Source organism: Leptosomus discolor, chromosome 1, assembly GCF_034619465.1.
Source record: "Leptosomus discolor isolate bLepDis1 chromosome 1, bLepDis1.hap2, whole genome shotgun sequence".
NCBI classification, from domain to species: domain Eukaryota; kingdom Metazoa; phylum Chordata; class Aves; order Leptosomiformes; family Leptosomidae; genus Leptosomus; species Leptosomus discolor.
Genome location: NC_141391.1, coordinates 169,261,654 through 169,333,742, shown reverse-complemented (window position 1 = coordinate 169,333,742; position 72,089 = coordinate 169,261,654). Strand labels below are relative to the sequence as shown.

At 40.7% G+C, this 72,089-nt stretch overlaps 1 protein-coding gene across 1 annotated transcript; it reads left to right on the top strand.

Annotated features, from left to right (window-relative positions):
* The first annotated feature begins 39,652 nt into the window (after positions 1-39,652).
* On the top strand, positions 39,653-67,072 carry PLEKHG7 (pleckstrin homology and RhoGEF domain containing G7). The gene is made up of 14 exons (XM_086461881.1): positions 39,653-39,809; positions 41,119-41,159; positions 43,100-43,195; positions 44,291-44,440; positions 46,447-46,542; positions 48,848-48,943; positions 50,246-50,359; positions 51,905-52,079; positions 54,036-54,151; positions 54,930-55,023; positions 58,323-58,402; positions 59,753-59,912; positions 64,215-64,312; positions 66,965-67,072. Exons 1-14 carry the CDS (start codon positions 39,653-39,655, stop codon positions 67,070-67,072), a joined length of 1,581 nt encoding a protein of 526 aa, XP_086318007.1.
* Positions 67,073-72,089: the final 5,017 nt, after the last annotated feature.

Below are 72,089 nucleotides of genomic sequence, written 5' to 3'. Positions count from 1 at the left end.
GGCTACCAATGGCCCCTAAAGCCTGGATGGTCCCAGCCTTGGAGTGCCACTTCTAGAGCAGTTGAGGACCCCACACATCCCCAAGGAACCATGGCATGGATGTCCTCACATATTTTCATGCCATACTTGAAAAAAATTAGGTAGTTCTGTACTTCACATTATGTGATTGCTCCTGTCACCTTGACCGCCTGGTCTCATAACTGTCATTCTCATCCCTTCCCTTGTCTTTCCCGTCCATTTCCCTATAGTATTACCTTCCCCTGATCAATGCCTCTGGGAGAGAGGTCTGCATAGTTGTGTATGAGGCTGGTAGGAGGTGGAAGAGGAATTGCTGTGGTAAAAGACAAGTCTTCCCTCCACTGGTGAGAGGAAGCCAGGATAAAAGAATATTTGGGGTTTTTTGCTTGTTTTCATGTAAAGGCTCCTTATAGTGTGGTGAGTCAGGGACACCTGTCATAGGCTGACTATCTGTGACTGTAGTGGCAAGAAAGGGAAGAGACTGCCTTAAGAGAGGAAGATGAGGGTTTAAGGAGAAGAGAAAGAAGTCACCTGAAAGATGGAGTAATTAGAAAGGGAAGGGATGAGAGAAGATCTGAGAATTTCAAGGGGAGGCAGGGGCATTGTTGCTAAAAGCTATAACATCTGTTGGAGGCACTGTCATACGGTTTGGTAGATGAGGGTAGAGCAGTGGATATGGTCTACCTTGTAGTTCAGTAAGGCTTTCAACACTGTCTCTCTTAAGATCTTCATAGAGAACCTGACGAAGAGTGGGCTGGATGAGCAGACAGTGAGGTGGATTGAAAACTGGCTGAATGGCCAGGCCCAGAGGATGGTGATCAGTGGCACAAAGTCTAGTTGGAGATCAGCAACTAGAGGTGTACCCCAGGGGTCAATACTGAGTCAAATCATCTCTTAATTTAAAAGGCACTTTTTACCTCAGGGACATGAATCCTAATTCACTACAATACACCACAACAGCCAGCTTTACTACTGATCACCTTGTTAATATGTAACATGAACAGATTACAAAAAATATTTTGTAAATACTGCTAAAAGTCTTCCACAGTTTTCCAAGGAAGGTAAGAAATTTGACAAGATTTCATAAAAACATGCATCAGTCTAGCTGATCTATCTGTACCATATTCCATTAATAAAATCCATCATAAGTTGTTTTCCTCCTCAGCTCAACAGTGTCACCATTGTGGTTTAATGCATTTACACAGAAGTAAGATAGGCATTTGCATTTTATTTCCACTTTAACATGAAAGCCTGACTCAAGGACCATGCTGCTTCCACTGTTTCTTTGGTATTGCATATTGCTCACTAGTCTTATCAGAAAGCAAGAGACACTTGAGCTGATATTGTGAAGTGCCTCATATAAGAGAGAGCATTTTTAAAAACTCTCTTTCATGTGGTTCTCAGCAGCACTTCATATGCAAAGAGCTTGAGCTCACCCTCAACACCGTTGTTGCAGAAACGAAAATATGATCTCACTCTCAGAGGCTTTAAGATCTGCCTGCAGATGGGATCATCTTTGCCTAGTACATTTGTACATCGTCTAGCATAACAGAAGCACATCTTGAGACAAACAACTTCATTAGTGGTACAACATAATCATATTTTGGAGTGAGCAAGGCAGCCCTACCAGGGTAACATTCATTTGGATGTTAGTTTTCCCACTTTTAAGTCTACACAGAACTGGAGCTGTAAGGGTTTCTGTTAAATGCAAGCGTATTTTTTTCCTCCTACCAGTAGAACCTCCCTTTTATAAGTCCAGCCATGAGAGACTCAGGATGCCTGATTCAGAGAACTAACCTGATTAATGCAAGGTATAAGACTGCACTTTTCTTCCAAGGTCTGTTTTTGAGTCAGTTTGATACAGCAAATATTCCTGCAACTTTGGCACTCTTCAGCTAAGGCTCGGGGGGTTTTTTTCTTGTTTCAAGGGTTTGTACCAATTTAATGCTGTGAAGACACAGTGGCTGTTACCCCAGGACCTGCAAATGGCCAGCACTCAGCTTGACCAGCAGCCGGACCAGAAGGGCTGACTGGGTTGTTTGACATCCATGGAGCTAAACAAAAACCCCTTTACTTATTCTGTCAATTCAGATGTACAAGATAGATACTACAACACTGGGGATCTGGAACCCACAGTTTACTGTTCATGTCCCCAGTATAAGGTATGGGGAGCATTAGAGATTAGAGATCCAGAAGACAACCTTTCTGTGTAGTGAAAGATGTAGAGCTAGGCAATTGGAAATGGTACGTACTGGTGTCCCTCTGAAATCACATCCCTTATTACTTTAAAACTTGCACTTTAAATCTGGCATAGATACATTTTCTCTGTTTGTTTTTAATGTATCAAATGTGATAAATCAGTATTTTTAACTCATTGCCTAGTAGTATCATTTCCCCAGGGAAGGCTTTCAACATTCCTTCCAGCCAAGAAAAAAGTGAACTTTTGAACCAGGGCTTCAAACTATTTAGAGTACTGACAACAAAACTACACATTCATATTGCTCGGTTGAGCCTACTACAGACAGTTGTTGCAGTGACCCATCCAGAGTAATCACAAGGACTCACATGGTGTTTCTGTGGTCTCTCTAGCGCCAATAATAGCTGCAAAATTGTCTGTGCTACCACTGCTGAAGTCTCAATAACATAAAAAATCTTTGAAGATTTAGAAAACTTAAAGCTTCTGCTTTGGCCAGCTTTTTAATGTTTTGGGTGTGGGTTGTTTTTTTTTTTTTTTATTACTGTAAATGAGCCAGAATTAAAGGTAGAGTTCTGGGGCACCGTTGCCAGAGGGACGAGAACTCCATGCTGCTTTGTTCTTTAGCATGGACGCAACATCCATGTGTACCTGGAAAATTAACAGGTTGAGCGGGTGGGGTTTTATAGGAGGCCTTAGTTCTTTCTCTCCATTTTCTTGGTTTATTTAAAACCATGACTTTCAACTTGTGGGTATGGCCTTTATGTAAAGCCAATAAGAACTCTTCAACAATAGTGTGATACAAAACAGCAAACTTCATGACTTCTGCCTACTAAAAAAGTATAACTGAAAAATTGTATGGTCACTGGCACACAGACAGAAAAGTTCTTAATTTCTGGTGAAAGAACCAAATATGGAAAAATGCTTACCTGAACATGTAATGAGCTGCTTAATGAACTAAATCATAGACTGATTTGTTCTGTAGAACAGAAATTTTTGTTTCAGGTTTGGGCATCTCATATAAAATATTTGGCTCCATATAAAATATAAATTGCAACCTCAGTCAAATCTAGTATTAATTTTCCTCCCCTGCCACAAATAAACTTTTCTCTTCATATACATGATTCTCTATCAAAGAGAAAAAGGCAGGAAAAGCTGAGAAAATATCATGTCTTCAGCCTGGTCCCAAACTAAATTTCTTCTGCCCTCTGTGTCAAGCAAAATTTACAATCTTGATCATTACATGAACTCAAATGCAAAGTCTCACTTACTTGGTCTCTGGCAAACAAACATATCAAGTCTTTTTCCTCAGAACTCAGTAACAATTTCTCGCTTTTCAAAACACAGATACTGAAGGATGAAGCATGCCTATGATCCAGACCAAAACCAGAAATTCCCTTGGCATCTGGAAAAATGCTCAAGTTGTCAGTCTGGAGTCATTCACACTTTCTCTTGTCTCTCTTCTTCTGCTGTAAGAAATCTCACTTTTTAGGAATCCAATAGCAGAGGAGTGACAGGGTTAGGTGCCCACAGCCCCAGAGCAGCTTTGGAGTCTGGTTCTTCCCTTGCAGAGGCAAAGGTCTGGCCTTGCAGGTAGGCATCTAAATCTGTTGGCACACCAGCACCTCTAACTTTGGCATTTCCTATGGTTACTTTAAGCATTTTTCTTTGCTCTCCTTCACTTCCTATGCACATTCCAAAACCCAATTGGAAGTACCTGAATCTCCACTTTTGCGTATAGCAATTACTGGCTTCTGAGCTAGAGGTGTCAGTGCCTGTCCAGGGGTGAAGAAAGGGTTAGAGATGGTGGAAGTATCACCATTGCACAAGCCACACTTGTGACTCTCTGAGAACCTGTTCTGTTGTTCTGAACTGGGTATTTGCTGGATTGTGCTAGCAACACACTTGTACAAGAATGTTTATGTAGTTAGGACTAAAACCCAAACACTTCATAGGATAAGACACATGATTCAACCTTAAAATACTTTATTCTTAAAACCAAAGAAACAGGAATTTTATTCTCTTACTTTGTGGCCAGAGTCAAGACGACTGTCAATGACAAGATGGAAATGGCACTCAGTGCCAATCTAAGATTTTTCTGCTATCAAATCAGAAGGAATATAGTTCATGTATTTGGCTGCTCTCAAAATACATGGGATGAACATCACAGAGAAAATGAGGAGTCCAGCCTTCAAGGATGAGAAATGAGCATATGAACAACTGATGATGTAAGAGGAGCACACAGTTCATAGTACGCTAAATTTTTACAATTCGTTTGCAAGGTCCCTTTTGTTATCCTGGGATAATGAATCCAAGGATCTGCATTGCTCCAAAGTCTGTGTCTTTCTCCACTTGTTTGGGCTTTATTTGGCCTCATGACCTACAATAAGGAGAAAAACACGTCACAATCTCTCCAATTTCCATTTAAGATATACTTAAAATTTTAACGTTTTTCTACAGATGAAGGCAGCGAGACCTTGTGAGTAAAGCTTGAATCTGTAACACCTGGGTATGCTTTGTTTTCCAGAATTACAAAATAGTAGTGACTACCTGCCAAAAAGTGCAGCCATCCCGCTCTTCAACTTCTTGTTGTCCACAGTGCTTATTTCTGAAAGAGAAGTCCTGCCTCTCTGCACAAGAGGTGAATGTCATAGTAAGTGTAACAGGCATACTCTAGTCCAGACTTTGTGCCACACACTAAGTTATTTAATTGGATACTTGAAAAAGAAAAAGGTATACTTGTTATATGGTCCCAGAAATTGCTAGTATTTAAGACAGAAATCCTTTCAGACTGGATTGTTTCAGACTGCACAACAACTCTTAACAACAGATGCTTGAGTCTAAACTCAGCTGTAACCAGTTGTTGCTGTACCAGCTATAATAAGGCTGGGAAAAGAGTTGGAAATACATGCTTGTATGAAAAAGCCAGGGTTGAGTGTATTAATTAGCAGCAGAAAGCAAGAAATACTTCAGAATGGGCAGAACAGCCTTGTTTATGTAGACAACTTAACTTGCTTTCAAATTCCTCGACGCATCTTTAACCCTGGGGTTATCCTGCTTCTCAGCAGAGATCACACTGTTTCTCATGTGCGTACAAAACATGGTTCATGCCAGAGAACTGTCCATTGTGTGGAGAAGCTTAAAGAATGAGAACTTGTCTACTCTGTATGTGAACAGTGCAAACAAGCCTACAAGCAGCACGGCAAGTCCATTCAGACAGAGCCTGTCCTGGCATCTCATCTGTACTTTCTTTTACAAAAAGCCTTCAAGAAAAGGAACGCTTCTGAGTGGTGTCCACACCCACAAACAGATGTAGAAGTGGAAAGCTAATACAGCAATTGGCCACAATAAACTCTCAAGAGAGATTTTGTAACCCACAATTGGCCAGAATAATCCCAGCCACGTAGTTTGTCTCCCATGAAAACTGTTTGACCTCGGATTTCTTTCTTGGAGTGTGTGGCTGGTTTTTTTTTTCCATGTGCCTCCCTTGGGCGTTCAACCGAATAGCTATGTTTACTAGTGTTTCAGCCACTCCAAGTTGAATATGAGGGTGTAAAAAGTGTAATGTTGTTTCAGATTTATAAACTTAAATTAATGGCATGGTCAGTGGCATGTGATTAAAATAAAGATAATGTAAAAACTTCAAAGGAATATTACCAGATACTAAAATTCTCTTAGAAGGGAGACCTCACAACTTTTTGGAGATTTTTGGAGACGGTTCCTTTAGAGAAGAGACTGCCTTTAATGTTTATAATAGTCACATTTTGGACAGTCTCAGATTTGTTAGAGTTCCATCCAAGGAAACTGCAGGTATATACCAAAAAAGAAGCCCTGATTCCCTGTGAATATATAACACATAGTAGCAAAGTATTGCAGCACTTGTTATCTTTAATCCTATAAAAAAAAGACATTCAACTTGTTAGTTCAACACCTTATGTCCTAATAACAACACAATACTTTAACAGTTTTCTGATTTTATGATGCACTCCAAATCATGAAACTGACACAAAACATTAGGAAAGAGTTCTTGGACAACAGCTGAATCCTAAGAATATTCCCAGAACAGTCCTTCTGACTCTCAATTGTATTATTATCTCAAGGAATCATACATAGTCAACCAAGCTGATGAGTTTTACAGTAGGTTGTTTTCTTACTCCAAACCCTGTGTTCATGCATGTATCACACACTGAGAACAGTTTGAATATCAGTTTAAAGGTGCTCTGTAGGGGCTATTCTTCATGAAAAAAGCCATTAGTATAAAATCAAGATCATAGAGTTGGGAAATTTCTTTCTGAAAACTGTGTATTTTGCGTAGTCCTAAAGCTCATAATTCATCTCCAGGTGGCAAGTATTCCAGCGCAAGTCTATGAGGGGTAAGCAAGGGAAGAAGTAGATCTACATTGTTGTCTAACAGTATTTTGAGATCAGAAAATTACTATATTTTTGACAGATACTAAGGGATGCTTATTGCAAGTTGCGTGCATGATTCACATGCACAGGAGTTCACAGTATCAACAGTTGTATTTGATTTTAGAAGCTATAAGTAAATCATTCTGATGGAAAACAAAATAACATGATCTCTGCCAACCAGTTCTTGGAAAATAAACCACATGTGTATAACTTGTGAAACAGAGTTTCCATTAAATCAGCTTGTTTGAAACATCTACAATTTTTGTTCCGTACTCAAGTATGTTAGTGAGTACAGAGGCTACAGACAAACTAAGTGGCTGCTGGGAGGTTAAGGCCACCCTGCTGAAACTCCATTTCAGGTGAACAGCTAGCCAAAAACATGATGCACAAATGCTTCATAGTATTCTTGGAAGCTGGGAGTAAGATGGATCTAAAATACCATAAACTCTCCCACAAGGATGAATTTTAATCATATTAGCATGTTCAGTAGCCCAGTCATGCTTTGAATCTGCTTTAATATGAATATGAGCAATAGAAGTAACAGCACCTACATTTGCAACTTGCTGGTCTGCACTGAGGATTGTTACCATATGATCTATATCTGCCCAGAATAAGGGAAAAAAAAAAACCCTCTCTTAACATTTCCAGTGGAATACTCTGGCACATCTCTCTTCATTCTCCCTGCTGCTGCATTTGAAAATGAGTTTACCACTGTAGCTACTACTCAATGCAACGGCACTGGAGTGTTTTTTTAGACAACAAAGAACTGAGGTAGAAAGCTTTGTCCTTTCCAAAATGCAGAATCTCAACCAATACTTGGAATACTGCTAAATTAAAACCTGAAAAACCTGGTAAATTTCCACCGTTGTACTGAGCAGCCTTTATTTAATGTGCAAATCCTAAGGAAACAATAACAACACAAGGAAAAAAGAGAGAAATACAGCATTTTGTGATGCTGTCCAGTTTTATACAACATGGCTTACTATAATGTAAGAAATCATTTGGGATCTTATCTGGAGTATTTTCTTTATCTGTGCGTCTTTCTAAACGCTTTTGCTTTTAGTGCTCATTCATTAGGGCGGCTTTTGTTATCAGGAGGCTAAGTAAACATGAGGGAAAACAAGCAGCCCAAGCTATTGTATGTCACCGGGCAATGTCTTACTGCCACCTTGTGTTGAGCAAAAAATATGAATAGCTCATATTTCACAGACATTTAAATAAAAAAAAAAAAAATAAAGCCATTCAGAAAATAAACAAGGAAAACTTTCAGGAAGGTATGTGTAAATACGTTAATACATATATAACATTATAAAAACAGTTTAAGAATTCATAAAAAGAGGGAAATGCTATATTTTCATTTCAAATTTTTCTTCACAAGCAAGTGACAAATGTCCACTAACAGTTAACAGCCTTTTGGCTGTTAAAAGCTGAAAAAAAGACAATTTTTTTTTTCCTGGAGAAAATTAATGTATGTTTATGATTTTATTCCCTGGGTAGAATTTTTTTTACATTCCATGAATAACAGGATTTCTTGAGAAGCTAGAGAGATTTTTATCCTACTCTTGGGCAATTTTTCAAACATTGCAAACAACACTTTTCACACATCGGTACATCCAAGTAATGAAAAAATCCTACAGTGCTGTAGCTTCTCACAGTTCGGAATAAATCCACATGCTGCAGACAACTTTCCCACTCACCAGATAAATAATATACAATGACAGGATTGGTCCTTGCACTTTAACAACTTACAAAATTATCTCTTAAAGGAAATCTGTCCTCTGGTGACTCCACAGAGATTCATTTTCCTTTTGAAGCAATCACTGCACAGCAATGCATACACACACAAGCATGCACAGACAAAGCTGAGAGATGGCAAACTCCTCTGCAGCAAATATTTGACCTTGCAGAATGATGATAAAAGAACATAGTTAACCAAGTATGTATTAACGATGCTACCATTACTACAGGTTTGCTCTCTATCCATCATTACTAGATAATGCTGTCCCTACCGTGATGGCTCACTGAACACCATTCTTTATGCTTTAAATCATTTGTTTTCAACTTGTAGTTTTCAGACCCCTTAAAGTCCTGTGGACTATTTCTAATGTGCCTGCAAAACTAGATTTTTTAAAAGTGCACATTTTTAAAAGAGCACATGTCTTTTATAATTGACTATATCTGCAAAGTTTTCAAAAGACTTTACTTCTCCATTGGGAAAATTTCAAGATCCACAAACTGAAAGAGTCAGGAAAGGACTGAATTAAAGCTCAGACTTGATCTCAAAACCTTGGGGACCACTCACAATCACAACATTTTCTTTACAACCCTACATACTTTTATCTTCAAACCCGTTGAAGCCAGTAAAATGTTACTATCAACTGCTTAGTATGATGCAAAGCACCAGTTATAAGCTGCTTGAGGCTTTTCAAGGCTCTTGTGCTACCATGGCCATGGATTTCTTCAGTAGGGTAGATAACATGATGATTAGACAAGTCTTCAGTAAATCAAAAAGTATCTTGCGGTGGTAATATTGATTAGCAAGAAATGGTTCCACTAATTCCATCATCATCAAAAGGTTCATATGAGCGCTACAAGATGGTAATGGACTAAAGCTAAGCAAGTTTTGCTTCCCAGAAAGTCATGCCTGTGATGCCATTAGTCCCAGCACAAAAGAACAGAAGTTCTATGGCTTCATAGAGTATGATAAATGGATGAACTAGTTACTCAATTTTGTGTGGATGATAAAGACTCTTTTCAGACATTTATGACTGTTGCTAACCCCAAGTCATAAAAATGAGCTTGTTTAATACACTCGATGGAGGCACAATGCTGTCTCTCTAGGGTTCACTGACTTGAGTCACTGCAGTCTGTCCTCAAGGCATTATTGGCAGGGTTGGTGAAAGTTCTTCTACAGCAATAAAAAAATAAATAAATAAAACAATAATAATTAAATACATATAATATGAACTACTGCTTAGGTTTTGATGTCTGTAACTAGAATAAGTCTTCCCACTCCCCTATTAACTCCTGGCTCATTATAAGAAACTTTTATCTACAACTATTACTTCTAACTAGCAAAATCTGTGTTTTAGGCAGTCATGGGAACATACTAACAAGGTCTAGATGCAGTGAGTTGCAGAAGATGTTATAGCACAGTTTGAGAGGCCAGAAGAAGACAGCTCAAAGACGGGAATAGAAATGAGAGAAGAAACGAGAGAATCAGAAAGGGGCAGAAAACACATTATTTGTGCCTCATAAACTCTTTCCTGTTACTAACATTTCTGAGTGGAATTTTCAAACCCTAGCACTCATAGTCTTGGGTAATCTCTTATAGTACCTATGCTGGTGACAGACATATTATCCTGTCTCAGTTCTGCCAGTCGAGGAGAGGTTAGAAGGCAGCTCTCCTCTTACTACTGCTGTATTCGTTACTGGCCTTGCCTTCTTTCATTTCATTTCGTTACATTTCGTTTTATTTCATTTCCTCATCTTCCTTCTCTTCTCTTTACCTTCTCTTCAAGGTCACCTGAGTCAGAGACCCCTCCTGGCTACAAGCAAGAAAGATGACAGATGAAGAGTTTCTCAGACTTTGTTACCCAATACAGCTTCCATTCTGCCACTCTTTAAGTCTCAGTTGATTGTAGGGTTCTTAAATATGTAATATGGTCACTTATTTCTGTGAGTCTATCCCAGGCTGCATAACATACTCCATGTATATGTTCACAGAAGTGTGTCGTGGTCTCATTCTAGATTCTGGTGATTACTTATAGCTTCTGTTACAGCATTGTCAAATTACCAGTGCTCGTCCAGATGCCATGCTTTCCTCTGGCAGGATGTGGGTGTAAGTAAAACCTACTAAAAATGGTTGCTTAAGACTGAAGCTATCCCTTTCTACGCATCACAGGGAGAAAACTAACCCATATCCACAGCTGAAATACCCATCAATATCAAGGCTGCACAGTATGGATTTGGATTATAAATCCACAGGAAATCTACCTGCTGGCGTCTGATCCCAGGAAACCTTTGGCTGTGTCACAGCCTTGAATGCATTCAGTTGGAAAAGCCTGTCTGGAAGCACCAGCATATGAACTATGCCTTTGGTGGTCTTTGAATCAGACTTGTTTGATGGCAGCCATTGGAGACTTTTAGCAGACTAGTATTTTCTCCTAAATCTATCTGTAAACCCAAGTTAGAAATCATTCGTTTCATCATGAGAATGAGGTTCAACTGCTTTTTCTTACAAGAGTTTGAAGGATTTCTTTGTTAAATTCTTAATTCCTTGCTCAGGGTTTGTGACTGAAATGGCTGTATATTGTTCTAACTCGCCTGTGATAAAGAAAGCACAAGAGAAAATGTATGCTTACACAGCAGCCCATTGTGCTGTGTAGATTTACCCACACCATCATGGACAATGGCTGCTCAGCTGCCAGTATTTAACAATGAACAAGCATCAACAAATAAAAGTGTTTGACAATAAATTTAATTACTGTTAGGGTGGGGAGTTGTTTTTTGTCTTACATAACACTGAGGAAGAACTTGCTCAGGAAGGACAGTCAGTATTTCAAGCAGAGGAGCTATGCAAGTAAATCATTGATGGAAAGAGAGCCCTGCATCTGGGACAGAGGATAAAAGCGAGCTAAGCAGCCAGCAGGATGCAGAATGACAGCTGTTCAAACCACATTTCTAACTGCTGTGGCCAATGGTTTGATATCTCTAAGAAACAAGCAGGCAGGGGGGTGGGACACAAAAAACCAGAAAAGAACAGCATATTATTATTTCTATTGTGACCAGACTGTCTGTTCCTGTCCAATTTCTGTAACAGCTGATTAGCAACTGCCAGAGTTTACCCCATCCAAACATCTGGTTCTCCAGGCCCTGCTTTCCTCTCTAAAGCTTTAATGATTTTTAACATGTTTGAAAGAGCATTTCCCTCTGCCTTACTGAGATAAAACAAGATATAAACAGTCCCCTTGGGCCTGGTACATCCTCTGCTCAGTAGTGTTCCCAAAATGGCTTATTCCCCTATCCTCCCAGGCAACGTATTTGCCCCCAGATCTCCTAGCTCCTGTCTTGCTGAAAAAAGCATCTGGTGGAGTACACAAAAGCCCTATGCCTTATGAGAAGGACCATTCTCCAACTGTGCAGAAGCAAGAATAAAGCTTCTGAAGAGGGTACTTCTTACCACCAAATACTGTGAATAGGCTTTGCAGCAATGGAGGTTGGTACCTCCTGGCTCTGATACTTCCTTTGCACACTGCCTCCATCCATGACGGAGCACACTTCTCATCTGCAACAGCCAGTCTGTGAATGCTTCCAGCCCTTAACTATATTTTTATACCTCTTGTATCCACCAGACCTCCACAATTGTCTCTAGAGAGAGTCTTACTAAGCATGACCCACCATGGATTTAATGTTAAATCTGTCTGTGTGACAGGAGGAGGTTGGGAATACAGCTGGTGGTCCAAGTAACTGCAATTAAACGCAACCTTCTAGGAAAACAGAGTCCCACCTGGCAGTGTGAAAAGAAGGGAGGTGGGGGAAACTGACCCAACACTCCAGTAATTCCTGGAATTAATCCAAACATGCTTCACAAGTTTCCCATTGAACCAAACACCTGTGTGCCTTCACATGATACATAGCTTATTTGCTCATCCAACTTCTTATTCTGAGCACCCAGAATACCTCACAGGCAGGAAAACTGTGGTTTGTTTGGTAAATTTGTACTTTCAGCAGCCAGAAGCCAGAAAGAATTACGATAGTGAAAGTTTCCATCCAAATTTCAGTAAGGTACTTTTACACTGCTTTGGAAAGTCTTATTAAGCTGTTCATTCATGTTAACTTACACTGAAACCAGTTACATGAATGAAAAATCTGGCTGTGGTACCGTATACAGAGAATGATGGTAAACAATATATTAAGTTTGACAAGGTGTCTAGTGAGAAACCATTGGGTGCTGGATGAAGCTGTGCAGCTTTTTGCTGTTTGCACAGAACTACCACATCAGAGGAAGAGAAAGGTGAGAGTATTTCTTTGCACAGCCCTGTAAGCCTGCTTCTGTATCCACTGAAACGTCTCTCTATCAAAAAGACTCTGAAAACAAGGAAATTCAGAAAAGAAAGGAGAATAAGTACATGGCTGAAAGATGGATTTTTCTGCAGCCACCTGCTTCAGAGCATGGATGATTACCACAGCTACTGCTCCTACTCATTCCTGTCTCTCCTAGTTTGCAGTCTATGTATTGCGATTACCTCCCTTGCCTTCTCACTGCAACTGCCCTACAAAATGTCTCAACTACCTCCCCCTACCACCTTCCAGGCTCTGTTGCATACGCATCTCAGCCGTCTCTGCTTCCCGAGCACTCTTCACTGCAGACTCCACTATGAGAAACAAGGCTGAGGAGAGCAGAAAGCTTGTGACTTACCTGGCTACATGTTAGGGGAGCTCCTTCCCCGTTCCAGGGCTCACAACACCCTATGAACCACCTGCAAAGCCCTGAAAATCCCTTCCACTTTGACCTGACCTGAATAAGAAGAGATTAAAAGAACACCACAATAATGGTGCTATGGACGGTTTCTAGCATCCAAAAAGAACTTAGACTGTATAGATAGAAAGCATAGCTAGAAATTATATCGCATACTGGGACACTAAAACTGTTGATCAAAATACAGCAGCCATTTTGCTTTATTCTTTAGTCAGCCAATGGTGCAACGCAGCAAGTAAAGCAGAATTTTGTGTCTAGTTTCAAAACTCATTTTTGAAATGAGGGCATATCTGCCGCTTTACCTGTAAAGTCATGGGAACAAGAGATTTGTCACTTTTGACTTGGGAAGTTAATCCATTTCATTTTCCTTTCCCACTTACATGTCCCTGATATAACCCCTTGTTCTACAAGAGCTCTCCTTTCCTGGCATTTTCTCTTCTACTTTTGGAGTTTTTCCATACATACGCCCATACACACTCAGAATGTTTCTGCTGTAGTTTGTCATCTGAGTGTTGTAGCTCAAGTTTTGGGAGGGCTTATCAGAGAAAAGTGAAAGATGAGAGATTCGTCTCAGTGGACCTTCTGCAGCCTGCCAAAAGCAACAAACCAGCATAGCAGGAGGTGTCAATGACGGCTGCAAGACTAGAGAAACAGACCTGTGTCACAGGTGAACATAATATGTAAATCTCACACTAGAGGTGGTCTCAGCTAGAGGCCACCTCTGAAACCTCAACTACTGGTCTCTGTTTGAGGCAGGATCTCATGGCTGCATGTTGTGTTCATTTCTGACTTCAGTTTTTTAGGAAAAGCAATGCATTAACTTGCAGTGTCCAGAGGTATTATTTTTTTATACTCCTTCACAGGTTATATTCCAGATTTCATCTGAAGAGCCCCTTACAGATATCTTTGTGGCACTAGAGATGGTGGAGCGTTGACGTTTATTTTACCAGAGTTTGAGTCCTTTTAGTCATCATTTGAATGCATTCCTATATCCACATATTTGTCACTGGCTACTGACACATTGGTGAGGAATACTGAACACATGCATAGGTTTATAACTGTGTGGGACCATTAGATCGGATAGGTTCTGTCTGAGGGACTTTAGGCATCCGTGTGATCATCCTGTGAGACAGTGCACATGGAAAAGCAGCAACACAATTACACAGCCAGAAGGAACTGTGGCATTTCCTAATGTTTAGTCATTAACTGTGTAAAAGTACTTTTCAGTCAATGTCAACTTTTGGATTTGATTACCCTTGAATTTGTTGTTTGTTTGTGATTTTCCTTTGAGGATAGTATTTCAAAAGGCTAAATCCTACTGCTTCAAAGCTATGCTCCTTAGACAATTATTACACAGCAACCACGCAAAAGTTTTTGGTGTTTGACTCGACACTAGTCCAACCCTATCATTTCATTCCACTTCCCTATAACCAAGCTGCCTTTAAAGTAATATATAAGTGAATTGTGAATATCATCTTTCATTACTCCCTGGACTCACATAGTTATTTGTTTTTAGAATTATGTCCTACCTAGTTTGTAATTGTTTTAGAGTTCAGGGACCATGGCTTATACTATGCAAGCACAGACTACTTCTTTCAAAATAGCAACTTTTTTTTTCTCTAGTGACATGCTTTCCAAATGTTTATATTTTAATCAATTAAAACTTGATTTTCTTTGCAAAAATACAGTACCTTGCAGTCCAGGAAGGGCTATTTCTTTATCAGTTCCAAAGTTCCAAAATCTAATTTTTAGCTTTTGTTATGCTTAAAAATAATGTACCTTTTCCTTTGTAAATATGTGGGGTTTCTTTACTCCATTCACTATCACTAGCTGAACTAATATTTCTAAAACCTTTCAAAGGCAATTGTCTTTTCATAGAAAACACCAGGGAGGAGGTTAGACATAAAACGTTTATCTCTATGATGGGGTCCCTAAAAGCAAGGAGCAAGAGGGGTCTTGATTAAAAAAAATAGAAACCTATAAATGTATATCTCTCGTGCTTGCTTGTATTGCTTTTCGTACTGCTGCCTGGCAGATTAATACTGGGTTTTATCTTGCCCGTACCTAAGTGCCTCAGGGATAAATGCACCAGTGAACCAAGGTAAAAGCATGACACTGGCTTTCTTTACATGTGGATGATTTACAACATGCTGAACATTGCTTCTGTCTACTATCTCAGAATTTAAAGCTCAAGGCAAATTGCCCTCCTTTTCCTATGCCTTGTTTTCCCACTCTATAAATGGTGCAATAAGTATGATGTTCTGATAAACGGGACTTGGAAACCTCTACCAGATGCATGGGAGATGCATGGGAATGGGGAAAAAAAGTCTGATTTCACTACCCCAAGAAGAGCAGTAATATAGTATAGTCATTCAAGCACTGGAAAACCTTGTCCAGAATGTGCAGCTTGCATCCTTGGAGGTTTCACAACCCAACAGGATCAAGCCCTGAGCAACCTCGTCTGATCTCAGAGTCAACCTGGCTTTGAGCTGTGTTCGGACTAGAGACCTCCTGAGGTCACCTGCACCCTGAATTACTCTGTGACTCTATGTTTCTCCTCATCTTTACAGCCATAGTAACATTCCTAAAGCAAAAACCCATCTCAAAGGTTGCTGGATTTGAACAGGCCCAGAAACTGATAGAGCAATTACTTCTACCCAACTTCTGGTGCTGAATTATGGTAGAGGTGTAACTTCTGTGTTACAAGTATGAGGTGCTGGGACTACTGCAAGAAGCAATGACTGGCATTAGTGGTAGTTGAGTAGTGAGTGATGAGAGATCTCACAAGGTTGAGGCTTCAGCGGTGTACTGCAATATATCTTCTGGCAGTGTTTGACACAAAAATGAAATGAACAGTAGGCACTAATCCAAAGATTTTAGCAGCAGATCTTTCAAGTGAAGCCATTTCACACCTGAACAGATTGATCAGTGAGAACCAAAGTATCTGAATGGGATGTTTTATGAAATTAATTAAAAGCAGAAGATTTTAATTGGTTGAGAGAACAGCCTGTAAGAAGTGGAGGGCACACACCAAATAAACAGTAGTCTGGAATAAACCTTCTTATGAAAGTGCCTGACCGCCAGGCTAGTTGGTATGTTGGGGCTTGGGTTCTGGAGTGGGAGATTTTGTTGTTTTGTTGGGTTTTTTTCTTTTTTACTGTTGTGGTAGTTTAGGGGCTAAAGAAACTTTGGACTCTTTCCTGGCCAGTGAATGATCTCTAGCCATCAGTATTCTCAGGCAAGAATTTATGTTCTTCTCCATTCAGACTGGGAACGAAGACCCTAAAATTCACTATGATCATCCTAAGAAGCCTCAGTTTAAGCCAAGGCATGACAACTTTCTTTCCTGGCCATACAAACTGCATTAGTCGGTGACCAACAAGTTAACCCAAAGTACAGTATTACTTCTTTAGCAGAAATGCATAAAAGAGAAAAGATATTACAAAACAGTAAACTCTGTATGAATGCCAAGCTAACAAAATAAAAGTATTGTCCACAATCTAAACACCTACGTGACACAGAAAAGTCTTTTTTTTTGTGGGGCAGGTTTTTAGGGATGATCCACCAAACAAACTTTAGTCTCTCTATAAGCAATGCAGAAAGAAACGTCTCCAAGGCACATTGCTATAACATAAAGAGTAAGTACGTGCAACAGAGTGTGGGGAAAAAAACAACATTTCTTTAAAAAAAAACTTCAACTCTTCTATAACTGTGGAGCTACAACCAGCTCCTTCACTAATTATATTCCATAATAATCAGTTTTATAAGACATTGTTGCTGAATCTTAACCATAAAGTCATTGGAAACAGGGACCCATAACTTGGAAAGGATACTCAGTGACAGAGCTAATTAGGACCACTGAACACAGTTTGATTACTGGAAACTACTCTCTTATTATGATGATAACAATGTATTTCTGGCCATAAAATGTCCCTAGTCTTTACAGTACAAAACCATAGATACACATAAATACACAGAGGAAACTGTGGATGTGTACATGAATGTTGCTGAGCTGGGTTTTGCTTCCAGAGTACTCACAATATTCCACTGTCACGCATATATGAAATAGTTGCATCCTGCACACTGAACCTCTTGTGATCATTTGGCTTTTGGGTCAATAAATCTGCTTGCTTTATAAGCCCATTGTTAAAATTACCTATATAACCAAATTATAGGAAATTGAGGGCAAATAAATCCAAGAGAATAAAAGGGAAAAACGATTTTTACTAAAAAGATAAAATCCTCATCCACTGTCACCAAAGCTACCAGTTTCAATCAACTGGATTTCACTATATCTTTTTTTTAAAAAGAAAGTTTCAAATAGCACGTCTACATATTACTCCATAGCTTCTTTTATTTTAAAGTGCAGTTTGATTGTGTGTTTTAGCCACTCTATTCTCACAAAAGGTGTTGTCCCTCTGTTTTCTCTCTTAGAAAAGAAGGAATTGTTCTTACTTTCGCTCTCTCTCCCCTCAGCACTCCCCTTGCCCTTTCTACCTTTGTGTTGCTATTCAGCGAAGGTTTTTTTCATTAACATATCTATTTCTCCTATACTCACTAATGCATGCACTGTCTCTGCACAGACACTTTGAAGGGATGATGAACATTACTGAGTATAATGGGAAGAGCTGAATTGTCCATATCACAATGCTGAATGACCATGGGATATGTAATTCTCCTCAATCTAAGTCAATATTGGTTTATTTTAACATTTAGCAAGAGTTTGGGCCAGATGACTTTCAAGTTTGTCTTTCAGCCTCAATTATTCTCCAATTCTAGATGTTTAAAATGTTCCAGGACAAATTTTTCCATCATTCTTCACACAGAATAGCAGCTTGTTTTACAAGAAAATCTATCCTTTTATACAATAAGCTGCTCTGTTAGTGATAGCTTTTTGCAAACTCCTCCAAGCAGGGCGGATGGGATTTTTTTTAAATGGAAAATATACAATACAGCACAAAGGAACTGAGGATTGACGTCTGTTTTACAGAGAAGTACAGATCAAGTGGCTCATCCAGATCACAAAGAAAGTTCAGTGCAGACTCAAGCAAATCCTGACCAAGCAAGTTCCCATCCAAACCATTGACTATGCCACATCTTGCAAGTCCTGCTTCTGCTCTGAGAAATGTTCTGAACCAGAAGAGAGAAGAACTGACCTTTTCAGATGTTTCAGTACTGTTTCCACATAGATGCTATGTCCCACAACAACCATAACCTAAATATCCATGTGTGAGTGCAGGCAAATCAGCAAAAGCATGTGAGGCTGACATTGACAGCTCACCCTGGGACCCAGCTATACCTCAGGTGCCACTATGGAGCAGTGGGATCCCTGGAAGTGTGATGTTTTCTCCCGTTTGTGAGCTAGTTTCGTATGTGAACTTTCCTGAATATGAGCCTTGCTTTGCTCTTTGTGATATGAGATATGTGTCTTCTGGCTTGGTATACCTGCAAAGGTCTGGAAGGCTCGTTGTGTTCCTCTGGATTTAATCCTAAATAAATGGAACTTAATATTATGCCCCTCTTTAGGTTAGAAGCAGCTTTTCCTTTAATTCAGTGAATTTCAAGGATTCTATTCACCTTTCAAGACAATGACATTTCACCAGATTTAGATAAATGCAGTGGTTTAAATGCAGCAGATTGTCCAAACAGGATAGTGTAGTATGTATGTACACTAGTAGGTAAGCATTTTAATAATATGCCATATTATTTATCTTTTCCATTATGAGATTATCTGATTATTTTGGCAGTTTAAATAGATTTGGTTTTCTTCTACGGTGATGAAAATGGTGCTGGCATGCTGCAGATGGCATCATTGGCCGACTGGAAAATTTATTCATGAGATGAGCTAGAACTGAACAGTGTTTCAAACAACTTTCAGACACTGTTAGATAATTATTGAGTCTATTTTACGGAGCTAATTTCAAGCAAAATTTAGGCAATATTTAAAGAAAGCACAAATGCAACTGCAAAAAATTTTCTGATTAAAGAAGATAAAAATATTATATGCATTAAGTTAGTAAAGGTTGTTGTCTTGCCACCCTCTTCAAGTGAAGTACTTCTTAGTTTCTGCAGAAGAAAGGTTTTCTTTGAAAGGAAAATTTCACAAGAATTTCTTTAGATTATCATAACTTCTTAGAGATGGATTTCTTCAGAAATGACCCATTCATGAGATTTTTTCCATCTGTTTTCTATATTGAAAGTTTCCTCATAATGTAGAAAGGTATATATGAAGAACTGTTTAACAAGACAGATAATACAGAAATACTTTGTGAGAATAATAGTCATGTATCCCATGATATTTAATAACTGCCTCTGGCCTCTGAAAACTTAAGGCACTTAAAGACATTTCTCAGAATTCCAAATTTCAGTCCTAAACATGAAAAATCATTTCCTTCGGCCAAAATTTGTACTGGTTCACATTATGTGTTAAAAGTTAACTTGCTGAAAGAGCAAAGTATGAAATAAATATGATATAACTGACAGCTAAAGGATGTAATGATCTGCAGGCACTGCCATAAGAAATCCTAGTAACCGATACATTAACAATAAGCTGAGCTAGGGAGCCTCCAGCCTGGCAGCTCTGCAGAGCTGGGATCATTCTCCTGCAGAAATGAAACACAAGGTTTAGACTCTTTCGGATCATACAAACCCAACCAATGTGCAGTGGTGCTGCATCTCAGCAAAAGCAGAAAAGTCCCAAAAATGAGTAGTCAGTAATCTCTCACTAGCCCCAAATTCAGTGTTCCAGCCTGGGCACAAGGCAAGGTGCCTTTTGGAGGCAGTGACTGGCAGGGTCCCAAAAGAGGTCTTATTTAGCAGATGGTGGGAGTGAACACTATCCGAAACATATAAAAGTCATGTTACACTGGCAAGGCCTTATTGTGAGCCCCAAATCCCAGAGCTCACTGATTTTAATGACGGAACCACTGCCACCGTCAGTGAAACAAGGATGTCACCCCTTTTTTTACAGCAGAAATCAATCAATTGCTTTTGTCATACAGGTGATGTGAAAATAGCCCACGAGACAATTGGTAGTTAATCAATATTCAAAAGGGAGAACACAGTAACTATTAGATTAATTTATCAGAATATTTCAAATTTAAAAACAAATGGAAAATTCGTATAATTTTTTAGCAAAGATCTACATACAGCAGCTTGTGACTGTTTTATTGTGATTTCTGTTTTTTCTCTATTTGAGCAGATATGCAAAACTCCAACTGGAAATAAAAGTAACATTTATTTCTTAGTATTATAACTGTCCTCTTGAGGTATTACTCATTTGAAAAGTAATAATTAAATATTAAAGATAAACACTTTTTAAGTATGGATATCTTATCAACAGAGTTCTATTTGACATTCCAATAATTTATTGGACACTTGCTTATTGAAAGTACTTATTTTTCACACAAAATGTTGCCTTCAATACTGCCTGATACCTTCCATTGGGGAACATACCCATCTGTATCTGTATTTGTTTTCTGCCGATCTCTTTGGACATTTTCACCAATTAGTTCTTTTCTCAGCATGAGTCCAGCTGGCAAACTCCAACCTTCACTAAAGGTTTGTGGAATAACTCTTGCAACTGCCACAGCTTTTGAAGAAAAAAAAAAAAAAAATCCAGACTAAACACTCCATGCACTTATGCTGGTTTTTTCCCATTTAGGAAATTACATTCTGAGTTCTGAATGATTTAATTCTTTCTGCAAGTGAAGAGTTGTCACTATACTAATCTTTAGATTGTGACTCTATTAATCCTTCTTTTAGATTAACATTTTTCTGAGGGGGTGAGTGCAATTCTGGTCTAAGCAACACTGCTAAAATTCCAAGCCTTACTCCTAAGAGGGATGTATAAATCACTCAGATGTGTGATTACCAGAATAGCTGACACCAAGTATATGGAGCCTGCTATTCATAGTAGTTCATAGCTGTAACTGCATGTTACCATATTGTGCTATCAAAGGATCTAAAATATAGAAATGTGCATGAATACCCTGTTGAGATGATGAATCTGTGGATTTTTCCACTGTAATGGAAAATCATTAACTATTTCTTAAATCTCAAAGGCACACCACCAAAGGAAAACAAGAAAGCTATTTCCAGCTCTGGGGAAATTGCTGCCTTTTTTTGTGATGCTCTTAGCTAGTCAGCAGCACCTCTGGATTCGTTCTCCAGTACACATGGATGCAGACTGGAGAATTTTAAAGGTGTCCACACAATGAACTGTTCATGTTGTAAATGAAGTAATTCTTTTAATGACTTAGTCAAAGAGTGCTCTGCTTTATGTTGAGGATGAATGCAACAAAAAGCTGCTTTCTTTTGCCTGTCTTTGTATTATGTTGCAAACACTAGGGAACTAACAGTCTAATCGCTGCCTACTGACTGTCAACACCAAAATAACCTCTCAAGTCAGTTGTATTGAAATAATTTCCCAGGTGTTTTTATGTGACTACAAATAGGATGGCAAGAAAATTACCATGTGGCAGAAAGACAAACTACCACAACCGTTTTATGTTTACCTCTGTTTTCATTGTAAGAGATACAATCTCTATTTTCCCCCACTACCTTTTCTCCTCAAGTTAACGCTGAAACAAACAGACCATAGGAGTGGGTGTAGTCATGGCAATTCATAGTAGATGAATTGTTTCATCAGTTCATAGTAGAGATAAATTTTCTCTCGTGCCCATGAACATCCATAGGAAAAACTAATCTATGTTCCTTCATTGAAAAAATGTTGTCAATAACTATTTAAATTGATTTAAAATCCAGAGCAATGTTTCCCAGTTTGGGAGATGGTCAGTCACATCATACTTAGATAATACTGTACACGATTGAGTCAAACAAATAAACAAGACAAATTCTCAGCCAGGATAACTCAGAGTAATTCAAGCGATTTTGCTGAACTGAACTGACCATGTCATTTGAACACTCTGTCTTAGAGGTGTACAAAAAGCAGTGCTAGCTTTATGGTGAGCTTCATACCTTCTATATCCATCATAAGATAGAATTTCACATACATTTTTTGCTAACATCCAAACATTACCTGTTAAGGTTTCAAATGCCACTATTAAAAAAGAATGATCCATTGTCTGCATATCCAAACAGTGAATGGATATGTGCTACCAAAATCAAAAAGCTCTTTGCCCAACTAATACTAACAGCAACATCTGGCAACCAGGTAAGTAAGTGAAACAAAAATTCCCTTTAAGTTGCCCTTCTGTTGTCCTGATATGTTCTTTAGTTGGAAAATATATGTAATTCATTGAATTTAGATAATAAATTTGAATGAACTTGATGAGACTGGATACGAGTTTATAACTTTCCAAAATATTGGGGGTTTTTTGTTCTAAAGTAATCTCTCACAGCACGTTAGGTCCTAAAAAGCACATGCAGAACAGAAAAATGTTTGTAGATATTTGATGGGAATCTTGTGATTTTCATTATTATGATTATCACGTGGGAAGCCACTGATGAGCAAACAGAAACAGATGTCATTCTTTACAACATGTCTTGACTTGGCAGGGCTACTGTATCCACTAAATTCAGCTGTCTGGATAAACCAACGCCAAAGTATAACAGTGTAGGGGGCATTCAAAACTTTTTATTCCCAGTGTTACATGTTTCCTGGTGGTATGCCATACAGAGCTGACTGGGGAAAAATAAACAGCCTTAAGGCTAGAATAGAGGTTAGTTAATAGAAAGTTAATGTAAAACTATGATTTTTCATCTACAATGTTATCTTGTGATTTATCCCATTGCTGTCCAATAAATATCTGTCACCATAACAGCCTCGTATAGTGCTCATGGTGATTAGGATGCCAGGTTCTTCTTATTCAGTTTTACTCTTCTGCCTACAGCTTTTACATTGAGCTGTAAAAAAATGGTTATGAGGGTCACTGGGAGAAAACCTCTGCAACTTTCGATGTAATGACAACTGTCTCAGTAACCACATTAAAGAATCAGTCTCATTTATCAACACTCAAGGGCACAGATTTCAGCTCCATACTCCTGATTGATGATTTGCCAGCTGATTCCTCTCTCCATTTCGAAGTCACTTTGCCTTCAGCTGGAAAACCACAGCTCTTTCTTCCATTACACCTCTATTCCTACAATAATTAACTTGCAGAAAAGAGAATGTCAGTGTCTGAAACTAAGAACAGCTGCACAGAAGACATTGGTTTGGAGGTCTGGAATCCAAGGTTGAAGATGTCTGATATAAAGTCTCACTGAATCATTGCTGGTCTATTTATTTTCTTTTTCTCTCAGTTTGTCACTTGTGAAATGAGGTAAAATATTTTGCAAGACCCTTAAAATGCTCTGAGAAACAAAGGATGTTCACATATCACCCAGAAAATGCAGGGCACCCAGGTGCACCAAAAAGCTCTGTAACCCCTTGTCCCCTCCTTTGGCACTTTACCGGTTGTGTGCACTGTGTTACAGCTGGCCAGTGTAGCACAGCATGTCCTTGGCCTAGCCAGCGCCAGTTTCAGACAGAGGAAGTTCTTGTAGGTCTTCTCTTTGCCAACAAGAGCCCTCATATACTGCAGAGTTTTCTGCCAGCAGGGCAGCAGTAATGGGACCAAGCTCCATCAGTCATGCCTGTGGATCAAAACACAAAATTAAGATAAGGCACAAGTTTATCACTCCTTACTGAACAGACAAGGTTAGGCAACCTCTATGCAAACTTCATGCATCTGACAGCATCATGCTTAACACTTGGGCCAGTAAACATGCTCATTAGCAGCTGGGGGCCAGACAGCTTGAAGACTATGGGAAGGACTCATGTAAAATGCATAGAAAAATCTGGCATAGTCACACTTAAAACCACTAAGGAGAAATAGTAACATCTACTGGGAATCTAAGATGGGTGCCCAATAGAGGGTGCAGGAATTATCCCCTGAAGCGCACTGCATGCATAATAGCCTTTATCACTGACTACAGAGGGACTGGAGAGTAGTTGCTTTAGATGCACGCCTGTCTAAACGTGGATGAGACAAATGCCTCTCCCAAATAACCTGAAGTGAAATTGGAGAAAGCAGGCTAGCAGCTCTCTGATCTGCCAGGTGAGATTCAGACCTGATCCCTTGGCTGTTGTCTCCTGACTCTGCTTCAGCATTCTGTTTTGCATGACACTACGTGTTCTTAGATTAGGCGCTGAGAGATGAAAACCAGGCACAGCACCTGACAGGAAAGGCAACCACCTAGATCACTAAGAGCCATCAATGTTGTGACCGAGATGCTAAAGTTCAAGCTGACACCCAAGAATTCCTAAAGAAACTATTGGAAGAGAAGAGGAACCATAAAAGGGAGTATAAATAAAGATTAATAAAATCTTCTTAAAGAGTGGATTTTTTGAATTATGTGGTTTGGAAGTAATTCATGTTATGTGTAATAATACTCAACAAATGTTTTCTTCTAAATATATTTTTTGAAGTAACTCTTCAAATGGAAAGGTTTCAACTCTTAAAGTGACCTATTTTTAACGTTAAAAGCATTACCTACTCAAAACAATGCTTCACTAGATCCAGAGCAAAGTTAGATAGAGGGAAGTTTTGCCAAGACAGTCGAGTAATTTCTGTTTTATTTCAGTCCAAAACAAAGCTGCTCCTTCATTACTACTATTTTAAATATCACTACCCTAATACAAATACATACAGTTGATTTGGAAAGCAAATAGATAGTTTAGTACAAAAATTGATAAATGTTTGGGAAATAACAACTCTGTTCCTCCTCTGCCCTTTATCTGCTTTTGATATTAGTTACATTGTGGATGTCACTGATTTCTGAATGGGAAGAGGCTTTTCTCAGTACCGTTTCAGATATGCAGAAAAATGACCATTGAAGTTCCATAGAAGTTGGTTCTGAAGAGTAGGGAAAGTCTTTACTTTTCACAGCATTTTAGAAAGTTTTTTCTATTAATATAGATTCGGTTTTGATTTTGGATTTGTTTTGTTTTTCTTCTATAAATCATATTCTCATTTGCTCCAAAGGAAGTTCAAAAATAAATGCTTTATACAGAAATCATTGTGTAAAAGTGGGAATGCACACTGCATCACTTTCTAACTTCTATAAAAGTATTACTGTCTACCGATTTAAAAAAAAAAAAACACCAACAACCTACTCTTATCATTAAAGGCAGAACTAGCAGCGCATGTTAAAATCATCCAGTACCTCCTTTCATTGTTACTATTAAATTCCCATTTGCTTTGCCGGATTTTAGCCATTTGGCAGAGATTTCATACCATAGGTGTCTGCCATTAACTAAAGTTTTTGAAACTCCTCAGGCAAAATGTTCCGTGTTTTTGAGAGCAAATCTAGAGAACAAAAATGTACGGTTTGTGCCATAATAACAAAATGGGAATTTCTTCTTTTCTAAGTGTAGTTTTGGATTAGTCACTTGAAATTTTGCTGGCAAATAGAAAAATGGTTTATGTGTAATTTATGTTGGTCCTATGAAATCTGTCAAAATTTGTCTAAGGTAAAGCCTTGGAAAAACAGCTTCTCCCTGACTAAATTTCAAAACATTTCTGTCCACGTTTACTGAAGGGATCAGCTGAACTTGCATGTTCCATGGCTGCAGCTCTAGGACAAGTCAAGAATTCCCTCTTTATCTGAAAACAGGAAGCTTCCTCTTTTTTTGTTTTAATTAGGGATAGGGTAAGAAGGCAGTAGGCTGTTAGAAGACCAATATTTTGGTTTCAAAGCTACGTACCCAGAAATGGGAAAGTACCAGAGCATAAATCCCCTTTGGTGCCTTTTTTGGTCTCTTTGGGGAAGGACTCAGTTCAGATGATGGAGCAATGGTTGCACTACCTGCACAGTCCCTGCCCCATTTCATCTAGATCTGGCATTACGATGGATCTTAATCATACATTCACGCTGTGTGTTGGGTGAGACCCTCCCTCAGGGTACAGGACAAAAGTGAATCAGCACTAGGGCATGTAGGAGACTGCTGTCTTTGGACCATCGCTCTTCATTTGTTCAAAAGCTGAGAAGTATGAGGTGACTGAGGCTGGCATTCACAGGGAGAGAAATGGGAGTTCTCCGGTGAATGTTTCCCCAGAAAAATAGATTCTACCTCCTCATCTACTGCATAGCTTCTTTGTGGTGCTGCCCAAGGCATTTAAACTGAACTTTTCACAGGGGTGACTAAGTGCATGCTCTTTATTCTCCAGGTACTTGACTTGAGACCTGAGATTTGACTACCAAGGGAGCTGAACACTTACAGCTGCAGCTGATGTCAATAGCATCTGTGCTCTGAGCATGTTAAGAGTTATTCAGAGCTAACAATATTGAAAGCAGGATCTCAGATGTTTTGATTTGGACAGCAAGAATGAGTTATTTTTGCCAAGTTACTTTTAATTGGTGTGGCTACCCCTACCCTGTCTTATGAAAGCATCCATGCTGAGATCACATCTGCCGACTTTCTCACCACAGAAATACTCCTAGATGGAATCTCACTGATAGACCAAGAGATGAGACTCCAAGTGTGTTCTGAAGTTTTAAGCCCTCATTAGGATGCCCACAGACACACAGTGCAGACTAGCTGACCTTAAGACCAACTCTTACCTTGCTCACCCTGCAGCTCTCAGCACTGACTTGCATTCTAGCTGGAAATCCATAACTTTACACCATGCCCCAGTACTGGTAACCCATTGTGCTTGTTCTGTTCCTACAACAGTGCAGCAGATGAGGTGAGATACACAGCCAGATTTTTAAGGCCAGGTCATACTGCAAAGCTGCCACAAATCCCACAGGACTGTTTTCAAGACTGCAAAGACATGCCATTTGCTTCTCTTGCTTTGGAAGGGCTGTCAAGCAGTCATAAACATGTCATATGAAAACTCAGAAGGAAGCATCTATTTGAGGGACTAACCTGGGAGCAGTGCCTAGAGGTCATAACAGATAGATGAGTATGTTCAGAATACATCAAATGCTGGAGGTTATTTGAAATGGGACACAGTAAAGCCCATTTCCAAACAGCTCCATCAATGCAGGATTGGAGCAAGAAGAGTGGAGCAGAGATAGATTTTTACCTCAGTGTCAAGAACATGCAAGTTTTTGAGGACAAATAGCCAAAACGTTGGGGGTATCATAATAGAAGGCCCCTCTGGCTGATGCACAGAGACCTTTCAAGACGTAACAGATAATCAGCAACCTGACATTTTCTGGTACATGGAAAATACAGCACAGATCCATCTATGAGCCTATCCTATGACCTGACTGCAACCCAGTCCCTTAGCCAGCCACATTTAACTGACACGTTGTTGGTCCTTGCCAATGTGTGAGAAACCTTCTGCACTTGTCAGCAGTAGGAGACAAGTTGCATCTGATACGCGATCTGATACAGAAAAAGGGAGACCTCAAGGAAACACAAGAAAGAACAAATGCTACAAAAGATACTTGGAAACCCACGAAGAAAGCTAAGAACTTTTCCAGTCATCCCTGATAATCTACATATCTCTGAAGAACCTGCAGGGACATTGCTGGAGGTACATAATCATGGACCACATAATTTTATTTCTGGACCTTCCACTCTGGAGGTTGTCAGTAACCAAAAGGCCAGATAGGTGTGTTACAGCTAGAGGGAGATCCATGACAGAGCTGTGAGGCACTTCTAGACAATGTTGCACTCATTTATTTCTCTGCCCTGAGACTAAGCTTCACTTGTGCTCTAGAGACCTATTTAGAAAGACAAGCCTAAAGGCTACAGCTCAGCCTGAGTTCTGGGTTAGATAAGGTAGAAAACTATAAACTATAAGAACCGCTTAGCTCTTAAGAGGCAAGGCAGCAAAGCTGAGAACAGGTTTGGTCACCTGGCTATAGTCAGTCCTCTGGCGAATAAGTGAGGCTACCCTAATGCTAAGGATAAAGCAAATGAGAGGATAAGGAGCTGTACAGACAGAATCTGTACAGACAGAAATCCTACATTAAGAAATGACTTAGGTGAAGGGGGGAGAAGGCTGGCTGGACGAATCTCTGGTCTACATTGCTGAGGTGATATGAAGCATAAGGTATCAGCATCCAGAGGCTTAGTAGCATGATTAATACATGAGTTCAGAAGGTGACTGCAGAAGCCGGTGAGGACATCTGTCTGTGTGTATTTCTGGAACAACCAGGGAAGCAGGGCTGGAGAAAACACTTCAGATAGACATGGTTGTGTTCAAAGTTAGCAGAGATCATGGACCTGAAGTATCACCTTGATCCATATGTGGGCATAGGTCTAACTTGAAGATTAACCCTGGGAGGAGTCACCTGGCAAACCCTGCAGATGTTTAAAAGACCATGACTAAGGCCAATGGCAGCATTACAGTCCAGGTCAGCAAAGGCCCATGAACTGAGGCACTGGCTGTGCTCGAAGGCAACTAGCAGGAAAAAATGCCTAAAAGGTAACTAATTAACTTCAGCTTCAGATTGGAGGAGTAAAGTTAGTTGACAGAAAGCTGAGATTTGAGCATGAATGTTAGGATTTAGACCAGAAAAGGCCATTCACCTAATGTGATTATTTATTTTAGAAAGCACATGGAAGGTGTCTAAAGCTTAGTCAGTTAAATGACTTGGCTACATTTGTTTCTGAGGATGAAAATTATTGTTCACGGAATTAATGCTATGGCAAAGGTTTGTCTAGGATTGAGATTATAGTTGGAGCTAGGATGATACTTGTTTAGAAAGGTAGTGGCTTATGTAACTTGAGAAGAGGTGATGATGGGAGCCAGTTAAGCACAGGTACATTGTTCAAGCTGAGAGGGGTACTTTCTTTATTAGGAACAAGAGGCAAATTAGGCAGTGCAAGTGAATTCTGTGCAAAATAAGGACAATTGTGATTTCACCTACATCCAAAAATAGCCCCACAACTTAAGAAAGAGAAGTGCTTAAAACTTGGAGTATTTTTAATTCTTAATTTCACAGCAAATGGGAAGGAAATAGAATAACTTCTTCTTATATAATTGCTAATAGGTTAATGTAAGTATACTGATCACATTAAAGATAAGTCTGGGCTAGAATTAAAACAAACAAATGAAGAAAAAAACCCAAACAAACAAACAAAAACAACCCATAAACAAACCAAAAGAGAAAACCTCCAGGTCTCAGTCAGACCTACTTGATCAATCATGGCTTTAAAACAGTTTTGCCTAGCTACACCCAAAGCCACTTAAACCAGTCCCAGCACTACATGTCAGAGAGTATTTCACACCAGCCCTGGTCTCAAGCTAGTACTCTAACTTCTTTCTTTCACTAATATTTACCCAAATGTCTCTTTCAAAAATGATCCAGCATGGCAGCTATCAAGGCCCAGGTATGGGTATTGGTATTTGAGAAGTGCACAACAGCTTTCTTTCTAGCCCAGCCACCTCTGTCATCCTCTGTATTGCATGCAGGCAAACAGAACAGCATTTTAATGTTTAGACATTAGTTAGGGTTAGATTTAGGATGAGGTTTCCGTGAGCTGAAAGCAGCAGTAAGGTCTGGTCTGAGACCCTGCTCTAATTTGGGGGCTGGTGCTTGCAGAGGGCCACCTAGATACTTTCATATAATAAGTTGTGGAGGTAAAATCATAGTAGCAGCTTTAAAGCAAATTCAGCAAATTTCAATTAGGCAGCAGAAGATCCTGTTTATGCACTACACAAAAAAATATGGAGCGCCAGGAGCAGAGGACACAGCTCTCAGCTCTCCCCACTGCAGAGGTCGTTTTCCCACCCAGGAAGGGATTCACTTGCTGACCGTCTGTCGTCTTCCCACTGAGGCTATACTTCTTCCTGGAGACCTTCACCAGCCCAACGTGCCCAGCTGCAGTGCACCTGGGTCTCTCCTGTGGGGTCGGAAAGGACAGCTTTGAACACTGTAAAATCTCCAGACATTTGCATATTTCATCAGGCAACAAGTTCTGTTCCATTTCATCTGATCCTTATATCACCTTGAGAGCAGCATAAGTGGTTAAAAAAAAAAAAGTCTTATGTTCCTAAAAGTCCTACTTAAAGTGAATACACTTGTACTATCAACTGTCAGACAATGTGAGCACATTTTTATTTTTTTTAAATCATCTTTTTTTCTTAGAAGCCAAACTGGATGAATACTAAAATAAATACTGTAATACTGTCACAGTCTTGCAAATAGAGTCTCTGAGTTTGTTTGATTATTTCATTCCCTTGGAATAATCCTCCTTCAATACACAATCATACTGAATGCTTAGCAAAATCAAAGGCACTTATACCAGTTTGGGGTCTCATGTTTTGGTTTGTGGATGAGTTTTGAAAAAAAATCTTTACAGAAAAAGAAAACGTCATACTGCAAAGGTTGTCTTCATTTGCAAGTGTTCACTCAGTCCTCTGAAAACGTGTGTTAATTACACAATAGATACGAACATTTGTGGAGGTTAGTGCTTCCTTACAAGTTATCTACCAAATAAACCATCTTTTCCCAAGTTTCACTTTCAATTCACTCAATGAAAGAACTCCCAAATCAGTTCTGCTGGTTTCAATTCATTCTGCAACACAACAAAATAGTGAATTATTGTTTGGATGAATTCTCAAACACTCCGATACTAAAATCTGTCTGTGTTCAGAATTACTCAGATAGTTAGCACAGTTGTTAAAATTAAAATCTAATTGTAAATAATGTAACCAAGGGATATATCACTACTATTCTTCCGTGAAAGATGAACAATGCATAGTTAGATCCAGTTGAATGAATCAAGGCAAGTGGAAAATAAAAAAAAAAAAAAAAAAAGGATTGTTGGAGGTGTGGAGCATTTCACTTGCTCTTGCAACTTATTATACCTGACTGAGATCTCTCTTGCCAAACTTTATCAACATGAAAAGTACAAAAAAAAAATATAAAAGGAATGAAGTTTAATAAAATGTATGGATCATGTTACCTTTTGTAAACAGGCATTGATCCTGAAGCCACTTCCGTCTGACCTGATAAACAAATCCCCTAGAAACAAATCTACAAGAAGAAAAACTAGTTCCCTATACCCGCATTCAGTAAGGAGGCTTTAAAAGAGAAAATGCTACGGCTAAGCCTAGTATCAGTTAACCAAGAACTTGCTGAAAATTTGATTTAATTGCATATGAAAAGGATGTGACACATTGAAAGCTGGTAAATCTTCACCTGGCTCCCTTGGTAAGTTTAATGATATACACTAATCTTTCTGCATGTGCGGGGCATATTTCTGCACTTTTTAAAACAATGTGTTTTCTTTACAAATATTTTGCTGCTGAGAGATTCTACTCATAGAAGTAATTCATAAGTACTCATAAAGAAAGTCATAAGTTTCAACTTATTAAAAATGTTGGTGAATTGAAAAGTTTGTAAAAAGCAATACTTTGAACTAGCAAACTTGATGAAATAATTTGTTTCTAATCACTTTATAAATCGATCTGATGGGTCTATATAATTAGACAAAATCATATTCAATGTGTGATATTCAATAGCTCAAGAAAAATGTCAACATATAGTTGAATAAACTCATTCTAATAAACAAAAGTGCCCAAAACAAGCCATCAATCATGAACAGATTTAAGATTCCTCTTAGCAAACAAAGAAATCGAATTAAAGAGGAGGTTGAAGAGGTTAAATTAATAATCTTCAGTTATAACTTGAAATGATGACTAGTCATCAAAATACCTTAAGATAGAGCTTCATGAACCACAGAACGTAAGATTATTTACTGATCAATCAACAGATGTTACTTTGATAAATTATCTTCATTATTTGATTACAACATATACATAATGTTTACTACAAAATATTTTCCTGCCAAAAAGAAAAGAAAGAGTGATTAGACTCACCTTACATAAATGCTAAATTGTATTTGCTTAAGCATTCAGCAAGTAATTAGTGTTTGTACATAAAGGATTTTGCAACAAGTAGGAGTCCTGAGAGCTAGTGACTTCATTTTTAGCCCATGTACAGCAGTATCACAATGTCACTCACTGATTGGGGAGTGGCAATAGGAAATTAGGTGGCTGCAGTACCAGATGAGCAGAGTTCCTAATCACATGGTTAGTCCTTACCATCTAATTAGTGCGACTGACTGATGCTGACACTGCTTGCACACTCAAAGTTAGCAGCTGTTTAAACAGCTTGCTGAAACTGGGTCCTGAAACTGTTGAAGCCTGCATTTAAGCAGGATTCAAAGTGCAGGCAATTGTTTCTGTCCTAGTGCACATATCTACATTATTTTATTTAGATTTTTTTCCATTTGCATATTTTCCCACATAAAAATCATACAGCAAGTTTCTAAAAACCTTTCCTGATTATGTTTTCCTGGGTACACACAGCTATAAATCTTCATGCTGCAAATAAAGAATGCAACAACCAAGCTCTGATTATTCTCCAGACCTGATCAAAGAAACCTGCATCAGCATGGAACTTCGAAACAGGGAAGCAAATCTTCATAAAGAAAATGTTACTTTGTCCGGAAGCAGCAGTCTAGAAGATGTCTTCAGTTCCTGTGAGGCACAGGCGGTATCAGTTTGTAGGGACACCACCAAGACTTCAGGTGACTACATTCGAAGACGAGGTTATACAGAGTCTTCACTTCTGAAGCTTCCCACAGAGGAGTGCATTGGGAGCCACCATGCACCTTTCCAGTTTGATCGGCATGCTCTGGCCAGAATTTCCACTTCTCCAACTTTAAGGCGTCTAAGGATGGCCTCTGCCTCACAAGCACTGTCATTTCAGGACTGCTCTGACACAGCTCAGCTGGGGAATCAAAAGGAATACACCAGCTCTCTCCACCACATTTGTAAGTGTCCACCTCGGTGCACTACAACTTCCTCATTGTCGTTGCCTTCTTGTGTCCATGCAAAACTACTGTCTTCCAAAGCCAAGTCTGAGACAACTATAGCAGATCCAGAGTCTACCAGCCCTGAATCAAAGCTGACAAGCCAAAAAGATCCTCGCAACAGTGGTGGTCCCAACAAGACACTCCAAAACTCCTGGAGAGCCAACTCTGCTACTCTGCCTAGGAGATTCCCCTGCCCCAGCCCTGCACAACAGGAGGGTGTCCAGGTAAGAGGAACAGGATTATGCAACCTCTTTTTCAGTCTTGCTTATTTGGTGTTGGTCCATCATGGCCCAGCACATAAACAAAACCACAGTTCTTAAACTGAACTGCAACCTGGCCCATGCTCCTTTGATACAACAGACCTTCTAGGATCATCAGGAAGGGATATTTATTCCTTCCAAATCAACAAGAGACAGCAGTTCCAGCCTTGTCTCTTGGTGAACAGGTTGGCCTAGTCCGCTCCTGAACATGCCCACTCTTTCCCACCTCTGTCCATTCACCCTGCTGGGCCAGTATAATTGTGTATGGGTTTATGAAAGAACTTATCCAGTTCTGGTTTGGGTTTTAGAAGATTATTTTCTTTTCAGGGTCCTTCAGCAGGGTTCTTCCTAAACCAGGGCAGCTCTCTATTCTGTTTTACTGAACAACGTTATTAACCCCAACAAAATCAAGAATGAAATCATGGTTGAGCCAAATTTAAGGTTTGCTACTACAAGAGGAAGAGGTCCCATTCCCTTTCTTCTTTTCCACTTACCTAGCTCTGCCACTCATTAGCCCCCTTCATTTTTATGTTCAGCTCCATAAATGAGGAGGCAATAGTGCAGTGTTCTCTGAATGAAAGAAACACTGGTCCAATAAGCGCCAGCATCAGTAAAGACAAATAAGCAAGGGAGAAGCTAGCCCTCTGTCTTTCCCTGCAGCAAATTACAGTTCAGCTATCCCCCATAACTTTACCCCAAGGAGAAAAGGAGAGGCACTGCATAAGCCAGGTTTGCTACTAGATCTTCTCTCAAAGACCTTGCATTACTTGCACAAGCAGTTAAATTCAGACACATGCTTGACTCCATCCTCATGAAATGCACCTACATAATCTTTCACTGAACATAGATGGTGTCAAATAGGTGTATAGCTCTTTACTAACCAGTCAGTTTTGTGCCACAGACCAAAAGTTATTTTCCCCTCCTTCAAATACAGAAAACATTCTGGATATCAAATGAGTTGTCCTCTGTTCTCCACAACAGTGAAAATAATTAGCCAATACCTAAGTCCGTGTAGCATATTTCTCTTAACAAATGAGTATTTTTTCCACAAAATCAGATCACTTGCTTGCTTTCTGACCAAGTAACACGAATATCTCACTTTCTTTCAGAAGAGTGGATTGCCTATACAAAGGTACGCATAAATTTGTTTTATCTTACTCTAAACTTCACTCCTCTACATTTTCAATTAATCCACCTCACTCTAAGACAAAACTGAACAACAAGGCATGTATGCATAACTGAGCTTTAATTTGTAGGTTTGCTTTGTGAAATGCCTGTCACCAGCTTGTTAAACTAAACTTTTTAATGAGACTTTCTTTCAAAGGTGGCCCTCTCCCCAATGCTTTTAGCTATATTTCACACAATGTTTCAGCTGGACCATCGGAGAGCTCTGCACTAGGAACCAACTGCCAAAAGGTCTGGCTGTTTGGATTAGCAGTGTCGAATTTCAGCTTGAAGAATGTGAAACATCTCATAATCTTAAGCGACATTCCTCAACTTTGTGGGAGGGAAAAAGGGAGCAAAGAAGCTAGCAGAACAGCTCAATATTGTTCTCATACATGAGCAAAGCACATCTAGGACTTGTACTGGATGGGGAGATTGTTAATCCTACAAACTACGAAGAGTACTTGTATTTTATAAGTTAGTGCAGGCAAGATAAGGTGCTGCATACTGTAGATCCGTGCAGTGAATTGCATCAACATCTTACAAGCAATTATTAGAAAGTAAAAGCTTGATTAGAAACGAGTTTGATTCAACCATGTTTGTTTCCTTAAGTTGTTCAGAATTTTACAGAAGGGAAACAAAGTGTATTTTCTCCCCACACAACAAGAAAGTAGGAGCTAGTTACCTCCCTTAACAACCATACCTCTCTCACTGATGATGCAGTGTTCATTTGACTGCATGACCTCCTTGAAGGTTTCAGGTGGGGCATGCAGGTGCGTGAGGTATATTAAAAGCACCAGCACCAGTGAGCTAGTCCTGGTGAAGACAGAAGTAGCTTCACAGCAAACAGCAGCATGCCACTCCTGTGACTTTACCATAACGTGTTTCACTTGTTAAGGCAGTAGAGATCAGCAGTTGAGCTGTATCTCCTGTTCTTCCCAATGTTTATTCATTTTTTCAGGTAAAAGCTCTGTTATAACCTGCAGTTTGCAAACAGGTCTGTGTTTCAAGTATGTTTATGTTTGCGACTGGGTGGGCTGGAGCAGGCTGATACAGTCTATGAGTCATTACACAATGCAGTTCCCTAGACAAGGCTTAACAAACGTGTGCGTGCATTTGAAATTACACATTCACTGTAGAAGAGGCCTCCTAGATTTTCTGAATTGTTGCATTTTCCAACTCACTCTTTAGTATTTTGAATTCACAATGGAGATAGAGAGAGGAGGGGAGGGAGAGATCTTCGTGTCTGAGTGTGAAAAAAGGTGATCTGTACTCGTTACGGGAAGAGTCCGCTCTGATCCAACTCAAAACTGTAATACATAAGCATATCTCACTGACAGGGTGAAGATTTGTGTGATCTGCAGCAAACTTCAGGGGAGAATTTAAATACTGAATGCAAATGGCTAAACAGGAGAACACTGAACATTTAATATACACACCTTCTCTTAGTGCTACTTGCCTGGCAGCTTCAGAGGGGAGCCGCTATATGCCAGCTAGGATATTGGTTCTGGACTTCTATCCAGACACATTTTAAAGTCAAGAAATCACACAAGAAAAAACACAAGCTTTGTTCTATAGCCACTGGCAGGAAAGACTGACAAAAGGAGGTTTGGATGATGTATTATGATTTCTATTTTTTGCCTGGACCAATATTAGAATGTGCTGAAATATAAAACAAAAATCACCAGTTTCTCCTTTGAACTTTTTTTGTCAAGTTGAATTTGGCCCAAGGTCTGGGCAAGGGCTGTTTTCAGCTCCTCCTTTATCCAAATCATTAGTCTAACTCCTTAACAGCTAATCTCTTCTTATCACAGCTAGAGAAAACTCCTGAAATGTCAGGTTATTCTCTCCATCTAGAAGCACATTGGGACAGTTGCCAACCCTCCTCCAAGACTGACTTAGATATCGTCCAGGGTAAAAACATACCTCCATCTTTCAACCTTAATAAACATCTCTTCTCCTTGCTCCCAGGCTGTACTTTCAAAAGCCTTTCTTAAAGCAGCAATGCTCATTTTAAACAGCCTTCCCCCGTACAGCCCTCAGTCAGGAATGCCAGTACCTCTCTGTCGGCATGGCAACATGCTGAACTGATACTGATTAAAAATAATCAGCCAAAATAAATAAACAAAAAGGACAAAAGGGGCAGCACAGAGAGAGGTGTATGTGGTGGAGACAAGGTGAGATGCTAAAGCCATCACTGCCATGGAAGGAAATGTTGATAAAACAAAACCTTTAGTTTACTCTGAGATCATTTTCTCCTTGCACCATTTGGCATATCAGACTGGGTGGAAAACCGGATTTCATAAAGACAACCAGCTAATTAAGAGTCTTCTCAGTAACTGCCCAGGCAGCTCACTTTCAATGAATTGAGGGAGCTGGGCTCCTGTATCTCAAAGTGCTCCTCTTCCTCTTTTAATGTCTCACATGCCCTTGAAGTGTCTTCTTAACTCTTTGAATTAGGGAGTCCAAATATCCACCCTGAGTGGCTTGGGTAACAGTGTCATCACCTGACAGCTATCCCAGTACTGTGACCACCCTATAATGTCAACCTCTGTAAGCTCTTCAGTTGCTTTTATTCTCTTCTCGTGGGTATTCCTTTAAACAGCTTATCTGTTATTTAAGTAAGGTAATTTATATAGATGTCTGTTCTCTAGAACAGCTCGCCAGGCTAAGACTATGGACATATAATGATATAGACCTCTAAAAAGTAATCAGCTGAAACTCTCCATGCCCTAGAAACAATTATATACACAGAATATTTCTTTTTTGCAGACCATGAGCTACTTCAATGTCTTTAATAATTTTCCATAACTTTGTAATGCAAACCTGTGACATTATCTTGTTTCACAAAGCAAGTAGATTTAAAGGAGGAATTATTGCAGACGATATCGCCTCGGGTGCTTGAGTTCATCCCTAAAGTATGAACATTTCTTTCACTCAAACACTTCAGTCCTTTGTCCCTAGTAAGAAAAAACAAAAACAAACTAAAGGCAAAACTACAGGCTCTGCAGGCATTAAAAGATGCTAAAATATTGCATACAGATTCAAAAACTGGTAAATTGCATTACACAGCACTTTAGTAGTTTAATTTCTCCAGTAAAACCACCAAAAGCATCTAATGTATCTAATATGTCTACAGGCATCATGTCAGGTGATCACAGACACCCGTACCTTTATCTGTGAAGCACAAGTACCTAATTTAGGCATGAAAGTCATTAATCAGCCCAGGCATGTCAGATTGCAAAGGTATATTGTAGATACACATCCAAGTGACCTTGGCATGCTCCCACACATCACAGCCTTGCATACCTATGTGAAGAGCTTGTTTAGACATATGTGTGTCTGAAGTTCAAGGCCTTTTTGATCCAGGGAAATAACACCATTTAGCTCAGTTGCAATGAAACTATGCTTCCCATTACTAATCTTCACAAGCCACTGGCCTCCTTCAAATATGTTCTGAAATTGAAGTAGGCTAGATCCTTCGAAAATCAGTAATACATTGGCAACATTTTACTGTGAATCCAACCCAAATTAAATCTCCTGAATTCCCTAGTACAGGAGTGACAACTTTAAGAATTATCCTTGTATTATATTGCAGCATCTGGCTTATAAAACAAACTAGCTGCCCAAGAGATTGCATTGTGGAATCACTAGAGGTTTCAGAAGCATCTTAATACAATTGTTACAAACACTTAAAATTTGCACTGGGTAGCACTCGGCACACCTTGTCAGGAAGCGGTTTCCCTTGCACTGGTACGGGCTTGCAGACAACCAAGAAACAGACCCCATCCATAAAAGCTCTCAAACCACATGTTAGGTTCAATTTCATGAGAAACCTCAGAGTTTCACTGTAAATCCCTAAAGTTAAATAAACAGATCCTATGTTTCCCACTCAGTAGGACCACCAGGAAAGGAAAAGCTTTTAGAGAACTCTTACGTTACATTGCACATTGTAAACTCCTCAACACATAGTTTTCAAGCCCTCATATGCCAAGTTTCAAGTGTTAAAGTTCCAGACCTGGCCCTCCTGATAACCTACAGCCCTCTGTTGTTAGAAGCAGTCTTTCATCTATACAATTCAATTGGTTTAGTTAAGGCAACTGCAAGCAATGTAACCATCAGATTATAAGAAAAAGCATGATCTCCGTGGCTTGCTATACATATCAAATCCCAGTTCTCTACCTCAGAGCTCATCTGCCAGTTGATATGTTGTCAAGTGACTATTCATGCACTTAAAGGGAAAAATATAGCTGCCAGGTTTCACATCAAGTGTTGGCAGATGGCTAGATATTCATAGTAAGGTATGTGCCTAGGCAAAAAAAGCAATAAGAATTATACTTTACCGACAAAAAAATATCATGCGTGATAAATGGTGACTGAAAAAGAGAATTTTTATATATGTACACACACACACACTTCATGCCTTCTCCCTCAGCTACTTGATTACTGACCCTCTGAACAATAATGCAGTCTTCATACATCAGTCAACCAAAGACAGCATAACAGCAGTAGACACCAGTCACTTTGCAACAGTATACTAACACAATTGATTAAGTAGCAGTATGAGTTATTAGCAAAATCCAAAAAGGTTTTTGATGTGCACTGACAGATTCTGTACTTGAATGCAAGCAGCCTCTGGCACAAACACACTGTTGGATAAAGAATGCCTGTGTCACTTCACTTGATGGATCTACGTCCTGGACAATGCCCTCCGTTAGTAACAACAATAGTTGGAAAGGGGCATTTTTTTTCAACCGGCAGGCCACAAAGTCATATTATGTTCAAAATACAAAATATTTGAATTAGCAGAAAAAAATGCCAAAAAGCTTTAGGAAGAAAGTAACACAAAATAGCCAAAAGGTTAAATACCAAAAAAAACCCAACCAACAACCCAACAACATTTTAACTGTTTCACTAGTATGCTGTCTTTTCTTGAAATCACATGAGTTCTATGAAGGTCAAAAGTAATGACAACCCATATATCAGCTAGGGACATGGTATTTAACTGCTCCTTTTTACTCCAGTGCCAAAACATAGATTCTGAAATCTCCACTCCTTTTTTGCCAAATCCCAGAAGAACCCAGGAATTTTCGATATTTGTATTCTCTAAGTACTTATTATCTGAGGCAAGCCGTGGCCATAAGCACCTTGATCTCAGTAACAATGAAGAGTTTGAAATGAGGAGTAGATATTTGCTGTCGATCACTGAAATTTTATACTCATTGTTCCTTTAACATATTATGTCATATCCGCTGTGATTTGGTTTTTAGCTCATTTCCTCCTGTATCAGCTAGGAGTACTTCAGAAATTTGCTCTGCAGCCACAAGTGGAGACAGATGACGTGTGTTGTTGTTGCATCTCACAGATCAGCCGAGCGCAGGCGTAGCTCCGTGGTAGTGAGTCTGCCGGGACTCGATGTGTTCCCTGGAGACCTCCTGGTGTCAGACAGTGCCATGGACTACCTGCTCCACAGGGCCCTACTGCTAAGCGCAGGTCAGACACAGGATGGGGTTTGCTCGTCTCAGCCCAGCAAAAGCCATGACTAAAACACGCGTGCGTGTGGGATGGGGAGGGAGGATCGGTGCAACAACACACGAGGCAGCACAATCTCCATGCGGGATGCTGTTACCCCACACCAAAGTGACTGCATTGCTAGTTTTAAAATTCCTCTCCATTTATTTTTTTGCTTGCATTTTATTGCTGAATGCAAAATGTAAGAGGTAGTTCAGGGGGGCAGGACATGGATCACCTCCCTCCTCCACAGGCTAGGAGCAACCAGAGCCCAGGATGTCCATCTGCAAGCAGTTGAGTTGCAAATTCCTGCCTGCACAGCTTCAAGCAGAGGGAAGAGAGTGGCCCCTGCCACCCTTTCCAGTAGTGCTCCAGTCAGGAGGGTAGCAGACCCAGCTCATCGCTCAAGGTTGCTCATAAGTCTGAAACTGAAATGTAGACCTGCAAGCAATTTCGACAAATATCTATTGTGAAATATAGTATAGTGTGATAGCCAGAGATCAGAAGATGCTGGTGACCAGAGATCAAAATTTTCTCAAAAAATAAGTAAGTCAAGGTCACAACCAGCAGTTTCATGAAAGCAAACAAGCCAGTCACCCCCAGAAAGAATGACCAAGGCCTTCAAAATCTAAAAGGAGAAAGTTTCAACTGTGATTCCCAGTCATACACAGGCCTGAAGAGAGGTGCCACATATAGAAAAGTCATTAAAATTTCTTGCTGAATAACCCAGGAAATTCCTCACCTCTCGCCGGTGCATTCCTACATCTAGATCCCCAGCCTTCCCTGTGCCTCACTAAGGACCATGAATTACAGCCTACACCACTGTGGCAGCCCCATGACAGATCTAAGGCTTAGGGTTTGTAGGATTGTTTATTCACAGGAGTTTTAAATATCTTCATAGCTCCAAGATATCACTAATGAGCAGACATAGCCTAATTCTTGCTTCAAAACAATGAATATCTTCCAGAATTGGCTTGAGGTATGATGTGTTTTCCTATGTGAAGAACTGGCAATCACATACTGATCATCTGCAGCAAGTGGGAGTGTTTAGCATCATCCAAGATCCCATCACAGATAGACATATTTCTTGCTGGGAGAAACCCAACAGGCTTAATGGGTTTTAAGTCTGGTGCACAAACTGCCTAAACACAAGTACTAAATCTGAGCCAATAGAGTATCAGGCTTCATCTAAAAAAATAAATTTAAAAAAAAAATTAAAACCCATACAAATAACAGTTTTGGTTTTAGCTATTTGTTTCTTTACTGATAACACATTTGTTTTACACATTAGAGTCCAAAAAGCCGAGGTGGCCTTTTACCAGAAGAGGAGTTGTGAGTATTTCACCATGTTTTTTTCCTTGCACTGACCTTGCCTTCTCCCAAACTAACCTGGGTATAAAGAGTTTCTTTACTTTACTGCCCTTGGAGAAAGGCAGCTAGCAGCTGAGCTGAACTCAGAGGCCTCAGCCTACCCTGGGACTGCTTGAACATTAATCTGCAATGAAAGGTAGGGTGGCTCCAGTGCAGCCACCAGTGCTGCTGCAAGTGATGCACATGAAAACACAGTCAGCACTGCTGCCCCCCATCCCCATGGGTGGTGGGAGGAGAGGTGCCCTTGGCACCAGGAGGGCAGAGCGGGGTGGGCAGCACAGGAGCTCTCATTTAAGGTGTTCAGCGGTGGCAGCGAGCCCAATGCAGCTCCCCAGGGAAAGAGAGCACAAGGTGGGTAAGTCAATCACATCGTTGCTTTGACCACAGTGTATCCTGTATTTTCTGCATGCCAACCTAGACCTTAGTGCCCTGGAGTATCTGCCTAACTCCTACTCACATGGAAGGAATCTAGGCTTTACCTATCAAAGTAGCCTTTTAGATGCTTTCTTAGGCCTTTCCTGTTCTCATGGGCACTCACACTTGCCAGTAAAAGCATACACACCAACACACTTCAGTTAATTTCCTTGTCTAACACATTCCCTTGTCTTTTCCAGTTATGAAAATTTTCACTTACTATGGTATCTGAATTTTCTGAGGGTTGTTTATCATTCAGAAAGCATCTAAAAGTGTCTTGATAACTGTGCACCCCTAAACATATGATTGTGAACACTCCTTTCCTAATATTTTTTGCATTTTATCTTCTAAATCTCAACTATCAAAGAAGAGTTTGTGCAGGTGAAATCAATGCAAGTACTCAGATTAGCGTGTGCAAGAGTTCATATTTCATTTGATAGCATTTCTATAGCGTTTGAAGGAGCATTGTCTAAAACAAAGAATTTTTAAATTCATCAAAATACATGAAATTTGCAATAAAATCCATTTGATATTTATCAAAAAGTGATTTCTGAGACTATCAAATGTCATAAGATTTAATCCATGAAGATTCATCTGCTGGTGCATTGGTTAAGTGTGTGTATATATAATTGCATTATTGTTTCTGCTCAATTTCAAGCTGTCTTTCAAAATTAAGAGTTGATCTTAAACTCTGGATTTTAAATATTATAATCAAACACATATTTCAAAATTGGCTTGAGCTCGATGCCTAAAATGTAGACAATAGAAATCCATGAAGTATGAGTATACTGTTCCAGAGAGCAGATAAAGTTTAGGCAAGCACCTTATAAGTCTATGCTCACAGCACTAAATTAGAGTTCATAAATATTGGTTAAACTTCTTACGTGGCACTGTCAGCCTGAAAACCAAAGCCAAACCAAAAGGAATTGGTTTTATTTCATGATCCCTCACACAGACAAACTCTTCCTGCTCTTTAGGCTTTCTAAAAGCTCGTTTTATAGACACTACTCTGCAGCTGACCAAAGCAGCTTTTTCAACATGTAGCTCAAATGAAAATTTTCTAATAAATAAATAAACAATCACGCAAGCTTTGTATATGTATGGCAGGAGGGTGATTTCAACTATGAGTTTGCTGTCCTCTACTTCTGACAGTGCTGAAGGAAGCAAAATATTTTATTTGTTCTGTCTTCCAAGGGTAACCCATTGTCTGTTGCCATACCAATGATTTGCTGTGCCATAGACTGCTGTGTTACATAAAAAAGATCTTACACACCCACACCTAAGCCACATACACGCCCCACCCATACCTACAAATAAAACTACCATCACTGCCTCATCTCTGTGTAGGAGAGCCTGGATATATAAGGAAATTACTCAGTTAAGGGCAAGCTCCTTACAGATCAGAGCAAGGTTACTGAGCTGGGTAAACTTCTGAATGGTCTTTAAAACATTGCATTAATCAGTATGATTTTTTTGTCATTCAACAGGGTAAAGACAAACAGAAGCAAGCATCTGATCTGGAAAACTGTCTTTCAACTGTTAAGATAATAGACTGCAGCACATACGAATTTTTCTGCTTTAAGGTATCAAAACACTCAGTATACTGTAGCAATGATACTTAAGGATGGGGATAAAAATTTTGTGTTCTTTTCAAGCTGCCGTTTTTTACCACATTAATCTGGATAGGAGGCCCTTCTGCAAAATTAATGCATAAGCACAAGGTATATTTTTGGGTTTTGAAACGGAGGGGTGAGGGGGAAACTGTGGGTGCCGTAGAAGGTCAGCAAGGGCCCTCACAATTACCTCCACTTTGTCAGGCTTCTAGACTAGCCTAGATCAGAGAGGTACCACCTTTAGAAACAGGCATCAAGGCAATCCTCTCAGCAGTGCCTGCAGATCTGGAGAAAGAAATTGCAGCATCACAGAGATGCCAAACAGGGCACGGTCACCCCCACTGCTGCCTTAGGGGTGCGTTCAGTGGTGGCCACGTAGAGGTCAGTGCCAACACCAAGGTTCAGCTGCTGAAATCCCACCAAAGCCTGTCTGCCAGTTAAACAAGGCTCCTGGCCTCCAGGGACCCATAGAAACATAAAGCTTGGGCTACCAGGGTGATATTCAGATAACCCACACCTAACACTATCCCCCCTCTAAAGCAAACCTTTCGCTTCTCACAACAGGCTGTTATATGCATCTCCCCATGGACTTGGTTGTTGAGGACTCCTATCAGTGCCTGAAGCAGGTCAATAAGGTGATAGTGGCCACCTTAGAACTAAAGAAACCATTATCCAAGCACCTGTGAAGACTTAGACCTTTGGTACATTGATTTTACCATCTGGAACAAAGGAAGCTATCATCCATCCCTGCTTTCCAGCAGCAGCACAACAGATTAAATTCTTTAGCACTTGCAAGCTGCCCACAGTTTTTTGATACAGCAACCTACAAACATAGACTAACATACTGTGTTACTTTCAAATTCAGTGTGTTTATGTTATAAATATTTTGGAGGAAAATGTCAGGGTTTTTAATCTTTTTAGCTGAATCTTTAAGCTTTCAGAAGAATAATCACTAATACTGGCAGTCAAGCTCTTTACATGGGCAAATAGATCATAGATTCTTTCCACAAGGTCTGAAGCAGTTGATGCAACAGTCGGTGGTTTTCTTTCTTCTTCAATCGATAGAGTAAATCTTGGCATGAATTTATAAAGGCGCAACAGACTGAGCAGAAAGATGTCAACAACCGGTTAGAAGTGAAAAAAGAAGCAGCAGTGTGGGAACTTTTCACAAGTGAATGTACTTACTTTCTGGATCATTTGCTCGTTCTCAAGATGGTAACTTCAGATTTCATTTCTCAAAAATAATGAAACATTATTTGCCCTGCTTTCAGTGTGGCAGACATAAAGCCACCTGTAGCCTTTCATTGGGTGTCTATGTGGGGATGACTTAAGCATTTGGTTTATTCCCATCTTGCCTGCCCATCTCATTTCTACAGTTGGGTTGGTTTTTATCTTCTTGATGGCATCTCTTCTTTCACTTCATCACTTTCTAGTGCTTTGCAAACACCATCTGATTGCAGATCCTTCCAGTAATTTCAGCTGATATTCCACTACTCTTCTCACTAACACTGAACTGAAGCCACTCTCCAGTTGACTATACTGGATATTTCTCTACCTCTAGTCTGTAACATTATACTCTTCATTCAACTTCATATAGAGCTGTAGCTAGATTATCCTGACTCAAGCATGAAAACCTCAGAATTCAGCAGACCTGTAGTTCTAATATTAAAGAAAACAAGTAAACCAAAAAACAGCTCCTCTCCCCAAAACTCCAAATTGCCTCCATCATGGTGAGTTTTAAGAGCTTTGAAATATGGACAAGAATATTACACGCTGCTACAAGAATTGCTGCACTATTTACATTCATCACACATCAAAAGTTAGTGTACCCATGTAATGGATGGAAGCTTCCCTAAATGTCTTCCTATCATTTTTCTCCTATTCTGCACATTTCTGATTTCTTATTAGTCAAAGGAAAAAGATTAGTGAAACATTTTCCATGTTTCCAAAAAATTAGTACCAGAAGTACTGCAAAGTAAAGGGAATAAATAGAGGAGTGGGCTGAATTCCTCCTTGGTGGGACAGAACAGGAAACAAGATGAAAGGGGACAACGGGACCAGCTCTTGGTCTAAGGCAGGGTGGAAGCGTCCTTCCTTCTGCACACTTTGTTCAGGGATCTGAGAAGTCTAACAACAGGTGAATCCTGGGAAGGATGAGGATAACAGGAGGTGTGCAGGCCCCTTGGTGAATCTGCTGTAGGAACCCACAGACAAGCCTTAGCCAGCCCTGCATGATCCATGAACGACAAACTATTCAGTCCATGCCAGCTTCCCAAACTCTCCTGCCAAAGAAAGAACCCATTGAATTTGGGTAGCCAGTTGTACTGATACCTGCCACTCTAAGTACTTCCCAGTATAGAAATATTCCACTGATCCTAATGAATCTCCACAGGGAACTTTAGGACCATCTTAAATGCCCTTTAAGCTCTCAGGTCAACTGTTCGTGGCAACTGAAGAATTACACAAGGCTAAGCAAACTCTTTCACTAGCTCTTCAGTCCTGGCACCTGACTGATGGACTTTTTTCATTAATGCTTTTCACACACATACAAAAATTGGCACTCAGTAATCTACATTTTTTAAAACTTTTTCAGGTTTAGGTCAGATTCAGCACAGTTCCAAGATTACCATCAGAGCTTAGATAATATAAAATCTTAAACAGCCAATAAATATACATGCAGTTTTCACTTAATACAGGGTAATAAAACAATCCAAAGATATTAAAAAACTTCATGAGCCCTCTACTTATACTATTACAACAATTTTTTTTTTTTCCATAGTAACTCTAAACAGCTTATATAGCAGCAGATGCGTGGGGTAGGAAGGAAAGCATTTAGAAAGGTCATAGAAATCTGTAAGTATGGCTCTGATGCTATTAATTCCTTTACACGAATCTGTAGGGGGCTCAGTTGCCCCTCTTCTGTCAGAGAGCACAGCAAGGATATAGCTGCCTCTGTGGCAGTCACAGAGACACCCCAGAGACATCACTCATACCCTCCTGCTTACACAAAGCCCAATATTTAGCCTTCAAGCAGGTCAGGAAAAGTTTGTTAGTGTTGTCTTCTGCCCTCCCCAAATCAAATGATCATTTCATAAGAATTACAGTGCAAACATGCTCTTTTCAGGGGAAAAAAAAAAAAAAAAAAAAAAAAAAAAAAGAGATATATATTGAATTGGCACAAATAGTAAATAACATGGATTTGTTCTGGTTTGTTTTTAAAGATATTTATGAACACTCTAAAATACCTCCAGAGTAATGAATTTCTTCTGGATGTGGATTTGTGGAGACTTTTCGCAAACTTAGAGGAGTTAAACAAGGTGAGTAAAAAAAATAAAAGTCTTAATGAGATCAGAAATCAACAAGTCCAATAAAAGGAGGCAAGAAACCATCCACAAAGCTTCTGTTCAGATTCAGTGCTCATATTTGGAACTTAGTTCAAATAACTAGTCTTTCCTTCATTTCTATTTGGTATATCGGTGGGGGTTGAATTTCACCAGTGCAAGTTATTCTCATGTGCTTCCAGCAAAACATAAACAGGTATTTGAAAGTGGAGGAGAACTCGTTTGGCAGTTGTTTCTGAAGCAAACACAAGTTTGAGACTAATTGTTTTAAGCAGCATCCTTTTAAAAGGATGTGTGGAGATAAACCCTGACTGCACAATCCTCACAGCAAAACAGTAAGAACGGCAAAATAACTACAATAACAAGTTTCCTTTCACAAACAGATGGGCACAAAGCCTTTGCTATCTATTATGCCACTCCAGTAGAGCAAGTTAGAATAAAACAATGACCACCCCTCTCCAGCTGGGGTTTCCCCCGTGTAAGTGGAAGGGTATCTCCCACATAGACTGGATGCTCTGTGTTCATGTGCTACTTACCCTCCAGCTTCCAGGAGGAGGGAGACCACAAGGCTTGGCTGTGATGCTCTCCAGCTCTTTGCCGCTTGTGGCCAGTTGCTGGGAGATCATTTTCAGCTCCTGAAAGTTAAAGGAACCCATAAGTCCAAAACAGCTTTTACACAACTTTAGAAGCAAAACAGTTTTTCTTAGCTTGAGAGCTCTTTTACAGGACACCTCACCCTTAATAGAGAAGTGAATTTTGAAAGGGGCTTTTCAGCTACACAAAGTTGAATGACTGCTCACAATCACATCACATGCCCTAAACCGGTTGCTTACTTCAAGTTCTTTCCCACATTGTAATTCACCTACCTTAACAGTTAACATCTCCCTTTTTAGCCAAAACAAGAAAAGCGGGAAAGCTGTTCAGAGTAGGCACAATTAGCCAGAGCTCAAACACACGAGCAAGTGACCTCTGCTCAGTGACTGACCGCACACCAGTTGAGCTGCTGTGAGTGACCACCTGAGCAGGTTTGGAGATACAAGGAAAGAAATTTTTAGTTATGTATGTCGCCTTGCACTTACTGTGGGCTAAGGTCACACATGCAGCCAGGTACTAGAGTTCAGTTGATATGTGGCTGCCGATTCCTTTGTTCTTGTTCAAAGAAGGGAGTGGGGTATATTGCTGTGTGCCATTTAGCGATCACAAAAGGTTTGAGATTGGCTGGAGCTTGGTCACAGCTTGAGTGAACTATCTTTCTTTAACGGATTTTTCTATTTTGTTTTCTAACTTTGTTGTCTTTACGAATGAGGATGATAAATGATCATCTATTATGCACAATTCTATATAAAATAGTGATCAAACGTAGGAGAAAATAGCTGCTCTCAATGCCTTTTATGCCTTTTTTCATGCATTTTATAGCACGCATTTCTTCTTGACAGCAAGCTGAATCCATAAAAAAAAATGCATGCTGTAAAGGGTGTTAAATATACTGTTGTCAAAATGAAAGAATAAGCATCATCCTATAATCAACGCTGCCCCTATAAATACACCACATATAGCAGTGTGTGCAGCTACAACAGCAGTTCATAGCAGTATCACAGAGGATGATGTTCCCTTCTGGCCTAAAATTTGGCCTAATGCTGAGCCTGGTCATGAATTAGTGTGCAAATAATGTGTTCAGGAGGCAAGCGTGGGCTCAGGAGCAGGCTTTCTGCTGACACAGGCACATCTGACTGACAGTGTGGGCACCCTTGAATCCAGTGCAAACATATAAAGTTAACTTATGGTGAATACGTGACTTTTTATGGCATTATATAGAAATTTCTGTCATCTCCAATAGCATGAAACAAACTCAAACTATGAAAGGGGTATCTTCTTCAAACAGCCATGAAGACTTCCTTAATTGTCACAGCTCTGTCATACAGTCAGTGTTTTCCAGTAGATACCATTAATCTATTGTAATTTTCCATGACAATTCATGTTAAATACAGCTGCTACCCTAAAATAAGTTTAAATGGAATAACTAATCTTGTGTCAAAACTTTTGTCATATGGCTTTACCACAGTGTAAGTAGGTATTTGTATAGATTTGTCTTAGCTTCAGGCTAATTAAAGCATTCCAGGAGTATTTCTGAAGTTAATTCTGGCAGTGTCAGGGATAAAAGTATAGGCACCCCATTAGGCTTGGAGCCTTCGAAGAGACAAGGGATGGGAAATAAAGTTGTTTTAACTTAACTTCAGAAGATCACTCATGCTAGTTTCTCTTTTTTTTCCCCTTTACTTAGATAAGCCTCAGCTTTCTGAAAACTTTTTTTGAAACCGTGAGGGACCACGTATGCAAGTCAGACTCTTCTATGGATTTCAGCTCCATGCTCAGAAAGGTAACATAATTAGAAGTATTTTGCTTAATATCAGCAGGTCCTTGCAGCAGACCATTTATCATAGCATGCAGGTGCTTTAGAGCAATCGAGTCAGTCAAGGACATACCATCTGCCACAGGCAGTTTGGTCTCAGCCTCAGGCACCTCCTGTTAGTAGGATGTTTTTCTTTTTATTCATTGGCATGTTTGAGGTGGTCGTGGAAAGCTGCTCCGTATGGGGAACAAAGCATGGAAAGATTTTCCCTTCCTGGGGAACAGTAGCCCAGACCTTGAGGAGACTTTGCCACTGGCAGAGGCAAGGTTCTGGCTCTATGGAAGATGTTTCCCTCAGACCAGACCCCAGCCCCATCACTGGATGTTCCCGGGCACCTTCTGGTCCATCACACAGAGCCTTCCTTTACTCCATGGACCAGACTCACAAGCATACTAAAGTGCTTAATTAAGAGCTCAATGGGACTCAAATACCTCTTGCACTTTAGCCTGTGTCTCCTAAGCAAAAGAGAGACACAGGCGCAACTGTCCTGCCACTGCCAAGCACTGCCCTGCAACCCTTTTGGGCAGTCTGCATGGTAAACAAGGCAGTTGTCCAAACAGCAGCCTCCAGGGGCTCTATTTCCTGCACAACATCCCAAAGACTGAGAAGCTGGAAATATTAACACAGACAGATAATCAATGCATGGACCTGAACTTTCCCTAGCAGTAGAGGCATTAGAAAACTTCTGGGAAAATGCTAAACCAGACCCTACCTCAGGGACAGGATTTTTAAAAAGGAAAGGGAGGCTAGAGCTTGGTTTCTCACCCCCGTTACCTCTGACTTCGGGCGTTCTTATTGCTAATGTTTGTGTGAGACAGACAAAATACCAGACAAAACTGTGTTTTATCACAGATGGCATTCAACATTTCTAAGAGCCAGCTAACACACTTGGACACAAAGTGACATCCTGTATGAGGCCATGTAAATCTGTTGCATAGATGGTGTTTTTTATCTTCAGTTTCTACATGAATTGCACATCATTTATGTCTAATGAGAATAAGGTCTAAGAATGCTTCACAGCTCTGCAGAGCTGTTAGAACTGTGCTCCCATGCATTGCTTGAGCACTGTTGTGATTTTTTTACTACTTTGCCACTTCTTAACTTGCCCTTTAGTTTTTTTTAAAATCCTCCTTTCCCTCTTCCCCTGTTTTCCTAGGTATGAGGAAATCTCAGGTAAAATTTATTTAACTATTACAAAACAAAAACTGTTGTTCCTCCTTTTGTCATGACATTTTTCTTCCTTGATAAGTTTCCAAGTCTTTTCTGCAGTTTTTCCAGGGTGACCTCTGCCAGACACACCAGATTTATTGCCTTAATTATACCTCTGCTGTATTCTACTTGGAAAACCTGAGACAGAGAGAAGATTTTGGCATCTACCTGAAAGTAAAGTGATGGTTTTGTTGTTGTTGTTGTTTTCAGCCTTCCTGCCTTATGACAGGATTTTAACAGCACACTAGAAAAAAAAGTTCATTGAAAGCGAAACTGTGTAGGAAGCATTTTACACAGATTTTTTTTGAACTGCAGAGGGTATCATAGATGTGAAGTCACCCTTCTGAGTGTATGTTCCCTTGCATGTGTGAAAGTCCATACTTGCACTTTAGAACAGGCAAGAGGCGAAGCCAAAAGGGAACAACTGGCTGCATTTTTGCAGGCAGAAAATATGTACTGCCAGCCTCTGTCATCCAGAGGTTTCATGATCTCTTGACTTGGTAACCTCCACCTTAACAAAGTGAAGTGGTTACAGAAAAAAAACACAGGAAAAAAAACCCCACACCACAACCAACCAAAAATCAAGCCACATTGTAAAATCTCTCTCAAGTGTTTCGTTGTACAAAACAGTCCCCAGCTTCTATGCTATGCCACATCAGCAGTGACATACGCACACCTCAAAACTGGAGAAGCGTATGATGGCTTCCTTCTGCTTAAGGAAACAGGTATATGATACAAGACAAAACAAGGGGAATAGAAATCCAGGAGCATGTCAGTACTTTCGTGAGTCTTGGGAGCCCACGATGAGAGAGAAAGGTGGGTTTTGCCTAAGCCCTGGCAAGAAAGACAGGATGCTTTCCTTGCTCATGTGTATTCACTGACCCATGTACCTACAGGGAGGAACACCCTGGATAGAACAGTAAGCAACCCCTCTGCAACTTAGCTCTTCTGACAGATTTTGCTTAACCATAAATCAAGCAAATGTATAACTTGGTATCAAAACACTACCAGTAAGTGAGCATTTACCTCCCTCTAAAGTTTGAAAGAGCTATCAGTGATGTCTCTGTAAAGTTACAGCACTAGAGCAGGTTCTGTCTTTGCTGACACCGCATCTGACAGCTCCAGCCAGTACAGCAGTGGGGCTCTCAGGGAGAGGGCTCTGCTCTATCTGCTCTATCATTAGCAGACCAGTGTGTGTCCTGTAAATATTTCAGGTTGATCTTCAGTATTACAGGCATAGAAAGAGAAGCCTGAAGAAGTGTGCTTTCCTCACAGGCAGCCCAAAACTGGGAGGACACCTCTTTGTAGCAGCTAAACTCTACAGCTTTTAGGGCCTGGGAGTTTCACATCAGTTGCTCCCTGACAAGGATTTCATACACTCATGCCTAGGAAAACATTCCCCAGTGGGAAGCAGCAGGTGACCCTAAAACGTAAGGTGGCCCTCAAATGTAACTGAGGTTTTCCTGGTAAAATTAAAATGACACATAAACAAGAGCACTACTTGATCTGCTAGCATGGCCACAGCATCTGAAATGGGAAGCAGCAATGCAGAAAGTGAATCTGGAGGAGCCATGCAATTCCCCCTGTAGAAAGCCTTTACACGGCCCTTACTCTCACTGCGTGAGAAATTCATCTTTAATTAGTCCCTGTTTGCTTACAGTCAGCTGACTGCCAGGGAGCAAGCTGAGGCCTAAGGCAGGTTTTCCTTGTCTTCAGCAGTGGTGTGAACAAAACAAAGAGTGCAAGAGGCTACATCTACCGGAGCTTCTGGTTGCTCCTTTGCATCGCCTAACACGCTATCCCCTCCTCCTTAACAACATCTGGAAGAGGAGCACTGATGAAACAGAGAAAGGTTTTATCCAGTCACTTAAGGAGAAGGTGGAAAAGTCCATACGTAAGTAAGGTTAAAAGTTAAGCGTGCAATTAACAATTAGCAAGTTATGTGGCCTTTTCATGCATGTCCTTTGAGTGTGAACTGGTCCAGTCTGCCCGCAGAGATGCAGTGAAGATGCCTGCACCTTTCTACAATCCTGAACCTTTCCTCATTCTGTAGGAAATGATTGGTGCCACCCTTGTGCTGTCAAAGCCTCTCTGAGCAAGGTCACAGGACTCCCATATCAGTGAGTCACTTGTATTTGCTCAGAATCATCTGCAGTGACATGTAAACAATTAAGAGCAGATCACAAACTGGAACAAATCAAGAAAGACCTCAAACAAAGAAGTCTTTGAGTTGGAATTATGTCTAGGGAGGATTTGTTGGGGCTAATCCTTAATAGGATAAAATTGCACTCACAAGGGGAATATTATGTCAGTGACCTTTCACTAAATGACAGGGTCCTACCACGTAAAGTAGCTGAAGAGCTATCTCAGCTACAGATTTTCTCTAGCTATTGTGGAAAAAGAAGGGGTTGGTCCAGGAACATTTTTTTCCCTGCATTTTAAGTAAATAATTTATTAATTCTAAATAATTTATTAATTCAGTCTTGTTCAGGAAGCTGTAAGTAAGTTCATCTCTAATTGTCTTATGGTCATATAGTACATCAGCAGACAGCTTTATTCCCCAAGGGCCTCATGTAGCCCCCACTGAAATCAAAGACAGTGCATCAGCGTAACACTTACCCTGCCAGTCTTGGCACAGAGAGGTGCCAGACAGAGCTTCATCCTCACCAGCAGCACACCAGGACCTGGAGCTACCCAGCACGGTGACTCACTTTCTGCCGCCATCCTTCTCACCATCCTGGAGGCTGAAGGCTGAGACATCTCCTTGGGAGATGAGGCAGAGAGAGAGTTAACATCTTCTAGAGAGAGATAAATCTGGGGCTCCTTCTTCTTGGGTAAATACTCCAATGGCAGAATTATCACCTAAAAGAGAGACGGCTTCTGTCTCTTCTTGCCAAGTCTTACTTATGAGGAGCCTAGCCTAATGGCCACACAAGGAGCACACTTTTCAGCACAGAATGGGTCTCGTAGGAAAATAAGATGGCTTTATCTCTAGCCTGGGGACTTCTGCTGGGAGGACAGCAGCTTTAGGTATCATCCCAAAAGAACATAGGATATCTGGGGAATATTACTGGCAAAGAAACAGATCGTTCCAGAGTTTGGATACCTCTGGGACGAGGAAACCAAAGACAGAGGGGTGAACCCTCTTCATTCACAGACACTTGACAAAAATCTGCCTTCATTTTTTGATTAGTGAATCAGTGACACAGGGAAAAGTTGCAGTCCCAGCATTCCCCTTCTGGTGCATATATGTGTGTGTGTCTGAAACCATTGTTTGCTATATCGCTCAACAAAAACCCTTGGAATTTAAATTGCAGGCCCATTAAAGTTTTCCCCATAATGGCCCTGAATCAGCACAGAATTAGTCTCCATTCTTCACATTCTGAGGCACCCCCATCCCAGTTAAATACTTCAGTCACTTCTGGCACCACTTCCCTGAAATTAATTCTCATTAATTTCGATAGTCTTTTGATCAGGCTGTACATAACGAAAATTATTTTTCCCTCACTACCTCAGACAGTTTAGAAAGGCAGGATTTTTTTGAAAGACCTTTTTAAGATTACAGTTTAATTGAGTTTTATATGATTCCCCCTGTTCCCCAGTCAGATTAGTAAACACAGCCTTTTCAGTTGGCAGTGAATTTAAGCATGTTTGAATGCATGGTTTGAAATTCTGGCTCCGCTGACCTAAGAAGAGTTTAGGCATTTTTTACAATGAGGCCAAGATTTCATCTGGGGCTTCACATCTGAGGCGCTTTGGCTTCCACTGGAGAAAATCAGTATTCAGCATCTTGTAGAAACAGGACTGGTTTTGCCCGTCTTGGCAGTAACCAATGTTTCACATATTTCAGGGGATCTGGAAGGTAAAGTCAAGTGGTTGGACAACTTTCAGAAGTTCAGGCAGCTGCAAGAGGTCATAATTTGGCCTCAGGTCTGGGATCGTGACAAGAGATTTTTTGTCCCAGAGGTAAGCAGTTTTTAAAGGGCATTTTTCCCTGAGGAAGGTTTAGTTTCCTATCTATCTTTATAGCACGGTCTAAAGCTGGCTGGTTGTCTATGTTCTAGTTATTGGGGATCACTCTGCTCTAACAGGAGCAGCTGCAGCCTGACTGCTGCAAGCACTGGACAGGCAGGCTGTACACAGCGCCTTGGATGGCAGCATGGGTTGCTCTCAGCTAGCACCCAAGGGAGTACAATCATATGCTCCAGAAGGACTCTCCAGTGTCTGCTTTTAGGGGGCAGAATGAAATGGGATAGATGTAAGTATTACTACCTTTTCATAAGGATACAAAGTAGAATTTTTTTGCCTTTTTCACCCCTCAAGCTAAGCTGAAGAAATTTCTATTTACATTTAAAAGGCATTACAAAAAATTACACAGCATAACTGAGAACATGTGTACCTTTCTACTGTGGTTACCCTCTTACCCATACAGACAGCATTATGGCAACATCATCAAGTGGCTCTCATCATAAGGATTATGACTGTTCACATGCAGGGCTGCAAAACCAATAAACTCGCTCCAGAAAAGAAAAATTCAGGTTAACATTTCAAAAGCGTAAACACATTTAAGCAATAGCACTGCTGAAGAAACACAGTCATGCTCAGTTACTAGCTGTGTGATATACTTAGCCTGAGATAAGAGCACACATGTTCATTTGTTTAACTGCTGGTTGCCTCCCAGTTCATCATCAGATATGCAAGATTCCCTATTCTCTCTCTCTCTTTTTTTCTTTTTTGGGTCAAGTGTTTGAAGCAAAGCTTAAGAGAAAACAGCAGTGAAAACATTTTGTCTTCAGCAAACAGACTTCTCCTTCATGAAGGGAGACTAACACTAGCAGGTAATGTCCCTAAATGTCCTGGTATCAGGAGTTAGCTTGACAGAATCATATTTTGTAATGGCAGGTCCAGAATGAACCTCTGCAACAGTATTTGGGCAGGTGGGGGAAAGAAACAGCAGAAGTCAGAGAGAAACTGAGAAACAGCCAAACGACCAAAAGGATGAATAATCTGCATGATTGTTTATTGTCACATCTAGATATTCAGTCTGTCAGGTGCTGAAGAAACCAGCTTGACTGGACAATGCCTGCTATTCAAAGGGAGCATTTTACTGTCACGTTCAAGAACACGGCAATAGGAAAACAGGAAGTTTAGACTGTCCTATACAAGGTGCCCCACATGCCTGGAGAACTGATGTTAACATACCTCACCTCTCTGGCACCATATCCACTACGTGGTTCATTGAAAATTACTGAAAACTCCAGAGATCTTCCCTATTTTTATTTCATACTTCATCTCTGCTAAGACTGCTGTTTTGATGGGTACCTTGGAACATGAAGGTGTTATCCTGCTGGGTGGCTTCCCTTTTATGAACAGAGCACTCATACAAATGCCATTAACTCCACAGGTAGCACAGCAACAATCCAATGTTGATTTCTACAACGCTGCTCACAGCTGTCTATCACTCTGGCAGAGCAGAGATTCATATCTCCAGACACACAGGCACCATTTTGTAGCGAGGCACAGGTTGCTTGCTGGGAGCTGCTCCAGAATTTCCACCTGCATAGGAGAAGAGGATTTCCTCCCTGTATGACCAGGAAGCAGAGCCTGGGCAGTTTGGAGAACACCATCATCTGAAAGGATGCTGCAAGCTGCATGCCACAGTGGCTAGAGGGCTGTAGCTGTTCGACAGAAATGAGCACAGCCCATGTCCTACATTTCCTTCTCCAGCTCCTGAGGAGCAGAAGTGAAGAGAAGCAGCATGCAACTCTTTCTGCCTCCCATCACCATTATTGCTGTTATAAAGGGAGCAGCAAAAGGGACACAGTCCATTTTTCAGTGTTTTTGTTTTCCTTCCCACGTGAGGAGAATTATAGTAGCAGAGGAGAAGGCACAGCATCAGGGACACGGAGGGGAGAAGAAAAGTTTGGTGCTGATGTTTAGGAGGTGGCAGGCAGAGGAGAAAGCAAGCCACTGAGTTCTCTCCTGCCAATGCTTACCTCTGCATTCACTGAGATATCAGCCCACAATGTAGGATGTAAGGGTGGCCATCGAACGTCCATGTTTCTTTCTGCAATACGTAATTAGAAAATGGAGAAAGAGAAATAAGCATAACTCTTGCTTCACCAAGACAGTCAGCTGCCTGCAATCTGCAATATAAAAGTGCCTGGCATTTGGCCACTTGTCTGAATGAAATATCTTACAAGACAGAAATGAAATCACAAGTCAAGTAAATGCCAAACAACAGAAAGCAACATATCCTAAAGTCACCACTCTGAACAGATTGACACAAAATTGGTGTAAGGTGAACTGTGTTTATTTGAATGAAACTGAGATCACTGAGACCACAGTTGCATACTTTCTGTAATCCTGTAATCGAGAATAGGAGCAGCTGAGAAGCAGGCTTGTTCAGATGTAGGAAGACAAGGTTCAGGGAAGACATTACTGTTGCCTTCAACTGCCTGATGGCTGGTTTATGGCAGATGGAGCTAAAGTCATCTTGGAGTTGCACAGAGAAAGGATGAGACATAACAATGTAAGTCACAGCCTGGGGTATTCCCCCATCAGATACCTGGGAAAATTTGTTAACAGTCAGGCTGGTCATATATTAGTACAGGGGACTAGAGATGTTGCAGAGTCTCCTTTCTTGTATGTATTCAAAACTTGACTGAACAACCTACTCTAGCTTGGCCTGCTTGGAGCAGCAGGTTGGACCACAGACCTCCAGAGGTTCCTTCCAACTGACGTCATTCAACAACTCTGTGAACACAGTACAGATCGAAGAAAAGTTTCTCCCCAGCAGTAGAGTTTACAACAAATAATTCTTTCCCGTGTAACACCCACAGAGGCCCACTGCTGTACAACAGATGCTGTGGAGAACCCTTCAAGAAGTTTTTGACTTCACAAACTCACAGAAGGGTAGTTTTTATAAGAGGTCTAATACACATTAACTTGCTTGTTTGTAGTCTTCTGAAAGTAGCACATAAGAAGGTCCTCATGATAGCTTTTTATTCTCCATGCAGCTGGCTGATCCATGACCTAGTTAAAATTTTAATTTTCAGTAGTTGCTGATGTTGCTTTGTGTAATGTTAATGAGCCAAGAAGTTTTCAAGCCAAACCCTCAGAACCAAACACCCAAGAAAGTATTTTAGGATCCTGCAAGATTGCCTGGAAGTAATAGCTCTGACCAACCCCATTTTCTGTGAAGAGTAGCTGGTCATTTTGTGCCTATTTTTCAAGTCCAGAGATGCCCTATTAGTACAGAGTAGCCAGAGGACAGATTATAAAGGGTAAAGCCTGCAGCAGAGAATGAAGGTGATACTGGAAGTGAAATAGGACAGAAAATTGGGAGCAAAAAGGGAAATGAAAGAAAGATTCACGGAACGGGATAGAAGGAGCCATATACAAGGAAGAGGCCAAAGGACCAAACTCTGCAAATCCAGTAGAGAGTCCAGGTTTCCTGCAGGAAGCTGCTAAAAAATTACTCTTGCCTTTGTTAAATTGCTCCCTATTATTTATTATAAATAAGTACCTGAGTTTTCAACATGGCTTGGAGATCAACCTGAAAGACTTTGAACCATTCTCACAGACATCTGTTGTTATATTCCTCACATCCTCATGACCTCTAACCTAGGAAGAAGATAAGCCAACACTATTTTTTGTGGTTTTTGAAAGGCTTTTGTGATGTTATCAATTAACAATTCATCGCTGCAAAAGCTGGTGAAGAGGGCAGCATACCAGTACTTAAAGGTACCAGGAAAACTCAGCAGTTCCTTATTTCTTTTATGTCTGCCATTTTCAGAAGGTTCACTGTTTACCAGGTTTTTGTACTTGTAGGTAACTCCAGGTAATGCAGGTCACTTTTCCTGGCAGGTAAACAGTGTTTTTTTCATAATGAAGTAGGTGCTACAAGGTACAAGTATCAGTACCCAAAATCATCAAGAGACATCGGGGTTTTTTTAAGCATCGCATTTGAGAGTGCAGACTAGGTGATGAGTAGTTGTGTGCTATGTCAGAAACCATGCTTCTTGGTTAAAAATGCTCTGTAAGGTGCAGTGATTCATAGATGTGCCTCATCTTACGACAGCAATTCCTTAAAATAATCACACCATCAAACTGATTTTTTTGTTTTCTTCCTCAGAAAGCACAAGACTCCTTGATGTCTACCTCTTCCTATTCAATGATTTCCTATTAATTACCAAAATTAAACGTAACAGAAAGGTATGAATGGACAGAGATATACTTGGTTGCAGTTGTTATGTTTTTTAGCTTGGTAAATATTTTGAATGCACTTTGGAAGACCGATCTAATGATAAAAATACAAGCTGACTAATTGGCGTGAAGGACGGATGATACTTTCTTATGCAAATAGCCAACCATAACACTGATTCAAAACCCCGCTTCTAGGCTCAGTATGTTACAGGAATACTATGATAGGCAGAATTTACATTACAAAACCTTTAATATTTTCCTGGTGTTGTTCTGATGTGCTGGATTCCTAAAGCTCAGAAAAGTTTCAAGAATGTAAGAAGCTTTCTAACGCTCCTCTCATGACTCAGTCCAGCAATCCGATAAATGTTTATGCTGGAGAAAACAGAACTTAAAGAAATAACAAAAAAAAAAAGATTGAAAAAGAAAGAGAACAGGGAAATGCTAAAATAGGTGGAAGCTGGCTTTATTCTGAGTTCGAGCACAGCATGTTGTATGTGTCCTCTTTGCCTTGATTTCTCCTAGTTTAAAATCAAGACATAATAACTCTTCTTAAGAATTCTTTTATTGACGAAAGATGCTAGAGAGAGTTCTACAGATGATAAATACCTGTATTTAGCCATCAAACAAAAAGCACTGGATGATCTGAAATTTCTAAAGCTTCAGTGTAGGAGTATATCTAGCTAATGCAGTTCATGAAGATGACATAAATTAAGGCTAAGCAGACCTGTGCTGAATCTCAAGAAGTTCATGGTTGACTTAAAGACTTCTTGGTTGTTTTTTTTTTTTTAAAGCAGCACCTGTTCTGCCTTTGTAGGAGATAGAAAACTCATGCAGTGAGAGACAGTAGCACCATCCCATAGCACATGGGGGAATGAAGGGAGCAGGCATCCAAGGGGCCTGGTGCCCACAGGCAAGTTTCTTTGGGAGTTGCCCCACATACATGTGTTGGTGAATCTTCTGTGAGGGGATGCATCCCATCTGGAGCCCCAGCAATTGTGTGTTCTGCAAGTATGCAAGAGAAGATGCGGAAATGCACTGCCAAGGAATGGAGAAAAAGTCCTGCTATTAAAAGAAGTGGGGAGGGACAGGGGGAAAGAGGAAAAAAAAGACCTTTGAACACCTTAGACTGTTTTCTGTCTGTAGACTTCTACTGTGTTTCTATTGTGGTTTTTCAGTACAAGATGTGACCTTGCAGGAGAACTCCAGGTACCAATGAGTTCTTCTGAGGTTCCTCAGGCAAATAAGCTGTCTGAGTACTTTTGATAAAAGAAAACACATAATTTAGGGATGTTTATAGTGCCTATACTTCATGAGCAGATGGCAGACAACCAGCTAACCAACTTCATTTTCTATTCACAGAAATACGGGGGCTCAGACACCAGCTTAATCCCTGTCTGTCCTTCCCTCACTCCTGAGCTGCAGTCCTTCATAAGAGAGGGTGGGTTTTGCATAGTCCTAGACCAGCCCATCCCGCTAGACAGACTGATACTGAAAAATGTTGACCCTGTCCACGTTACAGGTATGTGCCCACATGCATTTGAACGTCTTCATAAATACCACCTCAAGTCATTGTGTATGTGGCAGCATAAGGATAAGGCATTGTTGGCCCACAAACCACCCCCAGATGCCTGGAGTGCAAACACTGGCGCCTCAGAACTGTCTGGCTTCACAGGTCTGCTCCTACTGAAAGGCACGATCTGCTAACACAGACCTTACACTCCATGTCCCCCTGCCTCTAACAGTGACTTTCAGGTACACACCAGTGACTGTCAGATAGTATCCACTCAACCCAAAGGACATATGAAGACTGCAATGACTTCTTTCTCACAAACCAAGTATTTCCTTGTCCTACCTATCCTAACACGCTCTGCCAAACCCCAGGCCTCTTTCCCAAGTACTTTTTCAATTCTGCAGTAGTTATGTAGCATTTTTTCAGTTGTCCCACTGCCCAGCACCCCAGCGCACTGCTCTCCTGGGTGTCCCTACACATGCACAGCAGCAATTCTCAAGGAGGCTGAAGAGATTTACCTCCTACTGCTGCTCCTACTCACCTCCCCATCAGCTATCAAGAGGATGAAAATCACCCACCATACATCAATGCTTCCTTGATCACAGACATCTATCACCAGGGGAAACTGCCCCAGTAACATCTGCTGCTGCATTCTTGGGTGAGGAAGGGAGGAACATTGACCTCCACAGAAAGTGACCAGCCTTACCCTGCCAAAACAACATCCCTGGAGTCACCAAATCAGAGGTTGGGTGAGGGAGCAGGCATGAAAAATCAGGCCTCCCCTTGGTCTGAGCTGCTCATGCAGGCTCTCACACACCTCGGTCTAACACTGCCCAGATCCCAGGAGCCGTCTATATCAAAGAAAAATAAGAGAAACACAAATCTCTGGGCTCCAGGGCCTGTCAGCCATCCTAATCCTAAAGACTGGGAGGAAAAGCTCAGGGAGTTAGAGGGGTCTGTAGGAAATCAATAGATAGGGAAAATAAACATAAAGCCTGTGAAATTTATGATAACTTTGAAATATATTCACCCAGAGTAATTAGCATTCAGCATCAATGCTGATAGGAAATAAAGGTAGGCAATAAAAGGCAAATGACTGAAGATAAGGGGTTGAACACAGAGAATAACTTTTTTTTCTTTTAAAGGAGATCCAGGCACTGCCTGTTTGCCTAAGTCTCCTACCAACCCAGCAGAAATGAAGCAAACTCAGCAGCCACCTCTCACCTGAGGGTTGGAGGGGAGGGCAGACTCACATTCCTGCCAAAGCCCAGACTAGGTGGGAGGTCAACAGCTTCTGGGTGCTGGAGAGGGCGGTGCAGCCACCCTCTGGTCTACACATACAAGATTGGGCATAAAAGCCACAACAGAGACAGGAGCAAGATTTTTGGATTTTTTTTTTTTTTTCCAAGCCAGCATTTTGTGCATTCAGAGATTTCTAACCACGCTGCTTCTTATCCCCATGACCCTGCCGCAACCAGCAGAACAGACAAAATTACCTGATGCATCCCGGCCCAGGCTCTGGCCACAGATTATGGCCCTTCCCTGCACTCTGGACCTTACTGCCTGACTTCTCTCCCATATATTCCTACCAGCTTTATTACAGCTGTAGCTATGGTAGTCTCCGTCTCCGTTACTTACCTGTAGTCTTGCAACACCTTGGAAGACTCATCCTAATACTGAACAGGTAGAGTAGAGTAGGGTACAATAAAAATAGTGAGAAAAAATTACTATAGGGATCTTACAGTTCAGATTTCCACCATTTTGTGCAAAACAACAAGCAACACTTCCAGTGACAACGGAAAATATCCCTTTGCAGAAAAAAAAAAAAAGAAAAGATTAAACATTGTCAGGAACATGTGACCTTGGGGACTACTGTCAATTTATTTGCCATCTCAGGGAGACTTTTACTGCTGGTGTCAGCAAAATATCGGTTAGCGTGTTCTCAGAAAGGGCAGCATGTGACTTTTACTGATCTATCACACTAATCAAAAATGAAACCCTGATTTTATTTTTTTTTATATAACAAGTACTTTTGCATCCATTAGTTTGCTGAGAGTTGATCTCACTTTGGAAAGAAACATACCTTGATACAAGGACTAGAAAAAAATTGCAATATTGAAAAAAAATAACCAACCCAAACTATCGCAATACCATAGAAATTCTATTTTGGCAGCAGGCAGATAATCATGCAGGATAATTCTAGCCCAAAGCCTGCCATATATCAGTGGAGGCCTAAGAGGTATAATGGTGCATTCATAACACTAGGAAGATACCCTAAGGGCAGAACTATCTGCAAATGCCAGGACTTTGTACAAGAGATGTACATTTGCATGTAAGTGTAATAGTAGGAATCCATCTCTGAAGACAGTAAGCAGCAACGTACTTTCTGATTAGGAAATTACTTTCCTTTTAACATTCTGCTCTGGATTTAATCTTTGCCATTGCTTAGTATTGCTCCACTAACAAAGCTTTGCATTAAGTTTGAAGGCGCCAGACCTACAGGTATGTCGCTATATCAAAGACTGGTAAACTTTGCAGCTGCAGAATTTCTTTTAGAAAACAATACTGAGAGCCTGATCCGAGCATTGCCCAGAAAATTCATTTTTAGGACTGCAAAGTTGTATTCCCATTGAACACAGACGGGAGGCGTCAGTTCTGAAACATACCCCCTCTGCTGCTACAAGTTTCTGCTGAGTTGCTGCAGTAATTTAACCACTCTGTGCTCCACTTTCCTTTCTATAAAACTAGAATTACAGGACATTTTATCTTCCAGAAACATTTTGAGGTCTGACTGTAAAGCACTTTGAAACACTTGGACAAGAAGCATTACGCTGCAGCAAGATATTCTACACAGTGCAAAGGCTTCAGAACAAACTACATGAACAATATAAGTTTATCAAAAAGATACGTCAGCTGTAGTAGACTCAGAAAAATGCTGCCTTGTCTTGGCAGCTCGAGATCCACGCTGTCCTTGGGCTGCATGGGTTCAGGAGCAGGGCTCCACTTAGGGCCACCACTCGCAGGGAAGCAATCCCAAGCCTCAGTCACTGTTGCTTCACTTACAGCAATGTCAACTCCAGCTAAAATAAAGCAGCGCCACGTGAATCCAGCACATTATAACAGATTACTGCCCGCCTCCCTGTCACCTCCAGCCCACCCAAGCACGCTGTCTATGTTTAGCCCATACCAGGGGCTAAACTATAGCAGTTGTTCTATCGCACAATGACCCTTCCGCAGCTGAGAAGGGGAAACAGGAAAAGGAAAGGAGATCTGAAGGTTGAAGCAAGGACAGGTTTAACAAAAGAGCAATACAAATAAAGTATACAAAGTTATACTCAGCCTAGAATGTCTGGTCCTCACACTCCTTGGGGGCAGGAGAAGGGAAGAGGGGCAGGAGGAACCCCAGCAGGAGCTCCCCTTCCTCAGCAAACCTTCTCCCTTTACAATGACCATGACATTATGGTACAGGCTACAGCTGTAGCTCACTCAGGTCAGCTGCCCTGGCTGACTCAAAACTGCTAATGGCCTGCCTAGCGTGGCTGGCCTAGGATTCTATCCCAGCCAAACCAGGACACACACCTGCCATCTGCCACAGGATTTTGGCTACCTGAAGCTGCAGACTTAAGCCACCCCTTCACTCCAAACATGAAATATTGGGGCTGATTTGTCCCTTTGCAGGGAAACTTGCCCCATAATGCCCAAAGTCATCCACAGCCCAGGAGATGCTGCTGTAACATCCAGAGTCACCGATTAACTTCTGCAGAAGCCTGGCAGGAACCGAAGGGCTGCTGGCAACACTCCCGGCCCTGCGAGACATTGCTGCCGGCAGCCGACTGGGGGAACCCCGGGCAGCAGCACCAGCCCAGGCAGATGCCCCAGGGAGAGCCCAAACCCACCATCAGCCCAAGCGCAGCCAAATCCCTACGTAGCAACCATCGTACAGACCTGTTTGAAATAAAATAAAAATGGGGCCTTTAACTTTTTATATTTGTTATACTCTAATTTCAGTTATGATTTAGTCCACTTTGAATGGAAACTTCTCTTAATGATCCTCATTTAGACTCAAAAGCACCTTAGCTGTACAATGATGAAGTAATTAAAAATAAAACAAATGCAAGCAGAATTAACTTTTTGAAATAACGAAGCTTTCTACACAACAAAAAAACCTAGCCCTATCAGGGTGCATCACCCTATTAAGAATAAGAAAAGATAATTACATATATCATTTCTTCAATCATAATCAATGTGATATAGAATTGGATTGACAGCTGCATGAGGGAATTTATATCACTTCTTCATACTTTTCCACAGTCTTCAGCCTGCGAAATGCTTTCCTAATACAGCATGAAAATAGGTATCGTCAGTGCATAGCAATCTTCTTGCTACAAGCTCAGACAGAGACTGCCAAGGTAAGTAGCACACCCTCTTTTTCCTTCTCTAATTACACAATTACACTTTCCCTAAAGGAGGATCACAGCCTAAAAGCAGCCATGCTGTGATAAGACTCTATTACAGTTGGGACATTTGACCAAAACTAAACCAAAACAAAATAACACCCCAGTGCTCTGGCTCACACATTTGTTACAGAACTTTTGCTGCTGAACGTGTACCAATTTTACATTGGGTTGATAGCAGGTCATATTCTTGTTCAAAAACATTATAATTTCTGATTGCTAAAGAAAAAAATGCTGTTTCTTGTATCACAGAAATGAAGACTGTCAGCCCCTCCAGAGAAGTCAATACCAAAACAACCCCCCCAACTATTGTGCAGTAGTACTCAGATCAGAAAGCTGTATCATGCTCATCTATGCATGACACACATCTTGCAATTTCAGATTGAACAGATGGTATGATTAATTCCACTGTTATATAAATTTACCCCACATTTTCACACCACACCACATTTCTAGTAACAGCACTTTATGCACATACATTTGAAAGTGGTAGGCACTTCACAGAAGTATTTTTCTCCTGTAAATTGAATTTCATTCTCTAATCCCTAATGCACAGAAATTTGACTACCGCTAATAGTTCTTAAAAGTAAATCTCAGTAGATAGACTTTTTCAGGGAAAAGCAACGAGTGAATTCTTTCCATTTCCGTACTTGGAATAGGTGTCTACTTAAGAAGTCGTTACCTTCTCCTGTTATTGAAATATTACCTTTCTCTTCCACACCAGACGGCTACCGTGTTCTCAGTGTCTCCCAAGTCCAGTTCATCAAAGGAGAAAACTCTTCAGTGAAAGATTCTTTTCACTTGGATGTGGTGGCATTACCACATTATGTTGACTTTGGGCACTCTGAGCCCTAGGAAAGATAGACTTTTCAGCACTGGTTGAATGAACTACCTTATTTCAGCTCCCAAGAAGCCCAATCTTAGCATGACCAACATATTTTTTAAAGAAACTTTGCTAGCCAGGATGAGCTCATGGGTTTAGCTGATGTGATTGTGCAAGGCAGACAGGAAGATGATCTGGATGAGATTGCTACTGGTGAGCACTGTCAGACCAGGGCCTTGAGCTAGCTAAGCTGTATCAAAAGGGAGACGGCAAATTGAATGAAGCCGTGTGTGTCATATTACCATTGACTCATCCCAAGCAGCAGGCTGTTACATTGCGAGCTGCATCTTAGATCTCCTGATTTTTGTGAAGAGCCTCGGCTCCCAACTCCCTTGCAAGACCTTGGCTCACCCGGCCCAGCTGTTGCTCGCTGCCATACCGCGCTCTACCGACTGCACGGGGAGTGCATGCAATACACTGAATGTAGATGCAGTGAGACCCTTGCCCCACTCCCACCTCTCTCTCAGAGACCAAATACTCAGCAGACACTTGAGAACGCAGACCCAAAATACCTTGCTGTTTCTCACAAACCCATACCACTGTCCGGCCCTCCCTTCTCTTCCCCTGCTCTCCTCCCTGAGCCTTGAAAAGCTCAGCAGTTTCCATCCTGCCTCCTACGGGTCTGCTACCATCTGGCAAATCCCTGTGTAAGCAACCACAACCACCACCCCCCTGCACATCCAACCCTCCTCTGCCAGCAGCTCCAGAGGGGCCAGAGCAACTGCCCCATGCCAAAGCCGAGCTCTGTGCTCTGCCAGGCACATACAGCCTGCACATGCAGACTCTTGTCACATCATCTGCTGGGACTCCTGTAGGTCATCCAATTTCTCTCTCCAGCCTTCTATTTTTCAAAGTGATGTTTTTAACTCCTTCAGGGTCTAAACACATACAAGAAACAAACAGATGAGTCAATAACTAAATTTATGAATTCCAGCGTGTCATGAAGTAGAACAGGCTGCCCCTTCTCGTGCGTTTCTACTCTTTGGATCAAAGCTCAGTGTCTCCACATGCGTTACAGAGGGGAGAGCAGCTCCTGACTAGGCAAAACAAAAACTCTGGGGTGGGAGAAGCACAGCTAGACCTTAAGCTTTTATTGCTGCCAACTCATTTGTCTAATCACAGCAATTCAGAAACAACTCAGCTTCTGTGACCCAGACCATCTGGATTAGCAGAGAGAAAAGTTAGTTACGTATTGTAAATCCATCTCTCCAGCCATCACCCCCTGCCCTCGTACCTGGATGACAGTAGATACAGAGCTGAATGCTGTCAGCATGATGCTAGAAACTGAAATTCCTGTAGCAACACACGACAGATCCCTGAGGGGAACAGAACTTGTGATGCCAATAACACTGCAGCTGTCTTAATCAGAGGAACAGGGAGCCCAAACTGCAGGGACAGCATTAAACTAATAAATATTACATAAAAACGGGTGAATCAGCCTGTGGAAAACTTTACCATTACAAGGAAACACAGCATTAAAATCCTACCTTCCAACCAAAAAAGGAAACCTTCACTGGAAATTGCTGGCTCCAGAGACAGACTCCGGCAGCGTGTAGGGGCCTGAGCAACTGGGAAAGTCTTGGTTCTGGGATAATTCATGTTCATCAGGACATGGGGCCTGAAGAAAGTCTAAATAAAACTCAAAGCTCTGGGTGTTTACGTATCTGAATTACTGGAACTTTTTTAGATTGTCTTGGTTTACAAAATATTTTTTCTTATTACAGAAAACATGGATGTCACAGATAGAAATGGCAGTCTCCAATTACACCACGCAACATGAAACCAAGAAAAGCACTGCTTTCTGCTTCCCAGCTGAATCCTCTGAAATTTAATAATGTCAGCTCAGCACCAATAGAGCCAGTGGAAGACTATTGTAGTGTGTGGAAATAGCTACAGCTATTTCTTCCAGCATGCCTTAAGTTTCTGAAGCTAACAGATTTCTGACTTGACTAGACAGAAGCGAAGAAATTTGAGCATGGGATGTAGGAATAAACTGGAGGGGGAAAATAAGCCATGCAATAAATATATCGTTCTTAGATGCTCCTTTACTTCAGCAAGGGGAAGGCTTTTGCCATCCAGGGAAGCTTTAATACAGCTTGTCATTTCCTAGAAAGCAGTACAGGGGAAAGAACCTAGGTTGGTGAGGAGAACTAATTCACCAGAAAAGTCTAGAAGGATTATTCTGTGATCATTCAAACTGTATTAATGAATTTCATTACATTAAAATTGTGTAGTTATAGCTCACGATAGGTATACCTTTCTACCTACTAAACTATAACATCACAAGATGCTTTTTGCATTAACATTGAGCTTGTGGAGGCAGATCATTAAAAGCACGTACTGCGTTGACTCCCCATTAATTTTTAAAATAAGATTATTTACATTTCTTTGAAAAAGGCCATAATTACATATAAGATTCAGTTAAACTAAAAATGCCACAGAACATATAAAAAGAAAAGTGCAATAATGTTCTGGTTTGGGGGGATTCTTTTTGTTTACCTGTGGTTTTTCACCACTTTATTAACAGCAGATCTGTCATGCAGTTTATACCCATTGCAGCCTTTAGAGTTCAAGTTTGCTTCACAAATTTGAGTGCTTCTCTTGCATTAAATCATTCAATACTTCACTGCTATCCCAGATCTGTGGTCCACACAGCAGACATGTGCCCCTGTTAATCACTATATTTTTTCCTTCTCTTTGAGGTACTGGAGGAGACCCACAGAACAGCCTGAAAATGTTTGCCACAACATTCATGCAGGTTACTACCATGGAGGGAGGGTGGTCTCACCAGGTTAGCCTTGGCTAATCGCCTGAGATTAGCCCTTAGAATATCCTCTGAGTGTCAGAAATTACTTCAGGGGGAAGCAAACAGAGAAGCCAGAAGATGAGGACTATGCTGAAGATGGTAGGAGTGCCATTCCAGTTCACGTTACCCACGGGGAAGTCAGCGTTCCCTTTGCGTTCACCTCTGCTCCACAATGGAGTTAGTCACGAGTTCAAGCGTTGCCCCTCACCTCACTCCTCCCCAGCTCCACCCATGAGGATGTGGTGGTACCTTTTATCCACTTGAGCCGGTTCACCCGTACATATAAACTAAGGTATGGAGGCTGTATATATGTATATACTCGCCTGGTTCAGCACCTCCAGATGCAGCCTGGGCAGCTGTGGTACACTGCTCCTCCCCTGGGCCTATGATGGGCAAGTTTTTGTCACAGCTTACTGGAAAAGGAACACCCACTCAGGCTCCATGCCAAGTGGTGAACGTGTAAAGCAGGAGAGCAGAGCAGAGCGGAGGCAGCAGATCTGCTCCAGGACACCACACAAGCAGCAACCGCTCAGCCACAGCTTGGCTGACACAGCTGTGCTCGAACTCCCTGATCCCAAGCTCAGCCGCACACTGCATCAACACCCTCCCCCTGCCACCCGTGGTGCCTCACCAGAACCTCACACTATCTTGAAACCAATGCTGATAAGACAGAAAGATTTCCAAGCCCAGAGAAGTCACACCTGACAGACTAAGTTCTGTGCCTCGTGCACTGGCAGAAGTGGGAGGGTGTTTTGCATCTCTATGTATTTTTGCCAAAATTACCTTAAGCCAGGTCTGCTCAGTTTACCAGACAACTAAGTAGTCCCAGAGACTCAGTATTTCCTGGAGGCCAGCACATCTCCAAGGAGGACACCCCAGGGGAAGGACTTATTCACACACAGGCTGTCTTTAGGAAGACATAAGCTCAACAGGCTCTTCTTCTGTGGTCTGGAAAGAAAGACGCCTCAGAAAGCAGTAGAGGCAGAAATCAACTTTCCAATTCAAATTGCTTTTCTGGGGACACCTCTTCTCTCTCTCTGTCTCCACAGTCTACACAGAGCCCCCAGAAAGATCTGCTTCAATAGCTAAACACATTGTTTTGTGAATGTCCCCACAATCCAACAGTGGCTTTGTCATGGGACTGATCACACACACATTCATCACCTGGCTTCTCTCTGCAACGCAGCTCCACCCTGAAAGGTTCCCATCTGACATGCAAGCCCTTCATTAGTCTAAAGAACTAAAACAAGTGCTACTTCCAAGTCTTCCAGTTATGCCCAACTGCATTGAATACAGTGTCTGAACTCAGCCAGTGACAGGACTTTACCACAGGGTACCCATCAACCTTTTGCAGTTATTAGGAACGGAAAAACTACTTTAAGTTTAACCTGTGAAAAAACAAATTTGAAAAATAGTCATTATTGCTGCCTCCTCAGGAACATAAAAGTTCTTCTTGCAGCTTCCCACAAGTCTAAGAATCTGGAGCGTTCAGCTTGTTCTTAAATCTGTGGCTTCCGAACAGTTCATTTGTAAAATGACGTATCACCCATTTCAAAAGTAGCTTTGCTGTCTGAAATGGGGCAGGGTAGTTTTGAATGACAGAAGTGATCTATTAGAAGGGTCTTTTTTTTTTTTTTTTTTATTGTCATGAATCATTCCTTTAACAGGTTAGAAAACAAGTATGACATTTCAATAACATTTCATCATAGTTTATACAGAACCGGTTGATGCACGGTGTTATCTTCTCATCCAAATCCACAGCCGCCTTCCAAATCGCAGTTTAGGAATTACAGTGCACGCTGGACTATTCTTTCACAATGTAAGGCACAACTACATGATCACAAATAGTAAACACAAACACTGAAAATAGAACTTAAGAGAATCGAACTTCAATTGAAAAGAAACAAAACCAAAACACACTCATGCAAAAAGATCTATCTACACCTACCGAGATGGTATGATCCAGTTTAAAAGAAGTGCAGTACTCTGTAGGTAAAACTGCAACAGAAGGCTAATATAATACATTACCTCTAAATACTGGGTAAAAACTTAAAACTTTTTCCATTTATATTTTATACAATTATACAGAAATTAAGTTGTATGCGCAACATTCACATCTGCAATAATAAACTGATCATTGAAATTCAGAAAAGAGGCAAACAAGACAATGTAATTTGTGGCACGCACCCATTACAGAGTACCATTCATCAAGTTCACATCTTGAGTACTGAAGAAAAAAAAAAAAGACTAAATTAATGGTACATTTGGTAAATGAGGTTATCTATAGCCAAATGACAAAGCTGCATACAAAATTGTTTTTACCCAGCAGACCGTGATTATGAAAGCTCGTGGTTATGATTTATTTCTTGTCCAGCAGCTGAAGTTTGCAAGATTGAAACTACAGAAGTTAAAAGAACACAACAGAGTTTACAGTAACTTGAAACTATTGGATACTTTCAAACACATGGAAAAAAAAAAAAAAAAAAAGACATTTTTCCTTTTTGGTGATAAACTTTTGCAAATTTGGCATTCACTAACTTTTACATAACATGACAGTGAGCAAACCTTACCAAACTTAGCCTAACGCTTGAATTTCACGCTGAGAGGTAGTTTAAATGAAATCTTATGTAATGGCATCAAATGGTGGGGGGGTTATGATTTTTTTTTTTTGGTGATTTTTTTTTCTTTTCTTACAAAAGTGACAAATCCTATACAAGCAGCATTTTGGACACATTACTATAAAAAGTTCTGGTATTTGCTAACCCAGCGAGACATCCTTTCAAACATCCCTTTTGTGCCAGGAATCAAGCTTTAACGTGATACAACGGAGTACTTTGCCATAAAGCCAACAGCAGGAGCCTGGACCTGCCAGCACCGGCCTGTTGACATGTAACAAGGAACACTCTTTCCCAGCCCTCTTTACCCGAAAAAGGCAGGAAATACAGATGAATGTGTTTTTAGTTTAGGTCATAGGGGGAGGAAAAATTGGAAAACATGCTTACAGGGCTTCTGCTTTCATAGTAACATTGATCCAAAAGGGTTAGCAGGGCTTCAGTGATCTTCAAACGAGCAGATACTCCTGCATCTGCTGCACAGTGAGTGCATAGTATGTGGTGAGCTACAGACAAAAGGCAGTTCGTTAACATTAACTAGTACCTATCCTCTTCATTATCGTGATCTTAAGTGGCACCTAATGTTCTCTCTAAAAATGCAACCCTCCTTTTCAGTGCCCCTAACCCCCCACCCCCCACCCCCAATACCCCTCAAACTGAGTTTCTGTGGTGGGACTTTACTATCTAATTATTGCTGGTTTTGAAAAGTACACCACTTAGTGCTTTTGGAGAGGCTGTGGTTGGACTATAATTTTAAACTTATCCTAGACGGGATGCTGAGGTCAAGACTTCAAAAATTAAGAACTGGACAACTGGCAAGACCCTTGAAAATACACAAAATTCATGTTTTCTCGTTTTATCATCTTAAAATGAAGCTCTACAAAGACAACGTGTGCATGACTACATTTTTTTGTTGTTACATGTGCTCTCAGACGATGATTGCATTTTTGGTACAAAGGAATTATGAGTGCAATTCTCCTTACATAGCAAGGGGCCAAATGTAATACAGTGAAAAGTCCAGCTGAAGATAAACCTGCTGTCCATTGATTACAGCTAACACATGCAGCACAAATTATGCCATTCCACTTACTGTAGATTATATTCAGTTAGACAGCAAAAAGTGCATAGTGCAAATGACAGTGTTGTTTCATAGTCCTCCAAGAATATCAGAGTTGGAGGGGTGGTACCTGGAGGAGTGATTTACCAGTTCCAACATACTCAAACCACGGTATCATTCTTCTTGACAGAGTTTATATTCTCTTGGAACCTAAGCTGCAGCAGTTTTCTCCCTGCCACTGAGTACAGGTCATAAATTTTTTAAGTTTTGTAACAAGCATCTGTTCCCACTTTGCGTTTTAACTGACATTTTATAATCCAGAAAAGTACTTGAGTTTTCCAGGTCCTTTCTTTCGGAATGCCACTTCTCTTATA

Coding starts and splice junctions, on each gene's coding strand:
- PLEKHG7 (XM_086461881.1), top strand. CDS start 39,653: ATGACGTGTGTTGTTGTTGCATCTCACAGATCAGCCGAGCGCAGGCGT. Junction 58,403..59,752: donor AAATTAAACGTAACAGAAAG/GTATGAATGGAC, acceptor TTCTATTCACAG/AAATACGGGGGCTCAGACAC. Junction 59,913..64,214: donor TGACCCTGTCCACGTTACAG/GTATGTGCCCAC, acceptor ACTTTTCCACAG/TCTTCAGCCTGCGAAATGCT.